The 72,089-nt window shown below is 46.2% G+C and overlaps 3 protein-coding genes and 1 pseudogene across 28 annotated transcripts in view; 3 read left to right on the forward strand and 1 right to left on the reverse strand.

The window, feature by feature from the left end:
• The first annotated feature begins 3,224 nt into the window (after window positions 1–3,224).
• Window positions 3,225–13,794, forward strand: LOC123083818 (uncharacterized; annotated as a pseudogene).
• Window positions 13,795–32,086: 18,292 nt separating this feature from the next.
• On the forward strand, window positions 32,087–35,672 carry LOC123086133 (uncharacterized). 15 transcript variants are annotated; one of them, XR_006440544.1, is made up of 6 exons: window positions 32,087–32,826; window positions 32,915–33,108; window positions 33,316–33,456; window positions 33,779–33,892; window positions 34,727–34,870; window positions 35,171–35,672. XR_006440544.1 is itself a non-coding variant. In XM_044507841.1 (5 exons), the coding sequence occupies exons 2-5, from the start codon at window positions 33,071–33,073 to the stop codon at window positions 35,259–35,261; spliced, it is 387 nt and encodes a 128-aa protein (XP_044363776.1). In that variant the 5' UTR covers window positions 32,087–32,826; window positions 32,915–33,070; the 3' UTR covers window positions 35,262–35,670. The 15 variants fall into 15 exon arrangements, 1 of the variants encoding a protein (XP_044363776.1); XR_006440539.1 differs by having other exon boundaries at window positions 32,087–32,836; window positions 33,316–33,892; XR_006440538.1 differs by having other exon boundaries at window positions 32,915–33,456.
• A 1,307-nt stretch (window positions 35,673–36,979) lies between these two features.
• On the reverse strand, window positions 36,980–38,170 carry LOC123083819 (uncharacterized). The gene is made up of 4 exons (XM_044505723.1): window positions 38,087–38,170; window positions 37,874–38,020; window positions 37,615–37,672; window positions 36,980–37,541 (listed from the first exon to the last, which is right to left on the reverse strand). Exons 1-4 carry the CDS (start codon window positions 38,168–38,170, stop codon window positions 37,354–37,356), a joined length of 477 nt encoding a protein of 158 aa, XP_044361658.1. The 3' UTR covers window positions 36,980–37,353.
• Window positions 38,171–72,059: 33,889 nt separating this feature from the next.
• LOC123086134 (uncharacterized) overlaps window positions 72,060–72,089 on the forward strand; it is a 17,550-nt gene continuing 17,520 nt past the window's right edge. For 2 of the 12 annotated variants that reach the window (XR_006440545.1, XR_006440548.1), the window contains exon 1: window positions 72,063–72,089. This exon is cut by the window's right edge and continues 488 nt beyond it. The gene's annotated coding sequence lies outside the window, so the exon portion shown is untranslated. The other 10 variants (XR_006440550.1, XR_006440556.1, XR_006440553.1 and 7 more) reach the window with 9 other exon arrangements.

A 72,089-nucleotide genomic window follows, 5' to 3' on the forward strand; every position in this document is an offset into this window, starting at 1 on the left:
CATGGCGCATGGCCCACAAGTCCAACAACGCATATGTTAAGACTTTTTTTTTAAATCACCCATACGTTAAGAATTTTTACAAAGAATTTCAAAGAAAATTCTTCTTCATGTTACAGATATTTCACGTGGGTCATAAATCAAATCATCATTATGTTTTAGGTCACACTTATTGTTTTTTGTGAATTCACATTGACTGGATTATGTGTGGCCGATGCGATTTTCACCCGTTGCAACGCACGGGGCCTTTTACTAGTCTCTCCCTAATAATAAAGCACGGATTGACTCCGTGGTTTCACCGTCACAATACGTTTTCTTCTCATGTCATAATACGCTTTCATGATTTGTATTGGTAAAATCATAATATAAACGAGGTGGTACCAATCTCCAAGCACGCAATTAGTCTAGATTTTAGTCCGTCGTCCGAGACGGGCCGTCCAACTTTTTAGTGGCTAAAATCTGAGAAAAGGCTTTGATCACGGGCTCCTTCGCTGCCTTCTCCCCACGATCCGTACTAATTCGCTGATCATCAATCAATAGATTTTAAAGCCTCGACAGCCCACGAAAGACTCCCGACCCAAACCGTGTCCCTCTCCCAAGTGCCAACATGCCGCCGAATCGTCCTCCCATCGCCCCCTCGTGTGCGCTCCAGGGGCTGCAGGACGAGGCAGCCGTCGTCGCCTCCTTCATGCTCGCCTCGGGCTCAGGGCGGATCTCCGCCAAGTTTCCGTCCACCGCGCAGCCCCGCTCCTCACTCCGGCGAGTACTCCCCAACCCCCCTCCCGCTCCCCTCGCCAGGTTCCCCCCTTGCCGAGCTGCCGAAAGCTTTAGCGGATGCTGCAGCTGCGGCCACTGGCTGGTCATGTCTCCAACACCGCTGTTGTCGCGTATTCTGGCGAATAGGACTTGGCAAAAGGCCTGGCCTCAGGTCGGTGGTACATGGTGCAAGGTCGAGGGCCCGTGGCCGTGGAGCAGCAAGGGGGCTTGGGGTGGACTTGGAGGTTTAGTTAGAGGGCACAGCATGCGGGCATTCGATGTCGTGGTGATGGCCGGAGCAGCAACAAGGTGCCGGGAAGCAGCAGGCAGAGCCGGCAGGAGACTCATGAGTCATGACAAAGGCTGGTCACAGTGGAGGCCTTTGGCCGGAAGACTCGAGGTGAGCTCGGGCCTGGCAGTAGAAAAAAGACCAGCGTCCATGATGGACATGGGAGAAGGGAGGAAAGAGAAGGCTCATCAGATTGGTGCGAGCCAGGGGGCTCAAGGAGGCCGGGGTCCACGGCGAGGTGCAGGCTACGGCGAGGGGCGCGACAGCTGCAGCCATGGTAGATAGCCATGGTACAGGCTTGGGAGTGAGGGCAGCGACTGCGCGTTTGGGCATGGCGCTGGCGAGGAGAAGGATGTAGAGGAGCCTTCAGTGTCCTTCTAAATCATCTCGGCAGTAAAGCTCACATGGCGACGGAGGTGCACGTGGTGTTGGCGTGTTGCTCATCCCCATGGCCTCCCTCCATGAATACGCTCTCGTGGCCACATGAGCCCTGAGCAGCGTACATACACGGTGTGCGTGCATGGGCCATGGAGTATGCACCAAGTACAAGTTTGATGGGGTAGTATCTCCTTGACTAATCATTGTCCAAAGTTTCTAAGCAATGATCGGTATGGCAGGTAAAATTTGAAGCATAATACTAAAGTTTCAATTTTTAGTGATCGGTATGGCAGGTGGACAGGCTTTATGTTCAGGAATTTGACATGCACATGCAGATTCAACGGAGAAAGTCCATGACTAATTACAGGCATATGGAAATTTAACGGAGAAAAACCATGACTAATTACGGACACTTACAGGCTGAGACTAATTACACGTATGGACATTTACAAGCTGAGACTAATTACACGCTGACATGGCATGGTTTGATTGACAAGAAGGGGAGGAAGCGGGGCCACCCCGGTGAAAATAGGGGGGCCGAAGAGAATTAGCAAAGGGCTTCCGTAACTTGCCTGGCCCGTAGGTCTAGGATTATTGTTACTAGCTACCGCAGTCTGTTGGACATTTTGATTATCAATAATATGGCCGTATGCATCGTTCTGATATAGAGGCCGGGGTAAACCTTCTTTTCGTAAAAAAACATAGAGCTCCGCTAGAAAGTTTATATTTTATGGGAAAATTATGAGTGCAAGTGGGCTGGAAAAACACAAAACAGTGTGCTAAATATAGTCCCGTGGAGCAGATGAATATTTACATCCCATGGTTTACCTCCTGGCTCCATCATGTCCGTGCTGCTTGCTATGGAGGCTCCCTGGCATCTGCCACGTCTGGTAATTTTTAAGCAGTTGATATTTTCTACTTCATTCTTTTTACACTATTTTTTTCCATATAATCCATCTATTTTTGGTCATGATATATATAGTAGCATATTGAATCTATTTCGACGTGCTCAGATTGACATCTTGCTTGGTCATCACATAGACATGCATATTTAGAATAATTTAATTTATCTAATTAAATTGATGACCCGAAATATGATTGCAATTTCACTATATATTTGGAGTGGTTTCTGATGTCAAGTGTTAATTTTTTAGTAGAATATTGCAAACAGATAATGCTTTAGTGGACATATGTTGGTATTGCTAATCAACAAAGAAAGTGCATATTGATAGTGGCATGGCTGCATAGCAATTTTGCATTAAAAATAAAGATAGGGCAAGGCAGAAGCATGCGAATTGGAAGCTACTCCCTCGCTCCCTTTCTAAATATAAGTCTTTTGTAGCGATTTTAATATGAACTACGTACGGATGTATATAAACATACTTTAGGATTTAGATTCACTCACTTTGCTTATATGTAGTTCATATTGAAATCTCTAAAAAGACTTGTATTTAGGAATGGAGGGAGTACACCTCAATAATGCATTATGGAAGGTAAACTCTCAAATACCACATAAACCCTTAAATTTATATTTTATAACCGTTGCAACGTACGGGACTTTTTGCTATATATATATATAATAATCTCTCCCTAATAATAATAAAGCATGGGTTGACTCCGTGGGTTCACCGCCACAATACGCTTTTTCTCATGGCATAATACGCTTTTACAATTTATATAGACAAAATTATAATATAAATGAGGTGGTACAAATTCCGAAAATTACCCACGGGCGAGCGTGTGGGCTTCTAGATTGAGCGCTTGGTCAACGCCGAGGTCGTCTGGCATGATGCAGGGACCGACGATGGTCGGCATCGAAGCGGACGGTGCTGGAGATGGTGCTCGAACTCTCTTGAAGCTTCCATCCCTCTTTAATTTCTTCGAGGAGTCCAGGTAAAGGTGATCATGTATGTCCTCCCCGACGTGGAATCAAACCCGGGATCAAATTCGTTTCTCAAATAGAGAGATCGGATTGAGAAAGAGGATAAAATCGAGGTCAAACCGAGAGAGGCCACGAAGGAGCGCTGGCGGAGAGCCAAGATCATCGCCTTAGGCGGGCGAGCAGTCGGGAGCCAGGGCACGGGGATCCGCATCGAAGATGCCACGACCTGACGATGCGGCGGCGCCGAGCAAGGACTCGGCGGCAAATTCCTCCTCGGCGGCTCGATCTTCTACCAGCTGCGCCCCAACTAGGCCCACGGCATCCGACACCAAGTTCAAGATTAAGATTTCATCCTTTCCTCTGCTTTCCCTGCTTCTATTCTTCTCTTTTCTCAGTGTAAGACAATAAGTTTTGGGGGAACCAGCACAACCCTCTAGGGGTGGCTTATCTCATTATATATAATGGATGTGTTACAATACGTACAATAGTACAGAAGCTATACATAGTCTAACACCCTCCCTCAATCTTAGCCACTTTCTAAAGAACTGAGAAGGGTAAGATTGCGCCTACAAGCCTCAAACTGTGGCAGAGGTAAAGGCTTAGTGAAGATGTCTGCAAATTGATCCTTAGATGAGATAAACTTGATCTGGAGTTGCTTCTGTGATACACGTTCCCGTACAAAGTGATAGTCAACTTCAATGTGTTTCGTTCGGGCATGAAATACTGGATTTGCAGAAAGGTATGTAGCACCGATGTTATCACACCAAAGAATAGGAGGTTGTGGTTGAGACAAACCCAACTCCTGAAGCAAAGACTGCACCCAAATAATCTCTGCAGTAGCATTAGCCACAGCCTTGTACTCAGCTTCAGTACTGCTACGTGACACAGTAGCCTGTTTCCGAGCACTCCAGGCGATCAAATTAGGGCCAAAGAATACTGCATAACCCCCCGTGGATCGCCTGTCATCTGGGCTACCAGCCCAATCTGCATCAGAGAAGGCCGAAAGGACCCGAGAGGAAGTCGGCCGAATATGCATACCAAATGTCAGGGTGAACTGAACATAACGAAGAATGCGTTTAACAGCAGCCCAATGAGTATCTCTGGGAGCCTGAAGATACTGACAAACCCTGTTAACAGCATAAGAGATATCTGGTCTCGTGATCGTCAAGTACTGAAGTCCACCAACAATGCTCCTGTACTCTGTGGCATCCGCAGGAGACAAAAGCTCACCATCAACAGCTGTTATCTTGTCGGTAGACGACATGGGTGTGGTGGTCGGTTTGCACTTCAGCATGCCCGCTCTTTGTAACAACTCCAAGGAGTACTTCTTCTGCGTAAGGACAAGACCAGTAGCACGAGAAGTGACCTCAACTCCAAGAAAGTAGTGAAGCTTCCCAAGATCTTTGACCGCAAAATCAGCACCAAGAGAGCAGACAAGAGCATCAGCAGCATACTGAGAAGAGCTGACAAGGATAATATCATCGACATATACCAAAAGATACATAGTGACTTCTGGCTTCTGTAGAAGAAATAATGAAGTGTCAGCAGTGGACGGCACAAACCCATGAGCACGAAGGGCAGAGGCAAGGCGGGCATGCCAGGCACGAGGAGCTTGCTTCAAACCATATAGTGCTTTGGAGAGACGACAGATATAGTCAGGACGATCAGGATCAGAGAAACCAGGCGGCTGTTTCATATAAACCTCTTCCTCCAAAAATCCATGTAGAAAAGCATTCTGCACATCAAGTTGACGAAGTGACCAACCACGAGAAACAGCAATGGAGAGAAGAAGCCGAATAGTGGTAGGCTTGACGACAGGACTGAAGGTGTCCTCATAGTCAAGACCATGGCGCTGCCGAAAACCGCGAGCAACAAGTCGCGCTTTGTAACGCTCAATAGATCCATCCGAATGCTTCTTCACTTTGAATACCCATTTTGAGTCAATAACATTTACCCGTGGTGGTGGAGGAACGAGAGTCCATGTCTTGTTACGAAGGAGAGCATGAAACTCCTGCTCCATAGCCTCTCGCCAATGTGGAATGCGCAGGGCAGCCTGATATGAGCGAGGCTCAGAAGATGGATCCGCAACAGCAGCAGCCAAACAAGCAGCCAACCAAGCAACCGTACCATCCTTACGTTCCTTAGGTTTGAAAATGCCACTGCGACTGCGTGTATGTGGTCGGGACACAGGAACCACCGAGGTCGACGGAGCAGCCTGCAATGGGTTGGAGGACGGTGATGTTGACGAGTCAGCCGGTGACGAGGAGCCAGACACAGTAGCCTCGGGCTCGGTCGGCGAAGAAGGCCGGCCCACCGGCGAAACCGGCAGAGCAGACGAAGCAACTGGCGACGCCGGCGTCACAGACCGGGCCGATGGCGAGCCCGGCATAGTGGGCCATGGCGCGGCCGGTGTCGCGGGCCGATCCGCGGATGAAGGCGACGTGAGGACGGCGTCGCGGACCCGAGCTGCAGGCGAAGACGGCGTGACGGGCCGAGCCGCGGGCGAAGACGGCGTGACAGGCCGAGCCGCTGAAGACTCGGTGGCCGCTGGCGAAGAGGGCCGAGCCGCCGGAGACTCGGCGGTCGCTGGCGTAGCGGACCGAGCAGTGGAGATGCTCGGCGCGATGGGCTCTTCGGGTGACCATGCATGGGCACGCGAATCGATGCCATGCAACATAGGGCGATCGACGTGCCCATCAGGAGGCGGCGATGATGATGGTGAATCCTCCAACAGCTCCAAACGAGCCCCACGTCCGGTTCCTGCACCATGGTTAGGTAACAGCAAAGGAGAGTATGCAACATCATCAAATTGGTCAGAAGCAACAGAGGATGAATGCAGAGATGGAGTGGATACATGAAGTTTGGCAAAGGGAAAAACATGCTCATCAAACACGACGTCCCGAGATATATAGACACGATTAGTGGGAACATGAAGACATTTGTAACCTTTATGAAGAGAGCTATAGCCAAGAAAAACACACTTCTTAGAACGAAACTCAAGCTTGCGCTTATTATATGGACGAAGATGCGGCCAGCAAGCACACCCAAATACCTTGAAAAAGGTATAATCAGGTTGTTCATTAAGGAGAACCTCAATGGGAGTCTTCATGTTTAAAACACGAGTGGGAGTACGGTTGATGAGAAAGCATGCAGTGGTGAAAGCATCACTCCAAAATCGAAACGGAACAGATGCATGGGCCAAAAGAGTAAGACCAGCTTCAACAATATGACGAAGCTTACGTTCGACTGAACCATTCTGCTGATGTGTATGTGGACATGCTAAACGATGAGCTATCCCAAGCGACTGAAAGAAGGAGTTGAGGTTGCGATACTCGCCCCCCCCCCAGTCCGACTGGACATGAACAATTTTGTGCTTGAGAAGACGTTCAACATGTTTTTGAAACTGAACAAAAATATCAAACACATCAGATTTGCGTTTAATAAGGTAAAGCCAGGTAAAGCGACTATAAGCATCAACGAAACTGATATAGTAATTATGACCACTGACAGAAGTCTGAGCAGGACCCCATACATCTGAAAACACAAGTTCTAAAGGATGTTTCACCTCACGACTGGACTCCGAAAAAGGAAGTTGATGACTCTTCCCCTGCTGACAAGCATCACACACTGCTACATCTTTATTACTAGACAAACTAGGAAGCTCATGACGACGCAAAATATGACGGACAATAGGTGTGGCCGGGTGACCAAGACGAGCATGCCACTGTGACGGAGAGACCCGAACTCCACTGAAAACACGGGCGACGCCAGGATGCTCCAGACGGTAGAGGCCCTGGCACAACCGCCCACTAAGAAGAATGTCCCTCGTGCCCCGATCCTTAATAAAAAGATCAAAAGGGTGAAATTCACAAAGCACATTATTATCACGTGTGAGTTTAGGAACTGAAAGAAGATTACGGGTCACAGATGGAACTCGAAGAACATTGCGAAGCTGAAGACTCCTATTGGCATGTCTAGTGAGAAGAGATGCTTGACCAATATGAGAGATGTGCATACCTGCTCCATTGGCGGTGTGGATCTTGTCGGAGCCATGATAGGGTTCACGAGTGTGAAGCTTCCCCATCTCGCTGGTCAGATGCTCTGTCGCCCCAGAGTCCATGTACCAGTGTGGATCGATGGAGTAGGACTGAGTGTGTCCCTGTTGCTTCTGCGGCGCGGGACGATCAGCCATGGCGACCTGACGGGCATTGTTGCGTGTATCTTTGCCGTCATTGCCAAGACCAAGGAAGCTTCGCTGGAAGCGCTTATGACACTTGGAGGCCCAGTGCCCATCGCGGCCACAAAGCTGGCACACACGTGGACCGCCAGCCCCCGGTAAGGTCGCAGTAGGTGGGGGGCCGAGGCGGGCGACGGTGGCAGCCCCAAGGGAGACCGGGGTGATGAAGAAGAGCGGCCACCCTTGGTGGCGGCGTTGGCCGAGAGGGAGCCAGTGCCCCTGGAGCGGCGTGTCTCGACCCGTTGCTCAGTGAGAAGGAGCCGAGAGAAAACCTCGTGTGCCAGCATGGGTGTCGAGTTGCCCCGCTCGTTGATGATCTCGACTAAGGCATCATACTCCTCATCAAGACCATTGACAATAAACGAGTTGAACTCGGAGTCGGTGAGGGGCTGTCCAATGGAGGCCAATGTGTCGGCGAGGCCCTTGACCTTGTTGTAGAACTCAGTGGCAGTGGAGTCAAGCTTCTGACACTCTCCAAGCTGACGACGGAGTGCAGAGACACGAGCCTGGGACTGCGCTGCAAAGGTTCGCTCAAGGATGGTCCAGGCCTCATGAGACGTCTTCGCGAAGACAACAAGTCCGGCAACTACCGGCGAGAGCGACCCCTAGATGGAGGAGAGGTTCGCCTGGTCCTGCCCCGTCCAGACGCGATGGGCCGGATTGTAGACCGGACCGTGCACGCTGTCTACCAGTGCGGGTGGGCAGGGAAGCGATCCGTCGACGTAGCCTAGCAGGTAGTGACTCCCCAAGAGCGGGAGAACCTGCGCACGCCAGAAGATGTAGTTGTCGGCGGAGAGCTTGATGGTGATGAGATGACCGAAGTGAAACGGCGGCGGCGAAGACGATCCCATCGAGGGGGCTGCCTGGGGTGCAAACACCATGGAGGCAGCCGGAGGCACCGAAGCCGATGCGGGAGGAGGCGGGACCGCAGCCAGGGCGGACGCCGCAAAGCTCGCGGCCGGGTCAGACGTCGCAAGACCCGCGGCCGGGGCGGACGCCGCCAACCCCGCCAGCGGGGCGGTGTGATCCGCTTGCGGCAGGAGCGGCGCGACGACGCCCGCGGAGTCCGCAGCGGACGGCGGCGCCGCGGTGTGGACCACGAGGTCGCGCCCAAGCAAGGGCGCCGGCGGCGTGGAGTAGACGGAGCCGATGCTCCTGGTCCCGATCGGAGCCGGAACGGCGACGGCATCGAGCGGGAGGTTGAGCAGAGCCGCAAGAGAGGCCGGGAGGAACCCCGCAGCAGTGGAACCGGTGGTGGCGGCGCTCGACATGGCGGCGGTGAAGGCGGCGGCGGCTGCGGCTACGGCGGCGGTGCGGGTATTAGGGTTTGAAAGCGGAAGCGATCGTAACCTAGCGTGATACCATGTAAGACAATAAGTTTTGGGGGAACCAGCGCAACCCTCTAGGGGTGGCTTATTTCATTATATATAATGGATGTGTTACAATACGTACAATAGTACAGAAGCTATACATAGTCTAACACTCAGCCTTTCTCTGTAATCTCCCTCCATGGATCTTCCCTCTCACCTACCAAGAGCAGCCAGCAACTCAACTCAATTTCAGATTGACAAAAACGATGAACTCAGAGCAGGTAGGGCAGCGGAGAGCCGTCGAGAGGAGACTCCATGCGCCGGCTAGGAGTGATCCCGATAGCCACCAAGTTCGCACCGCTCGCCTTACGAGTTTTTTTCCTGAGCTTCAGCGCACAGGCGCGCGAAGACGTGGCTGACGAGGCGACAAGCCTTGCGGTCAGGCTCCTGATGGAGGATGGAAGGAGAAGACGGCAAGGTAGGGGTGCTCGCCGCAAAATAATCCTGTACGATCGGATCGTACGTGCGACCCGGCCGCAAGAGGAGGCTGTCAGGTGGGCCACCCCCACGACGAGCTCTCTCACAAACGGGTCGTACAGGATTCGCCTCTGCTCGCCGGGGACTGGGAGGAGCAGTGCTGTCGGCCCAGCGGAGGTGGCATCTGGCGGGCGACAGCCAGTGCACGACGGTGGCATCAAGCAGCTGGGTGCATGCGCGATGGTGGGAGCCAGCGCTTGCGACAGCAACAACCAGGTTACGTGGCAGCATGGCAGCCAACGCGTGCGGTGGCCGTGATTTAGGCGGGCCGGCGGATTAGGTGTCGTGGTGATGTTGCCTGCGTGTTATGCATAGGCTGGAACGGCCAGCCGGCACGCTCTATGTGCGTGATACTGTCGACGGCTTCTAGCGAGCCAATCTTTCGTGTGTTTTGGTCATGAGCATGACCGTGATGATGCCAGTGCTTTTCTCCTACATTGGTTTCTGTTTCTGATGCATTTTTTTTGCAGCTTTGATGATTGGTTTTCATACACTTACATAACTTGTAGTTGGTGCCTTCATAATTCAAAGGGAAGCTAATGTAGTGTTTGGTTCATGCGCATGCCAGAAGGCTTCACTATGGCTACAGATTTTCTTTTGAAAGACTGAATTTAGTGTTCAAGGCAAACGCAATACTATATATGGCTACGATACGTATCTCTCGAAATAAGCTTTTACCCTATTTTATAAATAAAGTAACCAGCTATTATATATATACGTACGAAACATCAAGTAAACAAACTTCACTTATGCATGTCACTAATTTTTCAGATACTAATTACTGAATTTCCCCTCTGATGTTATTGCACCCAATTTTTTTGTAGTATGTAAAATTTGTCAGAGCTTGCCGCTTAAGCACTTCCACCCATGGAGAATTAAGGATAAACAACATATATGTGAACTCAAAATTATGTGTAAGCTTCAAGTCCGCGAAGACAAGGGGGCAAACATCCACACTTGAGATCTTTTATCGCTACCACATCTGCACAACCAGATTCAATCTTGTGTTCTACACATTGGGTTCATTTTGTAAAAGGGTCCGAGGATTTTCTTTCTCCCGTTGCAATGCACGGGCATTTGTGCTAGTCTATCCCTAATAATAAAGCACGGATTGACTCCGTGGGTTCACCGTCACAATACGCTTTCTTCTCATGAATTTACGCTTTCAGTTTTTTTTCTGTAACACATCTATATTTATTTACCATATCCAAAGTGGAACTAATCTATCTGTATATATCCCGGCTGCGTTGTTGTTTTCCCCCGCCGATCCGGAGCCCCTTGCTGCCCCGCCGCCTTCGTGCTCGGCCTCGCCACCGGCTGCCGCGCCGCCGGACCTCCACGCCTCGCACCTCTCTCCCTGCTCTCCCTCTTCTCCGTTTCCTTCCCCTCTGTTTCTCTCTCACACACAAGGACTGCCTCTCACTTCTTCTACAGGAGCAACCATGGCCAACGACTAACGCCGCCTCGCCCGGATCAGGCCGGAATCGACCTCCTGCAGCCGGATCCGCGCCATCCCGACCTCGCCGGCCTTCCTCCCCGTCTTCATCGCGATCCATCATCGGGCTCGAAGACAATCCCATTATGTAGCAGCAACCGCTGCCGCCGCCAGCAGCAGCAGCAGCAACAGGCGCGGCCGAGATCGGCGGAGACGGGGGAGCATGCACGCGCTCCCCGACTCACCCCATCTGCGCGCACATTCGCCATCGCAGGCGCCGGCGGCTACCGCGCCCCGAAGGTGCTGGACACATGGCAGCCCACGCTGAAGGCGGACGTCTACTCCCTGGGAGTGCTCCTACTGGAGCTCCTTACCTGCAAGTCCCCGACACACGCATCCATGCAGGACGATGTCGGCGGCGCGCTCGACCTGCCGTACGTCGTTGGTATAGTCGGTGGTGCGCGAGGAGTGGATGGCTGAGGTGTTTGACGTGGAGCTCGTGCGGCTGGGCGCCATCACCGATGAGGAGATGGCTGCGCTGCTGCAGGCACCCGTAGAGCTATGGGCATAGAGGCAGCAACTCGAAACTCCATGGTTTGCACACAGCAGCACAACGCCACGGTCTACATGCGGCATGACCAACTCCACTCAGATTAAAATTATGTAGCTGTATATGATCCTCCCTTTTGTTCAGGTTTCCATGATTTTTTCAGTTGAATTCAGTTGCAGATTCATTCAACGCATCTCCATTACCACACACAGAAAGGCTCTGATTTTTATTTTTCTTCAGTTTAGTTCAGATTTTCATTATTCCAATTTTGATTTTGGTTCAGTTTTGGTCAGGTTTTCATTGTTTTTCAGTTGAATTCAGTTGCAGATTCATCCAACTCATCTCCATTGCCATGCATAGAAAGGCTTAGATTTGATTTTGGGTCAGTTTAGTTCAGATTTTCATTATTTTTCAGCTGGGTTCAGTTTCACATTCATCCAACTCATCTGTGAACACAATGATCAAGTGTCTCTCTGGTTGGTGAGGTAACCTGGGCAGTACTGTTTGAGATCGTTGGTGAGGGACTACTACGGCGAGCTCGGCCAGAGCAAAGATGATGGCAGAGTGAGATCAAGAACAGGAATTGAATGGTAAGGCTCAGTACTATTGGGCTTGGCATTATTTTTCCAGCGAATTGTGAGTTTCTCTGAGATGAATTAAGTGCACCAAATATATGCATCTAAATTATTGTAATCTTTATTGTTATCCATTAGACTAAAAATTGATGTTCAAAACTGTCTTCCGAGAATAGTTTTAGTTGGTACAAGTTTCAGGCACCAAATACACAAGAATTATACTCCCTCTGTATCATAATAGATGTCGTTCTAGGAGCTCAACTCATTATGGTACAGAGGGAGTTTTTGCTAAATGAGAGGCATAAGCATGATCAGTTAAGCTAATTCAGTTTTATGCTTAGAAACTAAATCACCTTCCACTCATTATTAGTGGTAATGGTTGTCTCCGTGTTTTTGTGTTATCAAATATGTGCCTAGGCCTCTATGTTAACCAATTCCAAAAGCATGCGTGAAAAAAATCTTGCTTGGACTTTTGAAGTTGTTCCCAGTGGAATGCTGGTTATAGATGCGACGCGCCGAGCTCCCGCAGCTGCAGCAGAGGAGCCGGAACTTGCAGCAACATCTACGACACCCTCCCAACGACTTGCAGGTAGGCCATGTCGTACACGATGGCCCGACGACAACCACCAGGTATGCCCCTCTGCTCCTTGCCCTTCACGCTGGAATCAACAAGGCCACATAATCTTCAGTGTTTCACAATTATGGTCTGCTTCATGTTCTCTGATCAGGTTGTAATATGATAATTATTTATATGTAGAAATATTGAGTTTTTTAGGGAATGTTGATGATTTCTGCCGGAGATTATATTTCTACTTAATCATCAAACAAGGTGTTCGCTGGACGCAAGTATAACCTATCAAGTAAGGTGTTCGTGCGGTAGGTTACATCTTACACATTTTTTTTCTGGTGAACTGTTATCTACTCGAGGATAAATTATGGCTAACATGCATTTAATTATACTGTTGTCTGAAGGTGTATTCAAATGGCAATACAAGTTATGGCTACAATGCTGCCAACGGCTACTACGACGTCTTTATGGCTTCTGGAATATTGAACAACAGGTTAGTGAAACAACAGTGAAAGGTTTCCTAAGATAATCCTATATCTCTAGAACTAAAAACCAATTAATAATGTTGAATGGCATTACTAACTCTATATTTTGTTTGTCCTACACAAATTTAGTACCTTCTGAGGTGTTGCCCAGAGCATGCTGTTGAACATGGAGGGTTAGAGCTAAGAAATACTTGCAGGCTACCAATGTATTAATGGTTAGGCATTTTTGGATTTATCATGTTTACATGTTTACCAGGGTAACCATAGAGGCTTCATTGCATCATACCCGAAACTGAGATCTTTGGGACGGTGCCAGGTGCTACTAGACCAGTAGATACAATTAATGATTATCTGTCCAGGCGGCTCTCACATCATCCTGTGCTAGCTCCTCGACTTGGACAATAACAATTGTTTATCAAGTCTACTGAGCCATCGCCATGTGATTGTTAGTAAATCAAGCATTCTTTTCAAGAATATTGTTCCAAGTACATGAGAATAATGTCCCGGGTTCAAGAAAATAGTAATTATCCATGTCAATTTTTAAAATATAAGATGCGTCTTTGGATAATAATTGCTCAAGGTAGCTGAATAAAACTTGCAATCACCATAACTCAGTCTCGATGTACAACTTTTAGATGGATTTAATAGTTTGTTACTTATTGGAGTAGCCATTCTCACTTACACAGTAGAAAGTAAGTGGAATGTGAAATCAACTGTTAAATCTGCTTTGTGTGCTTCTACTAAAGATGGAAAGTGAGAGATATTGCTACCTTGGTTCCATACAAGGCTTATTAGTCGGCTTGAACCCCTTCTTTTTCTTGCTAATTTGGACAGAACTCTCCAAACTCTTCAAACGCTCATAAATCCTCCTCTCTCATCCGAGGACTGCAAGGAATCTTCGGTTATTATACCCTAACCTCCCTATGTAATTCTTGGGTTCTCTATGCTAGGTGTGCGTCCTGTTGGTGCTGCTGCATGGATCACGAGGGAGGATGATCCAGAGTTCCTGTGGTGGAGGGGTGGAATTGCTCTAGCGGGAGAAGGGCAGATGTGTCTTGCATTACTGTTGGGACGTCGCAGGCGTGTCTCACATCGTAGCCATGGTGGGGTTGTTTACACACAATTGGCGGTCCTGCCTAAGACTTGGAGGCTACATATGGGCGAGTGAGATTTTTTTTCTTCCCGTTGCAATGCACGGGCATCTGTGCTAGTCTATCCCTAATAATAAAGCACGGATTGACTCCGTGGGTTCACCGTCACAATACGCTTTCTTTCTGTAAATTTACGCTTTCAGTTTAAATTTAAGACATATACACGAGGTGGTACTAATATTGCCATCGATATAAATTCGATAAATTACGTTTTTCTACCGTCATGGGCTTTGCCCCACATGGGCCGAGATTGTGAGCAACGACAGCGCAGCGCAAAAATTAGTTGATTTTCATGGGGATCGAACTCATGACCTGTTGTTTTCATCTCAACGTACAAAACCGACGGCCTAATGCCATGCATGTGTTAGGTTATGAATTTCTTATTTGTTTTCCTATCGTTATGGGCTTTGCCCTACATGGGCCTAGATTGTGAGCAACAACTTTGCCCTTGCATATGGGCCGAGATTGTAGAGGAGCGCAGCGCAAAAATTAGTTGATTTATTTTTAAATTATTAGTTGATTTTCATGGGGAGCGAACCCATGACCTGCTGTTTCATCTCAACGTGCACAACCGACTAGGCTAAAGCCGTGAATGTGTTAGGTTATGAATTTATTGAAAAATAAGCATAGCTGCCCCGAGAATCTAAGAAATAAATGATTATCGGCAATTAGAAAGACAAGAAAGGAAGAAATAACGCCAAGAAAAAAAGGCAAATGAAGAAGTTGACTCCACGGGAAGGCAATGATTTAATTAGTGCAACTTGATTGCTTTCCTACTTAAAAGTGGAGATGCAGATCTAAAAAAAAGCAACATGCCCGCGGGGATAATTATTGTCGCTGATTGCCTTCCTACTTAAAAAGCGGGCATATATATGCATGTCATAAAATTAATTAGTAGGAAATCCAACATTAAATTATTTTATTTTATACTTGAACTTTCTGTTATTAATCTGATTTTTAGATAAAATCAAGATTTCTAATTGTACAATTTTGAACAAAAGTTTCTAAGTTCCATAGTTTTCTTCCTCGGTTCCTAATTTTAGCTAATTTTCTTTTTTTCCTTTTAGTGAAACTCTGGCAGACACGACGACAATTACATTATGTTTACACTATCACAAGAACAATCATTAGAGAGGAAAGTAACCTTTTTTGGCGGGGTGAGAAACCATATTTGTGACTTTTTAAGATATGGAGGGAACTGGATTTTTTTCAATTTTTTTTTACCTTCCTCTATCGATATAGATATATAATTTGTCACAGTTGCGCAGAAGAAGGGGGGATTTGTCAAAGTTTACTAGAAGAAGGTGCGCGTCGAGCAAGTTGGTGAAATGAACAAAATCGAACAATTCTCGCTAAATTTGAATCCACACCAAAAGTTACTCCCATTGCAGCGCACGGGCATCTGTGCTACAAAGATGACATATAAAGATGTAGGAAAATGACCGATGACCTTTTCTCTTTTTGTATGTATAGGTGATACCAAGCAATTGACTGAATTCATGTTGGAAGTCAACTTCTGTTAGGTAACTACATCTCAATCTTTTTGGAGCAATGAGTGTGCACAAATTGATGTAATACAATTTTATCTAGGTGGATATATTGCAGTTTTATCTACAGTTATAGGAATTTACTTACCTCTGTGGTTTTGATAAAAGATCAGGATGTGTATATTATAAACATGGTCAACCTAGCTGGAAATTTTTCACAAATGGGTATTATATGGTTGACTTAGTTGGAATTTTTTTAACAAAATTTCTATGAAATTCATATAGGTATTGTGATTGAGTTTGTCAGTAGAATAATGTCAATCTTTATTACCCCGTTGCAACGCACGGGTGTATGTGCTAGTCTCTCCCTAATAATAAAGCACGGATTGACTCCGTGGGTTCACCGTCACAATACGCTTTCTTCATATAAATTTACGCTTTCAGTTTAAATTTAAAACATATACGCAAGGTGGTACTAAAGCATTGATAGATTTCGCTCGCATCGTTTGGCATCAAGAAAACGAACGAAACAACCCATCCAGAAAAGGCCAAGCGAAGAAACAGCCCATATCAACCGGGGAGCCTCTCCACCGTCATGTTCCACGTGGGCACGCAGTTGAACTAGTACTTGACGCTGGTGGACGCTGAGAAGTCGAAGTAGGCCCGCTTGCCGAGGAGCACTGCCGAGAGGTCCAGTGGCGCGTCGAGCAAGGCCACGCCGTGCCTGGTCCCGTTCTTGGCGACGTACGCCCGCGCGCGCCGTGATGCACCGTCGTAGTTGACCCAGACCATGTAGAAGCCGTCGTTGACCGTGGTGTCAATGGGAGCGAGCTGGATGTCGAAGGGCGTGAGCGAGGCAGCGTGGGTGGAGCGGACGCCGTTCACGTCGAGGCTGACGTGGTTGTCATCGAGGTCGTAGGGCTGCTTCACTGTGTCCAGCTCCACAGCCGCGAACCCGTTGGCGGGGTTGCTGTCCATGGACCCGTTGGTGAGGCCCAGGTACCCGTCGTGGCTGCCGGGGGGCAGGCCGCCGCCGCCGCCGTTGCTGGACGCGACGACGAACGCGAGGCCTTCGCCCTTGCTTGTCGCGTTGGTGCGGTAGAGGTTGATCCGGAACACAGTGGAGAAGGAGGCGACGTACCTGCCGCCGGCGGGTTCAGAGGCCCACAAGACGAACAGGGAGGAGAGGAAGACGTTGCCGGTCTGGTTGACAAGGAAGTTGTCGGGCCCGCTGGCGCTGTTGCTGTCTGGGGTGAGTTGCTGGCGAAGGTCAGGTTGGCGGGAAGCAGCACCAGCACCATGACCACCAGGAGTCACCGTTGCAAACGCCGCCAGGAGCCCAGGACATCTCGCTAGACGCCGGGGAGGAGGACTCCGGAAAGGCTCCCGGTGCTTCCTCTCGCTGGAGGCAAAGCCAGGCAGCTGTCGGCCTTCTGTTTCACTCTCTGCTGCATCTTGTTCTGGCTGGCGATGGTCGTCATCGGTGTGACTGTGCTCACCGTGTACCTCATCTACCGCTCGCAGCCGCCGAAGCTCCGGTGACGGATGCGTCCCTGAACACCGGGTACGTGGACGAGCTGACCGTCCCCGGCGGCCCGGCCCACGGCCTCACGCTCAACACCGACACTCACCGCCCTGGTCGCCATCACACAGCTAGTATCGATCAACGATTCGTTGGTTATCCTGGTTGCGAAAGTTTGATCAGCCCTTCCACTATCGTGCATCCATAGAATAGTCCCACCTCGCTTCATTAGGTCGAATCAGTCCAGTTTATATACATGTTGCTTAGCAAATCAACAAGCAAGCTTGGAAATCAAACAAGTAGATGGCAAAAAGAGGGATTGGTGTGTCCAGGGGGCAAAGGTCAACGGGGGGAGGCCGGATGTGTGCCGCGGCAGCGAGCGAGCAGGGGGCAAAGGTCAACGGAGCCCTGAGGGGGGGAGACAAGTTTGATCAGCGGGGTCGGCTCGACGGACGGACGGAGCAAGATGGAGAGGGAGGCGTGCGGGGGAGAGAGAAGTTGAGCAGCAGGGACGGCTCGACGGACGGCAGTGCTAACCGGCTACATGAAGCAGAGCAAAGTGGCGTCGGATGGATTTTTGCAGCCTCTCGCTAGCTGAGCAGAGCTAACATACTGCTGCTGTGGGATTTTTGCTCCTAATTAAACCTCGACGCACGCATGGCCTATGGCCGATCCGAACATCACATACATGTATGTCATGGCTGATCTGAAACAGAAAAAACCTGGTCGTCATTCCAATAATCAATCATGGAGCACGCATCAAATTAGCCTCATTAAGTCTCACACGTTGGTAGCTCACCTGAAACGGTGTCCAGAAAAAAGGTTTACCAGAGACGAACCCTGAATTGCATTGGAATAATTTCTAAATATTGGTTTGTTCTTATCATTTTGTTCAAAACAGTGATTTCACTTTTTTGACTCATCATTTTGTGTTGTTCGACTGTCTTGGATCGGCTTGCTTCTAATCGATACCTTAATAAACACACCAGCTACAACGCTTTCAGATACAGTATGTGAGACCAACTGATTTTATTTTATTCATTTGTTGGAGACGTACTTTAAGGCTAGAGGGACATCAAGCTCGGAGACAACGACTCTGATGCTTGAAGTGTATGGAGGCTGCCTTTATAGGACCAAAACTACCGTGGATGCTTTTATTAAATTAGGCCATGTTGACATCGTAGCCCTTTTAGTTTCAATTGCATTTTAAAAGTCCTCATCTCATTTTAGTATATAATTTCAAAGTTTTATTTATCTCTACTGTGAGTCTTGAAAACGTGTTCATTTAGTAGGAGGATGAATCCATGCGGGGATAATAGTTTTTCACCAGTTTGCAACGGGCATATTTTAATTGTACAATTTTGAACAAAATATTGTAACTTCCACAATTTTCTTCTTCGGTTCCGGATTTTAGCTCATTGTTCATGTTTTTCCTTTTTAGTAGAGATCATGGAGCACGCATTCCAATAATCTGGTCGTCATTCCAATAATCAATCATGGAGCACGCATCAAATTAGCCTCATCAAGTCTCACACGTTGGTAGCTCACCTGAAGCGGTGTCCAGAAAAAAGGTTTACCAGAGACGAACCCTGAATTGCATTGGAATAATTTCTTAAATATTGGTTTGTTCTTATCATTTTGTTCAAAACAGTGATTTCACTTTTTTGACTCATCATTTTGTGTTGTTCGACCGTCTTGGATCAGCTTGCTTCTAATCGATACCTTAATAAACACACCAGCTACAACGCTTTCAGATACAGTATGTGAGACCAACTGATTTTATTTTATTCATTTGTTGGAGACGTACTTTAAGGCTAGAGGGACATCAAGCTCAGAGACAACGACTCTGATGCTTGAAGTGTATGGAGGCTGCCTTTATAGGACCAAAACTACCGTGGATGCTTTTATTAAATTAGGCCATGTTGACATCGTAGCCCTTTTAGTTTCAATTGCATTTTAAAAGTCTTCATCTTATTTTAGTATATAACTAGCAAAAAGGCCCGTGCGTTGCAACGGGAGGAAAATAGACATTTTTGGCCTTTTTGCTAGTATTTCCCTCGTAATATGGAATACTCGGCAGGGGGCTAATCATCACAGAAAAGCATAACTCGAGGCCCCTAGCAGACTTGCATGTACTACTAAATATGCAATACTCGGCAGGGGACTAACCCTCACAGTTCGCTACTAATGCTGATAATATGTATCATGTCCTACAACTTTTGAATCGCCAAGGTCCTTAAGCTAGCACAAATGCCCATCCTTGCAACGGGAGAAACAAACTCAAGCCCTTTTCTGCACCGACTTCTAACTCCTCATGCGTTGCAACAACCGTCACATTCACTTCATGTGGTTCAACATAAATCATGTCTTTACATATCATGTGGTGCATTTCCTTATTTATCGCACACAATAATAATTCTTAATGAAAATTATTTTAAGGTATGAGGCTCCTTACTGAACATAAGCTACACACACTTCATTGTCGCCAATGAGCTTGGGCATTTTTCAGGTAGTAAACTATGTCGTCATGTTCTTCGACCATGGCCATCGAATCATAGTACAAAAAATGAACCAACAAGAGTAAAATTATTGTTGTAATCATCAAGTATAAAAGAGAGCAAAAATTAATATTCATGAAGTTCAGTCCCATTGGATGGAAATCAATCAGTTGTTAACTTTACATTCACACTTCAGGCAAAAAACCTGACTTCCACACTGCACTAAATAATTCATAATTCATATAAAATTATAAACATGGAGATTGAAAACTGATTTATATATACCACGGGAAGTTGAAAACAACATTATCAAGAGGTGGAGTACAACATTAGCCTTGCCCATTTATTAATGGGCATCTCTCCCATTAGATAGAACACGAAATTTATTTCTTCTTCTAATTCCTTTCTTTCTGCCGAATTTATTTGCTCTTTTAGTTTCAAATCTGAGTTCCCAACTGTTCATAATAGCGGATTATTTCTTCTTTTAATTATTTTAAATCCGTGCCGAGTCTTCGCATGCAACGCGGAGTTCTTGTTCCAGCCTTCCCAATTTAATGACAATGAACCCACCATGTCACCAGCCCATGGGAGAAAAAAAATTAACATTCTTCGCTGCAAAGCCAAACGCTAATTATCATTAATCAAGCTGGACACGTAGAGAATAAGTTTGATGATGAAAAAATGATGGATCAATTAACAATATGATTCTTTAGGGCGCTAGTTCGAAACTTGGGACGTGAATCCTAGTCAACTAATCAGATGGACAATCTTATTCTTAAATTACCATAGTGATAAATGAAGGAAATATGCCCTAGAGGCAATAATAAAGTTATTATTTATTTCCTTATATCATGATAAAAGTTTATTATTCATGCTAGAATTGTATTAACCGGAAACATAATACATGTGTGAATACATAGACAAACAGAGTGTCACTAGTATGCCTCTACTTGACTAGCTTGTTAATCAAAGATGGTTATGTTTCCTAACCATGGACAAAGAGTTGTTATTTGATTAACGGGATCACATCATTAGTTGAATGATCTGATTGACATGACCCATTCCATTAGCTTAGCACCCGATCGTTTAGTATGTTGCTATTGCTTTCTTCATGACTTATACATGTTCCTATGACTATGAGATTATGCAACTCCCGTTTGCCAGAGGAACACTTTGTGTGTTACCAAACGTCACAATGTAACTGGGTGATTATAAAGGAGCTCTACAGGTGTCTCCAAAGGTACATGTTGGGATGGCGTATTTCGAGATTAGGATTTGTCACTCCGATTGTCGGAGAGGTATCTCTGGGCCCTCTCGGTAATGCACATCACTTAAGCCTTGCAAGCATTGCAACTAATGAGTTAGTTGCGGGATGATGTATTACAGAACGAGTAAAGAGACTTGCCGGTAACGAGATTGAACTAGGTATGGGATACCGACGATCGAATCTCGGGCAAATAACATACTGATGACAAAGGGAACAACGTATGTTGTTATGCGGTCTGACCAATAAAAGATCTTCGTAGAATATGTAGGAGCCAATATGAGCATCCAGGTTCCGCTATTGGTTATTGACCGAAGACGTGTCTCGGTCATGTCTACATTGTTCTCGAACCCGTAGGGTCCGCACGCTTAAGGTTACGATGACAGTTATATTATGAGTTTATGCATTTTGATGTACCGAATATTGTTCGGAGTCCCGGATGTGATCATGGACATGACGAGGAGTCTCGAAATGGTCGAGACATAAAGATTGATATATTGGAAGCCTATGTTTGGATATCGGAAGTGTTCTGGGTGAAATCGGGATTTTACCGGAGTACCGGGAGGTTACCGGAACCCCCCGGGAGGTATATGGGCCTTAGTGGGCCTTAGTGGAAGAGAGGAGAGGTGGCCAGAGATGGGCCGCGCACCCCTCCCCCCCTTGGTCCGAATTGGACAAGGAGAGGGGGCCGGCCCCCCTTCCTCCTCTCTCTCCTCTTCCCCCCCCCCCCCCTCCACGAATCCTATTCCAACTAGGAAAGGGGGGAGTCCCACTCCCAAAGGGAGTAGGACTCCTCCTGGCGTGCCTCTCCTGGCCGGCCGGCCCCCCTCCCTTGAACCTTTATATACGGAGGCAGGGGCACCCCCTAGAGACACAAGTTGATCCACGTGATCATATTCTTAGCCGTGTGTGGTGCCCCCTTCCACCATAGTCCTCGATAATATTGTAGCGGTGCTTAGGCGAAGCCCTGCGATAGTAGTACATCAAGATCGTCATCACGCCGTCGTGCTGACGGAACTCTTCCCCGACACTTTGCTAGATCGGAGTCCGAGGATCGTCATCGAGCTGAACGTGTGCTAGAACTCGGAGGTGCCGTAGTTTCGGTGCTTGATCGGTCGGGCCGTGAAGACGTACGACTACATCAACCAAGTTAACGCTTCCGTTGTCGATCTACAAGGGTACGTAGATCACACTCTCCCCCTCTCATTGCTATGCATCACCGTGATCTTGCGTGTGCGTAGGAAATTTTTTGACATTACTACGAAACCCTACAGTGGCATCCGAACCTAGGTTTTATTTGTTGATGTTATATGCACGAGTAGAACACAAGTGAGTTGTGGGCGATATAAGTCATATTGCTTACCAGCATGTCATACTTTGGTTCGGCGGTATTGTTGGACGAAGCGGCCCGGACCGACATTACGCGTACGCTTACGCGAGACCGGTTCTCCCGACGTGCTTTGCACATAGGTGGCTTGCGGGTGACAGTTTCTCCAACTTTAGTTGAACCAAGTGTGGCTACGCCCGTTCCTTGTGAAGGTTAAAACAACATCAACTTGACAAACTATCGTTGTGGTTTTGATGCGTAGGTAAGATTGGTTCTTGCTTAAGCCCGTAGCAGCCACGTAAAACATGCAACAACAAAGTAGAGGACGTCTAACTTGTTTTTGCAGGGCATGTTGTGATGTAATATGGTCAAGACATGATGCTAAATTTTATTGTATGAGATGATCATGTTTTGTAACCGAGTTATCGGCAACTGGCAGGAGCCATATGGTTGTCGCTTTATTGTATGCAATGCAATCGCGCTGTAATGCTTTACTTTATCACTAAGCGGCAGCGATAGTCGTGGAAGCATAAGATTGGCGAGACGACAACGATGCTACGATGGAGATCAAGGTGTCGCGCCGGTGACGATGGTGATCATGACGGTGCTTCGGAGATGGAGATCATAAGCACAAGATGATGATGGCCATATCATATCACTTATATTGATTGCATGTGATGTTTATCTTTTATGCATCTTATCTTGCTTTGATTGACGGTAGCATTATAAGATGATCTCTCACTAAATTATCAAGAAGTGTTCTCCCTGAGTATGCACCGTTGTGAAAGTTCTTCGTGCTGAGACACCACGTGATGATCGGGTATGATAGGCTCTACGTTCAAATACAACGGGTACAAAACAGTTGCACACGCGAAATACTCAGGTTATACTTGACGAGCCAAGCATATACAGATATGGCCTCGGAACATAGACTGAAAGGTCGAGCGTGAATCATATAGTAGATATGATCAACATAGTGATGTTCACCAATGAAACTACTCCATCTCACGTGATGATCGGACATGGTTTAGTTGATTTGGATCACGTAATCACTTAGAGGATTAGAGGGATGTCTATCTAAGTGGGAGTTCTTTAAGTAATATGATTAATTGAACCTAAATTTATCATGAACTTAGTACCTGATAGTATCTTGCTTGTTTATGTATGATTGTAGATAAATGGCCCGTGCTGTTGTTCCGTTGAATTTTAATGCGTTCCTTGAGAAAGCAAAGTTGAAAGATGATGGTAGCAATTACACGGACTGGGTCCGTAACTTGAGGATTATCCTCATTGCTGCACAGAAGAATTACGTCCTGGAAGCACCGCTGGGTGCCAGGCCTGCTGCTGGAGCAACACCAGATGTTGTGAACGTCTGGCAGAGCAAAGCTGATGACTACTCGATAGTTCAGTGTGCCATGCTTTACGGCTTAGAACCGGGACTTCAACGACGTTTTGAACGTCATGGAGCATATGAGATGTTCCAGGAGTTGAAGTTAATATTTCAAGCAAATGCCCGGATTGAGAGATATGAAGTCTCCAATAAGTTCTATAGCTGCAAGATGGAGGAGAACAGTTCTGTCAGTGAGCATATACTCAAAATGTCTGGGTATAATAATCACTTGATTCAAATGGGAGTTAATCTTACAGATGATTGCGTCATTGACAGAATTCTCCAATCACTGCCACCAAGTTACAAGAGCTTCGTGATGAACTATAATATGCAAGGGATGAATAAGACTATTCCCGAGCTCTTCGCAATGCTGAAAGCTGCGGAGGTAGAAATCAAAAAGGAGCATCAAGTGTTGATGGTCAACAAGACCACTAGTTTCAAGAAAAAGGGCAAAGGGAAGAAGAAAGGAAACTTCAAGAAGAACAGCAAGCAAGTTGCTACTCAAGAGAAGAAATCCAAGTCTGGACCTAAGCCTGAAACTGAGTGCTTCTACTGCAAGCAGACTGGTCACTGGAAGCGGAACTGCCCCAAGTATTTGGCGGATAAGAAGGATGGCAAGGTGAACAAAGGTATATGTGATATACATGTTATTGATGTGTACCTTACTAATGCTTGCAGTAGCACCTGGGTATTTGATACTGGTTCTATTGCTAATATTTACAACTCGAAACAGGGACTACGGATTAAGCGAAGATTGGCTAAGGATGAGGTGACGATGCGTGTGGGAAACGGTTCCAAAGTCGATGTGATCGCAGTCGGCACACTACCTCTATATCTACCTTCGGGATTAATATTAGACCTAAATAATTATTATTTGGTGCCAGCGTTAAGCATGAACATTATATCTGGATCTTGTTTGATGCGAGACGGTTATTCATTTAAATCAGAGAATAATGGTTGTTCTATTTATATGAGTAATATCTTTTATGGTCATGCACCCCTGAAGAGTGGTCTATTCTTATTGAATCTCGATAGTAGTAACACACATATTCATAATGTTGAAGCCAAAAGATGCAGAGTTGATAATGATAGTGCAACCTATTTGTGGCACTGCCGTTTAGGTCATATCGGTGTAAAGCACATGAAGAAACTCCATACTGATGGACTTTTGGAACCACTTGATTATGAATCACTTGGTACTTGCGAACCGTGCCTCATGGGCAAGATGACTAAAACGCCGTTCTCCGGTACTATGGAGAGAGCAACATATTTGTTGGAAATCATACATACAGATGTATATGGTCCGATGAATATTGAGGCTCGTGGCAGATATCGTTATTTTGTCACCTTCACAGATGACTTAAGCAGATATGGGTATATCTACTTAATGAAACATAAGTCTGAAACGTTTGAAAAGTTCAAAGAATTTCAGAGTGAAGTTGAAAATCATCGTAACAAGAAAATAAAGTTTCTACGATCTGATCGTGGAGGAGAATATTTGAGTTACGAGTTTGGTGTACATTTGAAACAATGCGGAATAGTTTCGCAAGTCACGCCACCCGGAACACCACAGCGTAATGGTGTGTCCGAACGTCGTAATCGTACTTTACTAGATATGGTGCGATCTATGATGTCTCTTACTGATTTACCGCTATCGTTTTGGGGTTATGCTTTGGAGACGGCCGCATTCACGTTAAATAGGGCACCATCAAAATCCGTTGAGACGACGCCTTATGAACTATGGTTTGGCAAGAAACCAAAGTTGTCGTTTCTGAAAGTTTGGGGCTGCGATGCTTATGTGAAAAAGCTTCAACCTGATAAGCTCGAACCCAAATTGGAGAAATGTGTCTTCATAGGATATCCAAAGGAGACTATTGGATACACCTTCTATCACAGATCCGAAGGCAAGACTTTTGTTGCTAAGTTCGGAAACTTTCTGAAGAAGGAGTTTCTCTCGAAAGAAGTGAGTGGGAGGAAAGTAGAACTTGACGAGGTAACTGTACCTGCTCCCTTATTGGAAAGTAGTGCATCACAGAAAACTGTTTCTGTGACACCTACACCAATTAGTGAGGAAGCTAATGATAATGATCATGAAACTTCAGAACAAGATACTACTGAACCTCGTAGATCAACCAGAGTGAGATCCGCACCAGAGTGGTATGGTAATCCTGTTCTAGAAGTCATGCTACTAGATCATGATGAACCTACGAACTATGAAGAAGCGATGGTGAGCCTAGATTCCGCAAAATGGCTTGAAGCCATGAAATCTGAGATGGGATCCATGTATGAGAACAAAGTATGGACTTTGGTTGACTTGCCCAATGATCGGCAAGCAATTGAGAATAAATGGATCTTCAAGAAGAAGACTGACGCCGACGGTAATATTACCGTCTACAAAGCTCGACTTGTCGCAAAAGGGTTTCGGCAAGTTCAAGGGATTGACTACGATGAGAACTTCTCACTCGTAGCGATGCTTAAGTCTGTCCGAATCATGTTAGCAATTGCCGCATTTTATGATTATGAAATTTGGCAGATGGATGTCAAAACTGCATTCCTGAATGGATTTCTGGAAGAAGAGTTGTATATGATGCAACCGGAAGGTTTTGTCGATCCAAAGGGAGCTAACAAAGTGTGCAAGCTCCAGCGATCCATTTATGGACTGGTGCAAGCCTCTCGGAGTTGGAATAAACGCTTTGATAGTGTGATCAAAGCATTTGGTTTTATACAGACTTTTGGAGAAGCCTGTATTTACAAGAAAGTGAGTGGGAGCTCTATAGCATTTCTGTTATTATATGTGGATGACATATTACTGATTGGAAATGATACAAAATTTCTGGATAGCATAAAGGGATACTTGAATAAGAGTTTTTCAATGAAAGACCTCGGTGAAGCTGCTTACATATTAGGCATAAAGATCTATAGAGATAGATCAAGACGTTTAATTGGAATTTCACAAAGCACATACCTTGACAAGATTTTAAAGAAGTTCAAAATGGATCAAGCAAAGAAAGGGTTCTTGCCTGTGTTACAAGGTGTGAAGTTGAGTCAGACTCAATACCCGACCACTGCAGAAGATAGAGAGAAAATGAAAGATGTTCCCTATGCTTCAGCCATAGGCTCTATCATGTATGCAATGCTGTGTACCAGACCTGATGTGTGCCTTGCTATAAGTCTAGCAGGGAGGTACCAAAGTAATCCAGGAGTGGATCACTGGACAGTGGTCAAGAACATCCTGAAGTACCTGAAAAGGACTAAGGATATGTTTCTCGTATATGGAGGTGACAAAGAGCTAATCGTAAACGGTTACGTTGATGCAAGCTTCGACACTGATCCGAACGATTCTAAATCGCAAACCAGATACGTGTTTACATTAAACGGTGGAGCTGTTAGTTGGTGCAGTTCTAAACAGAGCGTCGTGGCGGGATCTACGTGTGAAGCGGAATACATAGCTGCTTCAGAAGTAGCGAATGAAGGAGTCTGGATGAAGGAGTTCATATCCGATCTAGGTGTCATACCTAGTGCATCGGGTCCAATGAATTTTTTTTGTGACAATACTGGTGCAATTGCCTTGGCGAAGGAATCCAGATTTCACAAGAGAACCAAGCACATCAAGAGACGCTTCAATTCCATCCGGGATCTAGTCCAGGTGGGACACATAGAGATTTGCAAGATACATACGGATCTGAATATTGCAGACCCGTTGACTAAGCCTCTTCCACGAGCAAAACATGATCAGCACCAAGGCTCCATGGGTGTTAGAATCATTATTGTGTAATCTAGATTATTGACTCTAGTGCAAGTGGGAGACTGAAGGAAATATGCCCTAGAGGCAATAATAAAGTTATTATTTATTTCGTTATATCATGATAAAAGTTTATTATTCATGCTAGAATTGTATTAACCGGAAACATAATACATGTGTGAATACATAGACAAACAGAGTGTCACTAGTATGCCTCTACTTGACTAGCTTGTTAATCAAAGATGGTTATGTTTCCTAACCATGGACAAAGAGTTGTTATTTGATTAACGGGATCACATCATTAGTTGAATGATCTGATTGACATGACCCATTCCATTAGCTTAGCACCCGATCGTTTAGTATGTTGCTATTGCTTTCTTCATGACTTATACATGTTCCTGTGACTATGAGATTATGCAACTCCCGTTTGCCAGAAGAACACTTTGTGTGCTACCAAACGTCACAATGTAACTGGGTGATTATAAAGGAGCTCTACAGATGTCTCCAAAGGTACATGTTGGGTTGGCGTATTTCGAGATTAGGATTTGTCACTCCGATTGTCGGAGAGGTATCTCTGGACCCTTTCGGTAATGCACATCACTTAAGCCTTGCAAGCATTGCAACTAATGAGTTAGTTGCGGGATGATGTATTACAGAACGAGTAAAGAGACTTGCCGGTAACGAGATTGAACTAGGTATGGGATACCAACGATCGAATCTCGGGCAAGTAACATACCGATGACAAAGGGAACAACGTATGTTGTTATGCGGTCTGACCGATAAAAGATCTTCGTAGAATATGTAGGAGCCAATATGAGCATCCAGGTTCCGCTATTGGTTATTGACCGGAGACGTGTCTCGGTCATGTCTACATTGTTCTCGAACCCGTAGAGTCCGCATGCTTAAGGTTACGATGACAGTTATATTATGAGTTTATGCATTTTGATGTACCGAAGGTTGTTCGGAGTTCCGGATGTGATCACGGACATGACGAGGAGTCTCGAAATGGTCGAGACATAAAGATTGATATATTGGAAGCCTATGTTTGGATATCGGAAGTGTTCCGGGTGAAATCGGGATTTTAGCGGAGTACCGGGAGGTTACCGGAATCCCCCGGGAGGTATATGGGCCTTAGTGGGCCTTAGTGGAAGATAGGAGAGGTGGCCAGAGATGGGCCGCGCGCCCCTCCCCCCTTGGTCCGAATTGGACAAGGAGAGGGGGCCGGCCCCCCTTCCTCCTCTCTCTCCTCTTTCCCCCCCTCCACGAATCCTATTCCAACTAGGAAAGGGGGGAGTCCTACTCCCAGAGGGAGTAGGACTCCTCCTGGCGCGCCTCTCCTGGCCGGCCGGCCCCCCTCCCTTGAACCTTTATATACTGAGGCAGGGGCACCCCCTAGAGACACAAGTTGATCCACGTGATCATATTCTTAGCCGTGTGCGGTGCCCCCTTCCACCATAGTCCTCGATAATATTGTAGCGGTGCTTAGGCAAAGCCCTGCGACAGTAGTACATCAAGATCGTCACCACGCCGTCGTGCTGACGGAACTCTTCCCCGACACTTTGCTGGATCGGAGTCCGGGGATCGTCATCGAGCTGAACGTGTGCTAGAACTCGGAGGTGCCGTAGTTTCGGTGCTTGATCGGTCGGGCCGTGAAGACGTACGACTACATCAACCAAGTTAACGCTTCCGTTGTCGATCTACAAGGGTACGTAGATCACACTCTCCCCCTCTCGTTGCTATGCATCACCATGATCTTGCGTGTGCGTAGGAAATTTTTTAAAATTACTATGAAACCCTACAATAATAAAAATATCATACACGCAATTCTTCTTTTCAGTTACTGACATCACATAATAAAAATATGGTATACTTCATCCGTCGTTCAGGCATGCATGCTTCTCTCGTGTGTGCTAATTATGGCGCATACCACATTAAAATTATTCATAAAAATGTTTGCTGCTAGTGTCTTATTTTTCATGGATATAATTTAGGAATCAGAAAAATGTTATGGTGTTGTACATTAGATCGTCAATGCCTAGTGAAAAATATACCACATCACCCTAGCAACCAGTATGAGTTTGCGACAGGCACAAACAAAGTCAAATTCATCCCTAAAACAAAAATATATAGCATCAAATCCAACGTGTGCAAAGTTCAGAGCATTGCCGAGAATAAACATAGGTGAAACACTAAGAGCATCTACAGCCAGACATTCCATATCCTCCTCAAACATTTACAGACACGCCCGGTCAGTAATCGAAAAGGAGAGAAGGGAAAAATGACCAATCGAACCCCTCGTATCATCCCTATATGTCCGGGGATGTCCGCAAACTCTCATATTGAGGACATATGTAGAAAGGATATGAGGGCTTGTAGACGCACCCGGTCAGTCCGCCATGTAGCATGCCGCCCATTTTGGACCACCATTTCTTTTTTTATTCATTTTTTCTCTCTCTTCATCTCCACAATTCACTGATTGGGCGTGTCCGCGAACGTTTAGAGGGCTCGATTTGCTAACTCCGGCTGTAGATTTTCTAACACGTTGATGTTACAGACTGGGAGATATTTACCAGTCGGTGAAGGATCTAAACTACACCTTTAAAAACAGGAACATTCAAAAACACAGGTCGGTTTTTGTTAGTAGTCAGCCGCCCTTGAGCTATATAACATGAACATTCAACATTCGTGCACACTAGCTAGCTAACAGGTCGTTTTTGTTAGTAGTCAGCCGCCCTTGATCTATATAAAAAAGGAAATGACCGGCCTCGCTCGATCTTGTTGGTTGGTAGCGAAGTTATCCATCCCGACCTCCCCCCTCTATCCCAATCTCCACGACCTTCCCCATGAACGCGCCGCCGCCTGCCCTGCACCCACCGCCGCCGGGAGATAACTCGCTCCCCCGTGCGCTGCGCCGCCAGGATACCCGCACCCCAGCCCCACCACCGCTAGCGGCAATGGAGGGCTCCAAATCCACGCGCGCCGGGGAATCACACCGCGGCCCTGCTCATGTTCTGCTTTTTTTGATTTCATGCGCCTCTTTCGCCTCTTTCTTTTTGATTGGCCGTGACCTTCCCTCTGGGGCTATCGATTTGTGATGCATGGCATCTTTCTTCAGATCTCTATCTGAGTCTAGGCTGAGTCATATCTTATCCTCTTTTCTTGGCTTGTTGATTTTGGTAACTTCAAAAGTATATATGTTGCTAGGATCTCATGTAAAGAGGCAGTGTGGGACTAATTAGAATCTAAAATTATAACATAATAAGTCTAATCAATTTTCTCTCTCTGCCTCCGGGAGGTGAGGGAAGGTGGGGAGATTGATTTTTTTTATCGGCCCATAAAAAATCTGGCCCATTGGACTTACGAAGCTCTCAACATACAAACCAAACGAAAAACAAACCAGGTCGGATGAACCTACTATTAGTACCACCTCGGTTATATTACAATTTTGTCTATACAAATTATAAAAGCATATTACGACTGGGCGAAAGCGTATTGTGACGGTGAACCCACGGAGTCAATCCGTGCTTTATTATTAGGGAAAGATTTCAAAGTTTTCTTTATCTCTACTGTGAGTCTTGAAACCGTGTTCATTTAGTAGGAGGATGAATCCATGCGGGGATAATAGTTTTTCACCCCTTTGCAACGGGCATATTTTAATTGTACAATTTTGAACAAAATATTGTAACTTCCACAATTTTCTTCTTTGGTTCCGGATTTTAGCTCATTGTTCATGTTTTTCCTTTTTAGTGAAACTCTGGTAGACACGACGACAATTACATTATGTTTACACAATCACAAGAACAATCATTAGAGAGGAAAGTAGCCATTTTTGCGGGATGAGTAACCATATTTAGTGCACTAGATTTTTTTAATATTACCTTCCTTTATCCATATTCATATAGAATTTTTCAAAATTGGACACAAGAACGGGCCATGACCATTGATTTAACTTCAATTTTTTAGTTTCCTACTATTTTTCTAGCTAAGTGAAATATCTCTGAAGCTATGAAACTTACCTACGCCCATGACTTGACTCTTTGTTGCAAATTCTAAATGAAGTACAAGCAGCCAATCTTTTTGAATGAATTTGCTGATGGTTTGAATGGTTATTCTTCACTATGGATGCATGGCTATTCTTGGATTTGAGCCTTAGGCATGCATCAATGAGAAATAATTGCATTGTTTGTTAACTATTTAAACTGAAATCATTCATCAATTTTGATTGGAAATCTTATCCCAATACTTTTGATACTTTACTTCAATTTTGATAACAAAAATGGTTTCAAATTGCCATGTGGAAAATCAAGTAAGAGCATATCCATGTTTACTTATTAGTTTGTTTTCTGAGAATGGTACGGGATTTACAAACTGAAAAAACATTAATAGTTTGAAAATTATTTTAAACCAAAATCGTTTGAAATTTTTGTTATAATATGTTGTTTGACTGATTGCAATGTTGTTTTAGTGGTAATTTTTTTCAACTTCTAAGCATATATTTATTTTTTGTACACCCGGTGCAACGCACGAGCCCTTTTGCTAGTCTATCCCTAATTATTTTTTAATAATAAAGCATGGATTGATTCCGTGGGTTCACCGTCACAATACACTTTCTTCTCATGTCATAATACGCTTTTATAATTTGTATGGACAAAATAGTAATATAAATGAGGCGGTACTAATCTACCGTCCGACGCCCGTCTCAAAGTCCAAACATAACTCCTCCTTCCCCGCCGTCTTTTATGCCAACGCATCCTACCCTCCTCTTGAAACAGGCCCGCACGAATCCTTCCTCCCTCGCATGTCCGTCACCGCCGCCGCCAGCACCGGCCACCACGCCCCAAGCACGGGACAGATCTAGGAATCAGGAGGGGATGGACGGAGTATGGCGAACAGGCCGACGGGGATGTGCTCTCTCCTCCCGCTACCAAGGCCCGTGGGCGGGGCGCCCGACCTCTAGACGACGGTGGCGATAACCAAGGACGGATGTGCATCCTGGCATCTCAACTCAAGATGATCAAGTGAGGTCTGCATAGGGTGGTGGCTGGCGGGTTGGACGCGCTGAACTTCGGCGGCGGCCGGATCCAGGCGAGCGGCGACGAGACCTTGCAAGGCGTCGGGGTTCTCCGGGGCGGCACCATGGTTGCTCCAGCGTGCTCCTGTAAGAAAAGGAGGGAGGACGAGGGAGAGGGAGAGAGAAAACCGGGAGGAAGGAGAGAAACGAGGGGAGGCACGACAGGGAGCTGTGCTGCTAGTTTCTCCGGTGAAGAGCAGATAGGGCACGGACGTTCGCGGGAGTGGGCGGCGTTTGGCGACGGAGGCGCTGGTCGGGGAGCGCGTGGTGCGAGCTCCTAGGGGGAGATGGACGAGGACGAGGACGGTCTGGTGCGCTGCTGGTGCGGGGAGGGCATGGGAGAGGGACGATTGCTTTGTATGTTGTGCGCTGCTGGTGTGCTCCTGTTAGTTTCATATTATACTGCTGCTTTCCTGTTGTTTGTTGATTGATTGATGTTGCTGATGCTACTACTTTGATGCAGCAGCTGCTAATCTCATGTGGAGGACGCGGAGGGGCAGGCGGCGAGCGAATTGAATCTGGGAATTCACCCAGGGAAGCAACATATAATCTTCTGATCTTTGTCTTGCCTCCAGTGCAAGTTCAGTTTGTCCAGCAGTGCTCTTGACAAATTTCTAGAATGAAGAATGAAATACTTGGAGATAGGCTACCAATTCGGTAAGAATATATATGTCATGGATCTGTTTATAACTATTTTACTGTGCTTACATTTGGTCAGCAGGTTTTAGGCTGTACTGCAGCCTAAATGTGATCCTGCTTGTTGTTGCTATGCATTTTATATTTCCTGATATACTATGATTTCCCCGTTTTTAACCAGTTTGGGGCGTATAAGAAGAGAAAGTGAATAACTGAATGCAATGGCAGGTGTTGAACTGAGGTTTACACACATTGGTGCACATGATGTGTCAATCAAACATACTATAGCCCTCATATAATGGTTGTTGCTGTTTGCAAAGTAAGAATTGAATGATGCAAAGAGATTTATGCTGTAGAAGAACTTCCAAGGTAGTCTCCGAAGCCCTTTCATTGGAATTTGACAAAATTCCCAACCACATAGGTCACACACAATTTAAGCCTCCATGGTACTAAAAATGCCATGTCTGTCGGTCCTTTGTTTAGAAATGTTTTAGTCACATATTCTTATGTAATTACCGTATGACAAAAATAGCACTTCAGGCCCTTATTAACCGTGTTTCTCCTTTGTTTTGGTCTTCTCTTAATTTGTTTGTTTGCTTAAGGATGCCCCTAATTTTCTATAAGATTACAATGGCTCAAATAGCATGTAGATTTAATAAACTGAATAATTGATTGTTGGTGTTGTTTCTAGCGTATCACATATAGTAGCAGAGACTCAGCATGGGGGACTGCCGCTTGAAGAGATGCAAATGTTGCAACTTCACCAGAGGTTCTATGTTGGAGTTCTGTGTGTCAGTGGTTCAAGGTTCTTTCCCTTATTCTATTTTTCTTTCTGCAGTTTTTGTGTAATGTATGATTTATTCGTTCTAAAAGTTGTACGGTAACGAGCGAGCCTAATCTGAAAATATATTAGACTGACGATTGCTTTAGTTTGTTAGATGGGCATGATGTAGTTGTAGGAGACACATGCCTTCTATGTTCATGCCATTGTTTTTTTCAATTTTTAATTTGCAGACTTTACATTCCACAGTATCTTCGGCTGCCATTACGAAATGCCTATATATATATATATATATGGCTATAAATCCTCTATGATTACAGAGTGCAAACTACCTTTTGAGACATGTAAACTGAAGCCTGAAAAAATGCAGAATGAAAAACGCCTTGATATTCAGTAGCAGCAGTGAGAACATGTATATATTCTGTTGGTGAAAAGTTTTCAGATAAACAGTAGCAGTAGCAGTAGAAATGCGCCAGGGGATGTGAACGCCATAGAAATCGCAGAGGCCTACCTTGATATCTGAAAAACGCCTTGATATTCAGTAGCAGTAGCAGTATGAAATGCGCCAGGTTTTTTGTTATATAGTCTTTTTGCCCTGTGTTTAATTACTAGATGTGCTGCACACTGATCCATGTATATATTCTGTTAGTGAAAAGTTTTGACTATCGAGTTTCGTCAGACATGAGTTTTAGAAATTTTCAGTTACTTTTCTATGCCTACCATTGTGATGGAGATTGTAATACTGTGTTTAAAATATGTCAGTCCATGTGCAAGTCAGCTGCAAGTGCTAGGTAGCATCTTGCACTAGGTTGATTTGAATAATTACTCTTCTTTTGCACTGGTACTGAAACTTGGCAGTTCACAAGGATTGGCACCATGGACTGGAGAATCGTCGCAACCATCATGGACACACCAGGGGCAGGGGCTGCATGCAGCCAAGTCCGAGGCGACTGCCAAGAAGACTGGGCTCGATGTAGTGACCGAGGAGGCGCATGCCGCAGGGTATGCTCTTCTAATTAGTATGATGATTTGCATATGTACCAATGCTACTCTCAATGGATTCGCTAACAATCTTCATATTTTCGTATTGAATGTGGAGGTATATATATAGTATGATGATTTCCATGGTATCAGGTTCTGTAAATGCATGTTCTGGTACAATATTTGTTTTTTTAGATCCAGCCTTTTTTGCTAATAAATCTATAGTTCAATCTGGATTCAAAATCTAAGAAATTTATGGCCTTGTGTTGATAGTTGCAGTTACACACTGATGGACTGTGTTTATTTTTTTTATGGAAACAGAGAAGCCGATTATTCTGTTTGCACGACGGGTATCCAAAATTCTAATTCAGATATTAGTGATGATATAACAATGTCGTCTGCCAAATTGTGATTCGGGCGAGCCTAGCTTAGCTGGGAGCCACCGAAGATTGTGTGGTGCACGGGAGATAGAGACTCCACCGGATATTTTGTCGTGTCCACTAACAACAACGACATGGATAGTGAGCTCACTGCTGGACATGATTGCCCTATTTATAATCTGTTGGGTAGTCCTATTTGGTGGATTGTATCTATAGCATGTTGAAAGCAAATGTAACCTCATTGATTTTCACATTACTCTTCAGTATATCTGATCTTTCTCTACAAGGAGCCTACAGTTTGTAATGTTGTATTTCTTTTGTGAGACCTCCACGAGCTGTCTATGAACCATATATGCAGTAGACGTTCCCATATGTATTTATTCGATTTCGAAAGGAATGTTAAAATTCTTATGCTCAACTATAATTTAAAATTTCCAGTCCTTTCGGCACGGCCAACTTTATATTTGTTGGTGGACACCTGCATGGTTACTATCTATATCTAGGGACCTCATATATTGTGCACTATGTGCTGGGAGAAGATGCGACGTGCCCACTTGGACTGGCCCATGCGCGGGCGGCCTGTTCTTTTATTTTTATTTTCCTTATTTTTTTCTACTTTAAATAGTTTAGGACTTCAAAAAATTCAATTTTGAAATAAAAGTTTTAATAAATCATAAAACGTTTGTGGATTCAAAAAATGTTGTGCTTTTTTAAACAAATGTTTGCTTATGCAAAAAGATGTACGAAATTTTGAAAACAAATGTTTGGGAAATCAAAAAGTGTTCATAATTTCTTAAAAAGTTTGTGTATTAAAACATATCAATAAAATTGAACAAAATTTTGTCAATGCAAAAAATGTTCATAAATGGTAAATATCCTAAAAATTCAAAAATGTTCGTGACTTACAAAATAGTTTATTCATTCATAAAATGTTCTTTGATTCAAAAAATGATCATGCATTTCAAAAGATGTCGGTTAAATCAAAAAAATGTTCGTCAATTAAAAAAATTGTTCCACCAATTTCCAAAAAAATGTTTGTTAATTCTAGGAATGATCGCCTATTCAAGAAAATTGTTTATCAAAATATTCATAATTTAAAACAAAATGTTAGAAAATAATATAAAAAGTTCATAAATATAAAAAATGTTCTTGCTTTTAGAAAATATCCGTATATTTGTAAAAGTGTTCATGAATTGGAAAAATGTTTACGAGTTTTAAAAAATGTTTATGATTTCAAAAATTATTCAAGATTTCACGAAATTGCGGGTGATAGTGTATCTCGGTGATGCAGCAAAATGTGATCATGGCAATTGAAGATTATGATTATTTTTTCCCGTTGCAACGCACGGGCCCTTTTGCTAGTAATAATAAAGCACGGATTGAGTCTCCGGGTTCAACATCACGGCGTTTTTCAAAAAAGACCTTACGTTTTTTTTAAATTTACCCGCAGTCCTCCTAACAAGTCAGCACGAACCGGTACATGAGAGAAAAAAAATAGTTAAAAGCACCAGGAGTCCTAGAACTTGCTCTCAATGTGATGCTTTAGTCCTACAACTTGAAATTTGACCCTACCCAGTCCCTCAACTTGCATAAAATGTGCAAATTTGGTCCTGACGAATCAGAGAGCGCCATGTGGACGTGTGGGTGCATACCCGGTCAGCGCGTGCTCTTTTGCAAAAAGGCCCCTGGCGTTGCTGTGAATCAACCCGCACAGATGAGCACTTTGGGGTGTACAGATCAAGGCGTTACATTTGTAGAATAGCCACAGATAATTCTGTATACTCCTCTTTTTTGGATGTAGATACCCTGATTAATTTTACACTCTTTGGGGTGTTCATAATAATGCAAAAGATCTTTACATTCAGACTAGCTTGTTTGTAAACTAAAAAAAAAGCTTGTTTGTAGCTTGGATGATGCTGGTTAGCAAGAAGTCGAGATTAAGCAGGCCGTCAGTGGGGAAATAACTAAGTGGTAAAGTCACTCAAAACAGGTCATGAGGAGTACAGATCAAAATGATGATTTATAAGCTCGCACACAAGAAGGGGTAAATCCTCTGAATGTTTCAGGCACAGAAGCTAACGGGAGCAGGATTCGAGTGCTCTGACGGCGCATAGAAGGTGGGTTTCAGGGCATCTGCCCGCCGCCGACGCCCTGCTCGTCGCCGCCCCCCGGCCCTGCGGCCTCCCAGAGCTCTAGTATTTCGACGCGCCGGTTGGTCCGCTTCCTGATCTTGATGGCCACGTCCTGCGGGCTGAAGGCGCCCCAGACGCTCACCCGGCCATTCTTCCGGTCGATCAGGTGGCTCTCCAGCTCTGCCAATTTTGTTTCAGACAACGCAGAGCAAGACACAGAGCAACTTCAGAGAACGTAGGACGTACTACGTACCTTGCATCTGGAGCAGCGCCCTCCTGATCTTCTGGCAGTGGTAGCACCCGTTGCAGTTCTGTCAAGCTTCCCCCAACCCTATCAATGGCGGCCATCTTGGGAACGGCGAGAGCGAAGGCGACGGCGGCGTCGCCGGCGGGGCTGACAGCGAGGCTTGAGTACACCGGGGACGCCGCGCTCCGGCCGCCCGCCTCCCCCCGCTCGCCGTCGCCGAGGCAGCCGTACTTGAGCAAGCAGAGCACGAACGGCTGCCTCCGACCCTATCAATGGCGGCCATCTTGGGAACGGCGAGAGCGAGGGCGACGGCGGCGTCGCCGGCGGGGCTGACGGCGAGGCTTGAGTACACCGGGGACGCCGCGCTCCGGCCGCCCGCCTCCCCCGGCTCGCCGTCGCCGAGGCAGCCGTACTTGAGCAAGCAGAGCACGAACAGCTGCCTCTTCCTCGCGTGCAGGCGGGATCAGTGCAAGCTCACATGATGGCCGTCATCTCCGGCGGCGAGGCCGGCGCCGGGGCCGTGGGACGAGGCTGCCCCGAGCAGCGTGAAGGTGGTGGCCATGCTTGATTTTATTTATCTTCCTGCTCTTTCTGCTTCTGTGTTCGGGTCATACACTCTTGCCCCTTCAAGATTTCTACTGATTCTTTTGACTGGCTTTAATTGTTTTGGCCCTGATGGGCGTTATTTTCCTGCACACACGTGAGGAAAACATGATGCACAACAGATCTTTTGGGCTGGAAAAAAATCCACAATTCTTACGAATAGTATGAGTCAAAGTCAGTACTTGTAGAAAAAATTCTGATCAAATTGCAAAAGAGACTTGGTGGCTGTTTGGGAAAAAACAAGAGCTGTCTTGATCTATTATTTTGTTAGCAAACCAAGTTAGGGCCGCAGAAGTTGGCAACAGCTCACCGGGGTTACAAGGGGTTATCAGCAACGCCAGGGGCCTCTTTACAAAAGAGCACGCGCTGACCGGGTATACACCCACAGGTCCACATGGCGCTCTTTGATTCGTTAGGACCAAATTTGCACATTTTATGCAAGTTGAGGGACTGGATAGGGTCAAATTTCAAGTTGTAGGACTAAAGCATCACATTGAGAGCAAGTTCTAGGACTCCTGGTGCTTTTAACTCTTTATTTCCTACGGGTGACAATTATTAACACTAGAGTTGAATTTGTGGATAGTCGCCTCTCACAGTAATATCCTTGTATATTGGTGCTCCTGTAGTTTGCACATTCAGTATCATCGGTGTTGTTAAGCTACTTGCCTGTACAATTCCACGGAGCTCGAGTGTCATGGGAGTTGCTTCCCTGCAAGAGAGAAGAATTCAAAAAGGGAGAGAGCAGAGAAGAAGGAAAAGGATAGGGCGGCGTGGCCGTGGGTACATGCGCACATTAAAGGATGCAAGCGAACGGCTCGGGCAGGACCGCAGGAGACGTGGCGCACGGCGGCGGCTCTCCTCGGGAGGAGCTTGGGCGTTGAGAGAGGTTTGATATTTGAGATGTAGTGCTACGTGTTTGCTCTCCATTTTTGTAGGGATCGGAATTTCAGAATACACTTGTTGATTGTTTTATTGTCAATTTTCAGTATATTATTAGTGACTAATTATTTCCTAATTTTGTTTATTTTGGTTGGAGAGAATATGTAAAGCTAATGTTTGAGCAGGAGAGTGAAAAGATGCAAGAGTGATACATCCAAGCACTTGATTTGAGTCAAACTTGGTTTGCTGTACAGAATTCCACCGTATTTGTCCACACAAATAGTCCGTCATATTTAGTCAAGATTGTTTTTCTCCATAGTTCAGTGTCTACATCTTTATTCTCCTAATATAGTCATACTCTCCATTTTATAAAGTGCAGATGTACTTTGGCCAATTGATTTTAGTAGTCCTCCTGTTTGTACAGTATGGATGAAATTTGACCTACCAGTATACCTATAAAGATATTAAGATTGGATATTTAAGAATCCTATACGAACTTTTGTCTTCAACATGATTTCACAATATATAGTTTTATGACATTTCAGTAAATATATTCAAGTAAAATATTGGTGGTTAAAGCCGGATTATGGAGATCTTACCAAAACAAACAACTACTAGGAACTAGATCAATGTATGTTTGCAAGTCAAGCTCAGCTTATAGTGATTGTGAAGCGAGATTGAATGCATTTTGGCGATGAAATCACGTAGGATCAAAGCGGAGGTGCCTGCTTTCTACCAAGAAATTGCATCTTCATCAAATGTTTATGTCTTCCTTTCTTCCTTGACAATCTGAATCTGAATACTACTTTCTTTTCCTGGATGTAGCTTCCACTATAGTATATAGCTACCTTCCATGTCTTTTGTGAACCCAGTTTGTAGTGTGCCACTCTGAAGCTGAATTCTTCCTGTGTACCCAGTTTGTAGTGTGCCACTCTGAAGCTGAATTCTTCCTGGATGTATCATGCACCTGTGTCTTCTTGTTGTATATTCTCAAGTCTCAACTGCAGATTCTCAAAGGCTTTGGACACCACTTGGACCTACAACAAAGATTTGGACTATTTAATTTAGTGACATTGATCATAGCCGCTTGCTGGTTTTCTTCACTCACCAGCTCTAGCTTTTGGCGTACACGGTACACCGTGACAATTCTATCTTGGTTCTAGACAAATAGGTTGCATGTTCTTCTATTATCAGGAGTATCATGTTTTCATTTGTAGTTCGGTTATTAAGCTAAAGCTAAAGACCTAATTGTACTGTCTAGAGGTGGAATGGCTAAGCTCTCTTTATGATCCTTTCTGCCGAATATCTTGCAAATGCCACACTAAAGTGCAGGAAATTATTAGGTGTGTGGTTATCAGTCCACTATGTTCTTATGTCTATGGATTTGGAAAATGTTGACACTTTTTTGGTTTCGGTCACAAAAATGTTTGTATAGGATATCATCTTGAATATATGTAGTTCTAAAGTAATACTACTTCCCAGTTAGTTCATTGAAGTATTGATACGATCAATTGGATGTTTTTCTACGGTTATGGATCTAGCGGAAAAATTGTTGTTTTGACATCATTGTTTTTCTTCACAGTTCATTGTCAGAATATTTATTCTCCTAATACATTCATATTGTCCATATAAGTGCATTTTCCTAGATCTAGCGGTAAAAGTACTTTGTACTTTGACCAATTGATTTCCCTAGATCCCCTGTTTGTACAGTAACTGAAGTACTAAACAAAGAATACATGAAACTGTAAAATCAAGTGCTTTTTCCTTCCATTGCAAAATCATTTTGTTTTTCCCGTTATAACGCACGGGCACATTTATACTAGTCTTTCCCTAATAATAAAACACGGATTGACTCCGTGGGTTCACCGTCACAATACGCTTCTTCCCATAATTTTACGCTTTTAGTTTGATTTTAAAACATATTCGAGGTGGTACTAAATTTTTGCTCTATCTATTTCGCTGGGCCTCGGCTGGGCCAAAAAAATGGTCGGCGCCGCTGGAATTTGATCCCTGGTCTGCCATGTTGATCGCAGCGCAACAAACCACTTGGACTAGGCTCCTAAGGTTGCTATTTTGGGCGTCTGGAACCTTAAGAATAAAGGGCAGGCGTACTCGGGCCGAGATCAATGGCCACGGTCGTGATGGGCATGTACGAGTGCTGCGGCCCACTGTCATGATGGGCATGTTTTTCTTTCTTTCTCTGTGGTTTGTGTTAACGGTATAGTGTGATGTCATCTATTATATGCTGGGTGTACGAAGAAAATAAAATATTCAAAAAAATCAAGGCTTATTACGATAGTATAACTCAGCTAGCTACGGCCTCCCACAGCGTTTTGACGCCCTTAACCATCCGATCAGGCTCATGAACGCACCAGATCGTTTTAGCATGCCGCACAACGCCGTTGCCCTCGTGTGCTGCGCGATCTACATGAGCCAGCTGGGCCAACGTCAAAAGGGCCGCTGCTCCTCAGAACGATCTGGGGGCTTTCTGGTGAACCGGGCCAACGCGTTGTACACGGCCTGAACGGCCACGAGGCCCGCGTTTACCGTCACGCCTGCTGATCTTTTCTTCTGTTTTTGCTCGTTTTAATCGGTCTACTCGGCGCACCCGGCGGTGGCGACGCAATGCAATAATGGGGAGACGCTTGGCCGTCCTCCAGTAACGTCCATGGTAGTGCGGATGCGTTACTATCCGTTTGCCTTCTCTACTCCGTCACCCGTACATATATATGTTGCCTGCATCGGATCCTTTGCTGCGTACAAGGGACCAGGCTGGAAGTTGTTTTTCATATTTGTTTACTTATCAAATAGTCTCACCTTACTATTTTACATTAATTTTTACCAGTTTATATACAATTTTTAGGTTGTCAAGCATCAAGAAGCTGCTTTGGAAATTAAGCAAAGAAATAAAGAAAGGAAATAGACATTCTTTGCATGAGAAATAAAGAAGGAAGATGGTAATTATGTGGAGCCGGCAATAAAGGTAATATGTATTGAATAAGAAATAAAGAAGGAAGGAAAGAAGGAAATTGATGGTAATTATGTGGGCGCCATATTAATCCCAAGAGTAATTAGCAGGTCTAGCAAAAAAGGAAAAAAATTGCATAAGAAATAAAGAAGGAAGGAGAAAGAGAGAGGAAGGAAATGGGCGGTAATTATGTGGGCATCATGATATAAGGAAAGAAAGAGAAAGAAAAACTAATTAACAGGAGGTGCGGGAATCAATGGCAGGTTGGCATGCCATCTTATGAGTAAAAATGATGTGGCATTTTTTAATCCTCACTAAATTCATGTCATTTTTTCTTCCATTATGTTTTCCTTGCTCTTATAATCTTTACTAAATTTGCGCCAAATTTGTAGCACATTGAACATTATGTTTGCACATACAATCCTCACTAAATTTATGTCAATTGTTTCAACCATTCTAACCCACAGGCATATATAGTACTTTTAATATATAAATGGAGGTATAATATTACTGGTCCTCCCATTTCGTATGTCCATGGTGTTTCCTCATACGGAGCTAGGCTATTCTACCAATCGTTTGTCTTGGGCCACTTGGCCTCTGCCACGTTCGCCCGCGTAACGTTCCACCAGTAAAAAGAACCGGCGCCCTCCCAGTATGTCCGTGCGACCTGGCCCAACAAATCAAACCCACCACCCCTTTTAGGAGATAAGGCAAAAAATAGTTGACCGTTACTGGAATCAAACTCACAACCTCCAGTGTTTTTGGCGTTGATCGTGTTACCCTACAAAAAAGTGTTGATCATTTTAAAATAAAAATGAATTTAGTTTTTGTTTCTGTGAAGGAAATATGCCCTAGAGGCAATAATAAAGTTATTATTTATTTCCTTATATCATGATAAATGTTTATTATTCATGCTAGAATTGTATTAACCGGAAACATAATACATGTGTGAATACATAGGCAAACAGAGTGTCACTAGTATGCCTCTACTTGACTAGCTCGTTAATCAAAGATGGTTATGTTTCCTAACCATGAACAAAGTGTTGTTATTTGATTAACGAGGTCACATCATTAGTTGAATGATCTGATTGACATGACCCATTCCATTAGCTTAGCACCCGGTCGTTTAGTATGTTGCTATTGCTTTCTTCATGACTTATACATGTTCCTATGACTATGAGATTATGCAACTCCCGTTTGCCGGAGGAACACTTTGGGTACTACCAAACGTCACAACGTAACTAGGTGATTATAAAGGAGCATTACAGGTGTCTCCAAAGGTAGATGTTGGGTTGGCGTATTTCGAGATTAGGATTTGTCACTCCGATTGTCGGAGAGGTATCTCTGGGCCCTCTCGGTAATGCACATCACATAAGCCTTGCAAGCATTGCAACTAATGAGTTAGTTGTGAGATGATGTATTACGGAACGAGTAAAGAGACTTGGTTATTTATGTTGATGTTATATGCACGAGTAGAACACAAGTGAGTTGTGGGCGATATAAGTCATACTGCCTACCAGCATGTTATACTTTGGTTCGGTGGCATTGTTGGACGAGACGACCCGGACCAACATTACGCGTACGCTTACGCGAGACCGGTTCCCCCGACGTGCTTTGCACATAGGTGGCTTGCAGGCGACTGTCTCTCCAACTTTAGTTGAACCGAGTATGGCTACGCCCGGTCCTTGCGAAGGTTAAAACAGAGTCTATTTGACAAACTATCGTTGTGGTTTTGATGCGTAGGTGAGATTGGTTCTTACTTAAGCCCGTAGCAGCCACGTAAAAACTTGCAACAACAAAGTAGAGGACGTCTAACTTGTTTTTGCAGGGCATGTTGTGATGTGATATAGTCAAGGCATGATGCTGGATTTTATTGTATGAGATGATCATGTTTTGTAACCGAGTTATCGGCAACTGGTAGGAGCCATATGATTGTCATTTTATTGTATGCAATGCAATCGCGATGTAATGCTTTACTTTTATCACTATGCGGTAGCGATAGTCGTAGAAGCATAAACTTGGCGAGATGACAAACGATGCTACGATGGAGATCAAGGTGTCACACCGGTGACGATGGTGATCACGATGGTGCTTCGGAGATGGAGATCACAAGCACAAGATGATGATGGCCATATCATATCACTTATATTGATTGCATGTGATGTTTATCCTTTTATGCATCTTATCTTGCTTTGATTGACGGTAGCATTATAAGATGATCTCTCACTAAGTTATCAGGAAGTGTTCTCCCTGAGTATGCATCGTTGCGAAAGTTCTTCGTGCTGAGACACCACGTGATGATCGGGTGTGATAGGTTCTAAGTTCAAATACAACGGGTGCAAAACAGTTGCACACGCTGAATACTCAGGTTATACTTGACGAGCCAAGCATATACAGATATGGCCTCGGAACACGGAGACCGAAAGGTCGAGCGTGAATCATATAGTAGATATGATCAACATAATGATGTTCACCGATGAAACTACTCCATCTCACGTGATGATCGGACATGGTTTAGTTGATTTGGATCACGTGATCACTTAGAGGATTAGAGGGATGTCTATCTAAGTGGGAGTTCTTTAATTAATTTGATTAACTGAACTTAAATTTATCATGAACTTAGTCCTGGTAGTATTTTGGAAATTATGTTGTAGATCAATAGCTCGCGTTATTGCTTTCATATGTTTATTTTTGATATGTTCCTAGAGAAAATTGTGTTGAAAGATTTTAGTAGCAATGATGCGGATTGGATCCGTGATCTGAGGTTTATCCTCATTGCTGCACAGAAGAATTATGTCCTTGATGCACCGCTAGGTGACGGACCTATTGCAGGAGCAGATGCAGACGTTATGAACGTTTGGCTAGCTCAATATGATGACTACTTGACAGTTTAGTGCACCATGCTTAATGGCTTAGAATCGGGACTTCAAAGATGTTTTGAACGTCATGGAGCATATGAGATGTTCCAGGAGTTGAAGTTAATATTTCAAGCAAATACCCGAGTTGGGAGATATGAAGTCTCCAACAAGTTCTATAGCTAAAAGATGGAGGAGAATCGCTCAACTAGTGAGCATATGCTCAGATGTCTGAGTACTACAATCGCTTGAATCAAGTGGGAGTTAATCTTCCAGATAAGATAGTGATTGATAGAATTCTCTAGTCACCATCACCAAGTTAGTAGAACTTCGTGATGAACTATGATATGCAAGGGATAACGGAAACGATTCCCAAGCTCTTCGTAATACGGAAATTGATGAAGGTAGAAATCGAGAAAAACATCAAGTGTTGATGGTAGACAAGACCACTAGTTTCAAGAAAAAGGGCAGAGGGAAGAAGGGGAACTTCAAGAAGAATAGCAAGAAAGTTGCTGCTCAAGTGAAGAAGCCCAAGTCTGGTCCTAAAGCTTGAGACTAAGTGTTTCTACTGCAAAGGGACTGGTCACTGGAAGCGGAACTACCCCAAGTGATTGGCAGATAAGAAGGATGACAAAGTGAACATAAGTATATTTGATATACATGTTATTGATGTGTACTTTACTAGTGTTTATAGCAACCTCTCAGTATTTGATACTAGTTCAGTTGCTAAGATTAGTAACTCGAAACGGGAGTTGCAGAATAAACAGAGACTAGTTAAGGGTGAAGTGACGATGTGTGTTGGAAGTGGTTCCAAGATTGATATGATCATCATCGCACACTCCCTATACTTTCGGGATTAGTGTTGAACCTGAATAAGTGTTATTTGGTGTTTGCGTTAAGCATGAATATGATTTGATCATGTTTATTGTAATACAGTTATTCATTTAAGTAAGAGAATATTGTTGTTCTGTTTACATGAATAACACCTTATATGGTTACACACCCAATGAAAATAGTTCGTTGGATCTCGATCGTAGTGATACACATAATCATAAATTTGAAACCAAAAGATGCAAAGTTAATAATGATAGTGCAACTTATTTGTAGCACTGCCGTTTAGGTCATATTGGTGTAAAGCGCATAAAGAAACTCCATGCTGATGGGATTTTGGAATCACTTGATTATGAATCAGTTGATGCTTGCGAACCATGCCTCATGGGCAAGATGACTAAGACTCCGTTCTTCGGAACAATTGAGCGAGCAACAAATTTGTTGGAAATCATACATACTGGTGTATGTGGTCCGATGAATATTGAGGCTCGCGACAAGTATCATTATTTTCTGATCTTCACAGATGATTTGAGCAGATATGAGTATATCTACTTGATGATACATAAGTCTGAAACATTTGAAAAGTTCAAAGAATTTTAGAGTGAAGTGAAAAATCATCGTAACAAGAAAATAAAGTTTCTACGATCTGATCGTAGAGAAGAGTATTTGAGTTACGAGTTTGGCCTTCAGTTAAAAACAATGTGAAATAGTTTCACTACTCACGGCGTCTGGAACACCACAATGTAATGATGTGTCCGAATGTCATAACCGTACTTTATTAGATATGGTGCGATCTATGATGTCTCTTACCGATCTACCACTATCATTTTGGGGTTATGCATTAGAGACAACTGCATTCACGTTAAATAGGGCACCATCAAAATCCGTTGAGACGACACCTTATGAACTGTGGTTTGGCAAGAAACCAAAGTTGTCGTTTCTAAAAGTTTGGGGCTGCGATGCTTATGTGAAAAAACTTCAACCTGATAAGCTCGAACCCAAATCGGAGAAATGTGTCTTCATAGGATATCCAAAGGAAACTATTGGATACACCTTCTATCACAGATCCGAAGGCAAGACTTTTGTTGCTAAATTCGGAAACTTTCTAGAGAAGGAGTTTCTCTCGAAAGAAGTGAGTGGGAGGAAAGTAGAACTTGACGAGGTAACTGTACCTGCTCCCTTATTGGAAAGTAGTACATCACAGAAAACTGTTCCTGTGACACCTACACCAGTTAGTGAGGAAGTTAATGATAATGATCATGTAACTTCAGATCAAGTTACTACCAAATCTCGTAGGTAAACCAGAGTGAGATCCGCACCAGAGTGGTACGGTAATCCTGTTCTGGAAGTCATGTTACTAGACCATGACGAACTTGCGAACTATGAGGAAGCAATGATGAGCCCAGATTCCGCGAAATGGTTTGAGGCCATGAAGTCTGAGATATGATCCATGTATGAGAACAAAGTATGGACTTTGGTTGACTTGCCCGATGATCGGCAAGCCATAGAAAATAAATGGATCTTCAAGAGGAAGACGGACACTGATAGTAGTGTTACTATCTACAAAACTAGAATTGTCGCAAAAGGTTTTCGACAAGTTCAAGGTGTTGACTACGATGAGATTTTCTCACTCGTATCTATGCTTAAGTCTGTCCGAATCATGTTAGCAATTGCCGCATTTTATGAAATCTGGCAAATGGATAAACAAAATTGCATTCCTTAATGGATTTACTAAAGAAGAGCTGTATGTGATGCAACTAGAAGGTTTTGTCGATCCTAAAGGTGTTAACTAAATATGCAAGCTCCAGCGATCCATCTATGGACTGGTGCAAGAATCTCGGAGTTGGAATATACGCTTTGATAAGTTGATCAAAGCATATTGTTTTATACAGACTTGCGGTGAAGCCTGTATTTACAAGAAAGTGAGTGGGAGCACTACAACATTTCTGATAAGTATATGTGAATGACATATTGTTGATCGGAAATAATGTAGAATTATTCTGCAAAGCATAAAGGAGTGTTTGAAAGGAGTTTTTCAAAGAAAGACCTCGGTGAAGCTGCTTACATATTGAGTATCAAGATCTATAGAGATAGATCAAGACACTTGATAAGTTTTTTCAATGAGTACATACCTTGACAAGATTTTGAAGTAGTTCAAAATGGAACAGTCAAAGAAAAGGTTTCTTGCCTGTGTTACAAGGTGTGAAGTTGAGTAAGACTCAAAGCCCGACCACGGCAGAAGATAGAAAGAGAATGAAAGTCATTCCCTATGCCTCAACCATAGGTTCTATAAAGAATGCCATGATGTGTACCAGATCTATTGTATACCCTACACCGTGTTAAGCAAGGGAGTACAATAGTGATCTAAGAGTAGATCACTGGACATTGGTCAAAATTATCCTTAGTGGAATAAGGAAATAATTCTCGATTATGGAAGTGACAAAAGGTTCGTCGTAAAAAGTTACGTCGATGCAAGTTTTGACACAGATCTGGATAACTCTAAGTCTCGATCTAGATACATATTGAAAGTGGGAGCAATAAGCTAGATCCGTGCAGAGCATTGTTGACATAGAAATTTGCAAAATACTTACGGATCTGAATGTGACAGACCCGTTGACTAAAATTATCTCACAAGCAAAACATGATCACACCTTAGTACTCTTTGGGTGTTAATCACATAAATGATGTGAACTAGATTATTGACTCTAGTAAACCCTTTGGGTATAGGTCACATGACGATGTGAACTATGGGTGTTAATCACATGGTGATGTGAACTCTTAGTGTTGAATCACATGGCGATGTGAACTAGATTATTGACTCTAGTTCAAGTGGGAGACTGAAGGAAATATGCCCTAGAGGCAATAATAAAGTTATTATTTATTTCCTTATATCAAGATAAATGTTTATTATTCATGCTAGAATTGTATTAACCGGAAACATAATACATGTGTGAATACATAGGCAAACAGAGTGTCACTAGTATGCCTCTACTTGACTAGCTCGTTAATCAAAGATGGTTATGTTTCCTAACCATGAACAAAGTGTTGTTATTTGATTAACGAGGTCACATCATTAGTTGAATGATCTGATTGACATGACCCATTCCATTAGCTTAGCACCCGGTCGTTTAGTATGTTGCTATTGCTTTCTTCATGACTTATACATGTTCCTATGACTATGAGATTATGCAACTCCCGTTTGCCGGAGGAACACTTTGGGTGCTACCAAACGTCACAACGTAACTAGGTGATTATAAAGGAGCATTACAGGTGTCTCCAAAGGTAGATGTTGGGTTGGCGTATTTCGAGATTAGGATTTGTCACTCCGATTTTCGGAGAGGTATCTCTGGGCCCTCTCGGTAATGCACATCACATAAGCCTTGCAAGCATTGCAACTAATGAGTTAGTTGTGAGATGATGTATTACGGAACGAGTAAAGAGACTTACCAGTAACGAGATTGAACTAGGTATTGGAATACCGACGATCGAATCTCGGGCAAGTAACATACCGGTGACAAAGGGAACAACGTATGTTGTTATGCGGTCTGACCGAGAAAGATCTTTGTAGAATATGTAGGAGCCAATATGGGCATCCAGGTCCCGCTATTGGTTATTGACCGGAGACGTGTCTCAGTCATGTCTACATTGTTCTCGAACCCGTAGGGTCCGCACGCTTAAGGTTACGATGACAGTTATATTATGAGTTTATGCATTTTGATGTACCGAAGGTTGTTCGGAGTCCCGGATGTGATCACGGACATGACGAGGAGTCTCGAAATGGTCGATACATAAAGATTGATATATTGGAAGCCTATGTTTGGATATCGGAAGTGTTCCGGGTGAAATCGGGATTTTACCGGAGTACCGGGAAGGTTACCGGAACCCCCCGGGAGTTAAATGGGCCATGATGGGCCTTAGTGGAAAAGAGAAGAGGCAGCCCTACATGGGTTGCGCGCCTACCCCTTCCCCTAGTCCTATTAGGACTAGGAGAGGTGGCCGGCCCCCTCCCTCTCTTTTCCCCCTCCACGAATCATATTCCAACTAGGATTGGGGGGGGGGGAATCCTACTCCCTGAGGGAGTAGGACTCTCCTGGCGCGCCACACCTTGGCCGGCCAGCCTCCCCCCTCTAGTCCTTTATATACTGAGGTAGAGGCACCCTAGAACACACAAGTTGATCCACGTGATCTATTCCTTAGCCGTGTGCGGTGCCCCCAGCCACCATATTCCTCGATAATATTGTAGTGGAGTTTAGGCGAAGCCCTGCTGCTGTAGTGCATCAAGATCGTCACCACGCCGTCGTGCTGACGGAACTCTTCCCTGACACTTTGCTGGATCGGAGTTCGGGGATCGTCATCGAGCTAAACGTGTTCTCGAACTCGGAGGTGCCGTAGTTTCGGTGCTTGATCGGTCGGATCGGGAAGACGTACGACTAATTCCTCTATGTTGCGTCAACGCTTCTGCAGTCGGTCTGCGTGGGTACGTAGACAGCACTCTCCCCTCTCGTTGCTATGCATCACATGATCTTGCGTGTGCGTAGGAATTTTTTTGAAATTACTACGAAACCCAACATTGTGTCCTACACGGATTGGTACTAAACTATTATGATGTAAAATCCAGATAACATAAACACAAGGCACAAGTATTTTATTGCGCATATGTGGGTCATGTGGCCGGGATCTCAAACGCGACCGTTCGCTGGTCTGTCCATGCAGGTGATGCAATTCCTTATTGGTTCCAAGCTTAGGTGGAATGTTCGCCGTGTAGTGGACATCGTTACCGACAATGATGACAAAAAAAGAAGTGGTAACAGGGATGGGGCGCTAGGGGTGATAATTTATTTCTCCCGTTGCAACACACGGGCACTTTTGCTAGTCTCTTCTCTCCCTAATAATAAAGCACGGATTGACTACGTGGGTTCACCGTCACAATATGCTTCTTCCCATGATTTTACGCTTTCAGTTTGGATTTAACACATATCCGAGGTGGTACTAAAACCTTCATCCGTCCGCCAGAAAATATGCTGCCTCCCTATGCTTGTACGTTCGGCTGGGCCTTGTGCTTCTGGCTGGGCCTTGGCCGAAAGAAGCACACGCAATATTTCGTACATCCTGATCCCTGCTAAAATACCTGCCTATACATGAGTCGCATCAATGGCTTCACATATTTAAAAGTACCACATTGGTCTTTCACATCCACCTAGACCAGTTAATATACCTCTAGAAAACTAGCAATCACGTGGCACCTGAGACGTGGAAAAACAGCAAGAGAAAAAGCAGGCATTCATGAGGCGACGTGGGAAAACGACGGGAACATCAGCCACCCGGCCGGCACCACCACGAGCATGAGCCACGCCCGGCCGGTGCCGCCTCACGTGGAGAGGCAGGGGATGCTCTCGATGGCCGGGAGCACGCCACTCGCTGGTTGCCGAGTAGGACGAGGCATGGCGCCTCCGGCCTTAAACGTCGCACAAGGTGCGGAAGGCCAGACAGTGCTCAGGCGGCCGTGGACGGGCTAGCAATATCCACGGGGAGGCTAGCTAATAATTGCTTTAATTAAGCCGATGAAAAGGGACGCGGCTAGAGAGAGAATCGATCAAGTGGCTAGCTAATAATTAAATAAAAGAGGAGCACACCATATACTTTGAGACATGTACGTGCATGATGATGCCATTCTGAAAGAACATGCGGTGCCCTCATGTTTGGTTTTGGAAATTGATGACAATCTCTATGGACTAATTGTTGGGGAACGTTGCAGAAAATTAAAATTTTTCCTACGGTTTCACCAAGATCCATCTATGAGTTCATCTAAGCAACGAGTCTAGGGAGAGAGTTTGCATCTACATACCACTTGTAGATCGCGTGCGGAAGCTTGCAAGGTGATGATGTAGTCGTACTCGACGTGATCCAAATCACCGATGACCAGCGCCGAACGGACGGCACCTCCACGTTCAACACACGTACGGGACGGGAGACGTCTCCTCCTTCTTGATCCAGAAAGGGGGAAGGAGAGGTTGATGAAGATCCAGCAGCACGACGGCGTGGTGGTGGATGCAGGGCGTCACAGCAGCAGGGCTTCGCCGAGACTACGAGGGAGAGACGTAACGGGGGGAGGTGGAGGCGCCAGGGGCTGGTGTCTGAAGTCCCTCCTCTCCCCCACTATATATAGGGGTGCCAGGGGGGCGCCGGCCCTAGTAGATGAGATCTACTAGGGGGGCGGCGGCCTAGGGGAGGTTTCCCTCCCCCCCAAGGCACCTAGGGGTGCCTTCCACCACTAGGACTCCTCCTAGGGGGAAACCCTAGGCGCATGGGCCTATAGGGGCTGGTGCCCTTGGCCCATGATGGCCAAGGCGCACCCCCTACAGCCCATGTGGCCCCCCGGGACAGGTGGCCCCACCCGGTGGACCCCCGGGACCCTTCCGGTGGTCCCGGTACAATACCGATAACCCCGAAACTTGTCCCGATGCCCGAAATAGCACTTCCTATATATAATTCTTTACCTCCGGACCATTCCGGAACTCCTCGTGACGTCCGGGATCTCATCCGGGACTCCGAACAACATTCGGGTTTCTGCATATCCATATCTTCATAACCCTAGCGTCACCGAACCTTAAGTGTGTAGACCCTACGGGTTCGGGAGACATGCAGACATGACCGAGACGCTCTCAGTCAATAACCATCAGCGGGATCTGGATACCCATGATGGCTCCCACATGCTCCTCGATGTTGTCATCGGATGAACCACTATGTCGAGGATTCGATCAAACCCTGTATGCAATTCCCTTTGTCAATCGGTACGTTACTTGCCCGAGACTCGATCGTCGGTATCCCAATACCTTGTTCAGTCTCGTTACCGGCAAGTCACTTTACTCGTACCGTAATGCATGATCCCGTGTCCAACACCTTGGTCACATTGAGCTCATTATGATGATGCATTACCGAGTGGGCCCAGAGATACCTCTCCGTCATACGGAGTGACAAATCCCAGTCTCGATCCGTGTCAACCCAACAGCTACTTTCGGAGATACCTGTAATGCACCTTATAGTCACCCAGTTACGTTGTGACGTTTGATACACCCAAGGCACTCTTACGGTATCCGGGAGTTACACGATCTCATGGTCGAAGGAAGAGATACTTGACACTTGCAAAGCTCTAGCAAAACGAACTACACGATCTTTTATGCTATGCTTAGGATTGGGTCTTGTCCATCACATCATTCTCCTAATGATGTGATCCCGTTATCAACGACATCCAATGTCCATAGTCAGGAAACCATGACTATCTGTTGATCACAACGAGCTGGTCAACTAGAGGCTTACCAGGGACATAGTGTGGTCTAAGTATTCACACGTGTATTACGATTTCCGGATAATACAGTTATAGCATGAATAAAAGACAATTATCATGAACAATGAAATATAATAATACTTTTATTATTGCCTCTAGGGCATATTTCCAACAGTCTCCCACTTGCACTAGAGTCACCAATCTAGTTACATTGTGATGAATCGAACACCCATAGAGTTCTGGTGTTGATCATGTTTTGCACGCGAGAGAGGTTTAGTCAGCGGATCTGCGACATTCAGATCCGTGTGCACTTTGCAAATCTCTATGTCTCCATCTTGAACATTTTCACGGATGGAGTTGAAACGACGCTTGATGTGCCTGGTCTTCTTGTGAAACCTGGGCTCCTTTGCGAGGGCAATAGCTCCAGTGTTGTCACAGAAGAGTTTGATCGGCCCCGACGCATTGGGTATGACTCCTAGGTCGGTGATGAACTCCTTCACCCAAATCGCTTCATGTGCTGCCTCCGAGGCTGCCATGTACTCCGCTTCACATGTAGATCCCGCCACGACGCTCTGCTTGCAGCTGCACCAGCTTACTGCTCCACCATTCAACATATACACGTATCCGGTTTGTGACTTAGAGTCATCCAGATCTGAGTCGAAGCTAGCGTCGACGTAACCCTTTACGACGAGCTCTTCGTCTCCTCCATAAACGAGAAACATGTCCTTTGTCCTTTTCAGGTACTTCAGGATATTCTTGACCGCTGTCCAGTGTTCCTTGCCGGGATTACTTTGGTATCTTGCTACCAAACTTACGGCAAGGTTTACATCGGGTCTGGTACACAGCATGGCATACATAATAGATCCTATGGCTGAAGCATAGGGGATGACACTCATCTCTTCTTTATCTTTTGCCGTGGTCGGTGACTGAGCTGAGCTCAGTCTCATACCTTGTAACATAGGCAAGAACCCCTTCTTGGACTGATCCATTCTGAATCTCTTCAAAATCTTATCAAGGTATGTGCTTTGTGAAAGACCTATGAGGCGTCTCGATCTATCTCTATAGATCTTGATGCCTAATATATAAGCAGCTTCTCCAAGGTCCTTCATTGAAAAACACTTATTCAAGTAGGCCTTAATGCTGTCCAGAAATTCTATATTATTTCCCATCAGGAGTATGTCATCTACATATAATATGAGAAATGCTACAGAGCTCCCACTCACTTTCTTGTAAACGCAGGCTTCTCCATAAGTCTGCATAAACCCAAACGCTTTGATCATCTCATCAAAGCGAATGTTCCAACTCCGAGATGCTTGCACCAGTCCATAAATGGATCGCTGGAGCTTGCATACTTTGTTAGCGTTCCGAGGATCGACAAAACCTTCCGGCTGCATCATATACAGTTCTTCCTTAAGATGCCCGTTAAGGAATGCTGTTTTGACGTCCATCTGCCATATCTCATAATCATAGTATGCGGCAATTGCTAACATGATTCGGACGGACTTTAGCTTCGCTACGGGAGAGAATGTCTCGTCGTAGTCAATCCCTTGAACCTGTCGATAACCCTTAGCGACAAGTCGAGCTTTATAGATGGTAACATTACCATCCGCGTCCGTCTTCTTCTTAAAGATCCATTTGTTTTCTATCGCTCGCCGATCATCGGGCAAGTCTGTCAAAGTCCATACTTTGTTTTCATACATGGATTCTATCTCGGATTTCATGGCTTCAAGCCATTTGTTGGAATCCGGGCCCGCCATTGCTTCTTCATAGTTCGAAGGTTCATTGTTGTCTAACAACATGATTTCCAGGACAGGGTTGCCGTACCACTCTGGTGCGGAACGTGTCCTTGTGGACCTACGAAGTTCAGCAGTAACTTGATCCGAAGTACCTTGATCATTATCATGGTTTTCCTCTTCAGTTGGTGTGGGCATCACAGGAACGGTTTCCTGTGCTGCGTCACTATCCCGCTCAAGAGGTAGTACTTCATCGAGTTCTACTTTCCTCCCACTTACTTCTTTCGAGAGAAACTCTTTTTCCAGAAAGCATCCGTTCTTGGCAACAAAGATCTTGCCTTCGGATCTTAAGTAGAAGGTATACCCTACAGTTTCCTTAGGGTATCCTATGAATACGCATTTTTCCGACTTGGGTTCGAGCTTTTCAGGTTGAAGTTTCTTGACATAAGCTTCGCATCCCCAAACTTTTAGAAACGACAGCTTAGGTTTCTTTCCAAACCATAATTCATACGGTGTCGTCTCAACGGATTTAGACGGTGCCCTATTTAAAGTGAATGTAGCTGTCTCTAGAGCGTATCCCCAAAATGATAGCGGTAAATCGGTAAGAGACATCATAGACCGCACCATATCCAATAGAGTGCGATTACGACGTTCGGACACACCGTTTCGCTGAGGTGTTCCAGGCGGCGTGAGCTGTGAAACGATTCCACATTTCTTTAAGTGTGTACCAAATTCGTGACTTAAGTATTCTCCTCCACGATCTGATCGTAAGAATTTTATCTTTCGGTCACGTTGATTCTCCACCTCATTCTGAAATTCCTTGAACTTTTCAAAGGTCTCAGACTTGTGTTTCATTAAGTAGACATACCCATATCTACTCAAGTCATCTGTGAGAGTGAGAACATAACGATATCCTCCGCGAGCCTCAACGCTCATTGGACCGCACACATCGGTATGTATGATTTCCAACAAGTTGGTTGCTCGCTCCATTGTTCCGGAGAACGGAGTCTTGGTCATTTTGCCCAAGAGGCATGGTTCGCACGTGTCAAACGATTCATAATCAAGAGACTCTAAAAGTCCATCGGCATGGAGCTTCTTCATGCGCTTGACACCAATGTGACCAAGGCGGCAGTGCCACAAGTATGTGGGACTATCGTTATCAACTTTAAATCTTTTGGCATCTACACTATGAACATGTGTAATATTACGCTCGAGATTCATTAAGAATAAACCATTGACCATCGGAGCATGACCATAAAACATATCTCTCATATAAATCGAACAACCATTATTCTCAGACTTAAATGAGTAGCCATCTCGTATTAAACGAGATCCTGATACAATGTTCATGCTCAAACTTGGCACTAAATAACAATTATTAAGGTTCAAAACTAATCCCGTAGGTAAATGTAGAGGCAGCGTGCCGACGGCGATCACATCGACTCTGGAACCATTCCCGACGCGCATCGTCACCTCGTCCTTCGCCAGTCTCCGTTTATTCCGCAGCTCCTGCTGTGAGTTACAAATATGAGCAACGGCACCGGTATCAAATACCCAGGAGTTACTACGAGTACTGGTAAGGTACACATCAATCACATGTATATCAAATATACCTTTGGTGTTGCCGGCCTTCTTATCCGCTAAGTATTTGGGGCAGTTCCGCTTCCAGTGACCCTTCCCCTTGCAATAAAAGCACTCAGTCTCAGGCTTGGGTCCATTCTTTGACTTCTTCCCGGTAACTGGCTTACCAGGCGCGGCAACATCTTTGCCGTCCTTCTTGAAGTTCTTCTTACCCTTGCCCTTCTTGAACTTAGTGGTCTTATTGACCATCAACACTTGATGTTCTTTCTTGATTTCAGCCTCTGCTGACTTCAGCATCGAGAACACTTCAGGAATGGTCTTTTCCATTCCCTGCATGTTGTAGTTCATCACAAAGCTCTTGTAGCTTGGTGGGAGCGACTGGAGGATTCTGTCAATGACCGCCTCATCTGGGAGGTTAATGTTCAGCTGGGTCATACGGTTGTGCAACCCAGACATCTTCAGGATGTGCTCACTGACAGAACTGTTTTCCTCCATCTTACAACTGTAGAACTTGTCGGAGACATCATATCTCTCGACCCGGGCATGAGCTTGGAAAACTAGTTTCAGCTCTTCGAACATCTCATATGCTCCGTGATGCTCAAAACGCTTTTGGAGCCCCGGTTCTAAGCTGTAAAGCATGCCGCACTGAACGAGGGAGTAATCATCAGCGCGAGACTGCCAAGCATTCATAATGTCTTGGTTCTCTGGGACGGGAGCGTCACCTAGCGGTCCTTCTAGGACATATTGTTTCCTGGCAGCTATGAGGATGATCCTCAGGTTCCGGACCCAGTCCGTATAGTTGCTGCCATCATCTTTCAGCTTGGTTTTCTCTAGGAACGCGTTGAAGTTCATGTTGACATTAGCGTTGGCCATTGATCTACAAGACATATTTGCAAAGGTTTTAGACTAAGTTCATGATAATAAAGTTCTAATCAAATTATGAACTCCCACTTAGATTAGACATCCCTTTAGTCATCTAAGTGTTACACGATCCGAGTCGACTAGCCCGTGTCCGATCATCACGTGAGACGGACTAGTCATCGTCGGTGAACATTTTCATGTTGATCGTATCTTCCATACGACTCGTGTTCGACCTTTCGGTCTCCGTGTTCCGAGGCCATGTCTGCACATGCTAGGCTCGTCAAGTTAACCCTAAGTGTTTTCGCTGTGTAAAACTGTCTTACACCCGTTGTATGTGAACGTAAGAATCCATCACACCCGATCATCACGTGGTGCTTAGAAACGACGAACTGTAGCAACGGTGCACAGTTAGGGGAGAACACTTCTTGAAATTTTATAAGGGATCATCTTATTTACTACCGTCGTCCTAAGTAAACAAGATGCATAATACATAATAAACATCACATGCAATTATATAGTTGTGACATGATATGGCCAATATCATATAGCTCCATTGATCTTCATCTTCGGGGCTCCATGATCATCTTGTCACCGGCTTGACACCATGATCTCCATCATCATGATCTCCATCATCGTGTCTTCATGAAGTTGTCACGCCAACGACTACTTCTACTTCTATGACTAACGTTTAGCAATAAAGTAAAGTAGTTTACATGACGTTATTCAATGACACGCAGGTCATACAAAAAATAATGACAACTCCTATGGCTCCTGCCGGTTGTCATACTCATCGACATGCAAGTCGTGAATCCTATTACAAAGAACATGATCTCATACATCACAATTCATCATTCATCACAACTTCTGGCCATATCACATCACATGATCAATCGCTGCAAAAACAAGTTAGACGTCCTCTAATTGTTGTTGCATCTTTTACGTGGCTGCAATTGGGTTCTAGCAAGAACGTTTTCTTACCTACGAATCACCACAACGTGATTTTGTCAACTTCTATTTACCCTTCATAAGGGCCCTGTTCATCGATTCCGCTCCAACTAAGGTGGGAGAGACAGACACCCGCCAGCCACCTTATGCAACTTGTGCATGTCAGTCGGTGGAACCGGTCTCACGTAAGTGTACGTGTAAGGTTGGTCCGGGCCGCTTCATCCCACAATACCGTTGAGCAAGAAAAGACTAGTAGAGGCAAGTAAGATGACAAAATCCACGCCCACAACAAAGTTGTGTTCTACTCGTGCAAAGAGAACTACGCATAGACCTAGCTCATGATGCCACTGTTGGGGAACGTTGCAGAAAATTAAAATTTTTCCTACGGTTTCACCAAGATCCATCTATGAGTTCATCTAAGCAACGAGTCTAGGGAGAGAGTTTGCATCTACATACCACTTGTAGATCGCGTGCGGAAGCTTGCAAGGTGATGATGTAGTCGTACTCGACGTGATCCAAATCACCGATGACCAGCGCCGAACGGACGGCACCTCCGCGTTCAACACACGTACGGGACGGGAGACGTCTCCTCCTTCTTGATCCAGCAAGGGGGAAGGAGAGGTTGATGAAGATCCAGCAGCACGACGGCGTGGTGGTGGATGCAGGGCGTCACAGCAGCAGGGCTTCGCCGAGACTACGAGGGAGAGACGTAACGGGGGGAGGTGGAGGCGCCAGGGGCTGGTGTCTGAAGTCCCTCCTCTCCCCCACTATATATAGGGGTGCCAGGGGGGCGCCGGCCCTAGTAGATGAGATCTACTAGGGGGGGCGGCGGCCTAGGGGAGGTTTCCCTCCCCCCCAAGGCACCTAGGGGTGCCTTCCACCACTAGGACTCCTCCTAGGGGGAAACCCTAGGCGCATGGGCCTATAGGGGCTGGTGCCCTTGGCCCATGATGGCCAAGGCGCACCCCCTACAGCCCATGTGGCCCCCCGGGACAGGTGGCCCCACCCGGTGGACCCCCGGGACCCTTCCGGTGGTCCCGGTACAATACCGATAACCCCGAAACTTGTCCCGATGCCCGAAATAGCACTTCCTATATATAATTCTTTACCTCCGGACCATTCCGGAACTCCTCGTGACGTCCGGGATCTCATCCGGGACTCCGAACAACATTCGGGTTTCTGCATATCCATATCTTCATAACCCTAGCGTCACCGAACCTTAAGTGTGTAGACCCTACGGGTTCGGGAGACATGCAGACATGACCGAGACGCTCTCAGTCAATAACCATCAGCGGGATCTGGATACCCATGATGGCTCCCACATGCTCCTCGATGTTGTCATCGGATGAACCACTATGTCGAGGATTCGATCAAACCCTGTATGCAATTCCCTTTGTCAATCGGTACGTTACTTGCCCGAGACTCGATCGTCGGTATCCCAATACCTTGTTCAGTCTCGTTACCGGCAAGTCACTTTACTCGTACCGTAATGCATGATCCCGTGTCCAACACCTTGGTCACATTGAGCTCATTATGATGATGCATTACCGAGTGGGCCCAGAGATACCTCTCCGTCATACGGAGTGACAAATCCCAGTCTCGATCCGTGTCAACCCAACAGCTACTTTCGGAGATACCTGTAATGCACCTTTATAGTCACCCAGTTACGTTGTGACGTTTGATACACCCAAGGCACTCTTACGGTATCCGGGAGTTACACGATCTCATGGTCGAAGGAAGAGATACTTGACACTTGCAAAGCTCTAGCAAAACGAACTACACGATCTTTTATGCTATGCTTAGGATTGGGTCTTGTCCATCACATCATTCTCCTAATGATGTGATCCCGTTATCAACGACATCCAATGTCCATAGTCAGGAAACCATGACTATCTGTTGATCACAACGAGCTGGTCAACTAGAGGCTTTACCAGGGACATAGTGTGGTCTAAGTATTCACACGTGTATTACGATTTCCGGATAATACAGTTATAGCATGAATAAAAGACAATTATCATGAACAATGAAATATAATAATACCTTTATTATTGCCTCTAGGGCATATTTCCAACACTAATGGTTGCCTTGAGTTATATTTGAAGGTTTTGTCCATAGGCTTTTCTTGGAGTACATGTGTTGGTTTCAAGAAAAGTTTGTGTCGACCAAGGTGCTATTCAAGGAATTATCCAAAGATTGGTCATTTGAGAGTTGAGCTTATTGCAAGCATGTCTTAAAGAAGAAGATTGTGTGATCATTCATGTTTACCTTCAAGACATCATCCAAACGAAGAGAGTTGGAAAGATTCAAGGTTGATCAAGACTAAGTCAAGAGTGAATCAAGTTGATCAACTCACAAAGCATAGAAGATGTACCGAGAGGGATCAAGTGATCCCATGGTTTGGTAAGCATTGTCCATTGTGCTTTGTGTACTAACCCATGGTCTATGTGAGAGTTCTACGTGGGGTTAGGTACATGTTCATGGGCTTGTGTCAAGAGGAAGATATCTCTCAACCCATGGAGAGGATGACATCAAGTGGTGATCGTCATCAAGATTTCCGTGTGCAAGTTCAAGTGGATCATCGCGAAGAGATCAAGTGCTTGAAGCTTGCCGGCCATTGTCGTGACAATGGACTTGTGAAGATGTGCCGAAGAGTGGCTCACCCATAGTGGTCTATGGGGGAGCAATCATCTAGTCTTCATCGTGCCAACACAATCAAGAAAGGTGGTCCAACTTGAGGAAGTCAAGATCGTCATCATCTAGCTCAAGTGGACCATGTGCAAGGCAAAGGTTTGCCCTTGATAGGTTTTCTATTTTACCGGTCTCATGATGGTAGTTGGGAGACCGGGTTATAGGATCGATTGCCGTACTATCAAGGGGGGCTCTCGATGAGTAGCTTAATCGTATCGTTCGTAGAGAGCTCAAACCATTGCATCCTTGCATCATCTTTCTTAGTTCTTGTTTGGTTCTCTTTGTGAGTCTTAGAGCTTATGGTCATCTTGATGACAAGCTTGAGTTCATCGAAAACAGAGTTCGCATGCATCTTCTATGATGTTGGAGGTTTTGCCGGTTCTTCTCGGTTGGAGGTTTCATCCTCTATTTGTTGGCATTCCTCCCCTGCCTCTTCTTACTATAACCAGTCGCTGTTTTGATGCTACTCGTCATCTTGTTTTCAACAAGCTTGAGTTTGCTCAATTCGGAGCTCATATGCAGAAGTTATGGCAGTTCTGATTTTCTTGAGTGTGGTTTTTGTCAGGGTCCCGGCGGTAGTACCGTGGTACCCAGCGGTAGTACCGCTGAGGAGTCACAAGCGGCAGTACCGCTCCGCAGCGGTAGTACCGCGGGCCACAGCGGTAGTACCGCTTAAGCTCACTAAGCGGTAGTACCGCTCCTCGGAGCGGTAGTACCGCTTGATGGTCTTAGCAGTAGTACCGTTGCGTCTCCGTGCTCCTACCGCCTCGACTCGAGTGCGCTTTTTCTCGTGTCGGGTTTTGCGGCACTTGCTGCGGTAGTAGTGGCGGTAGTACCGCTTATTAGCGGTAGTACCGCCCTGCCTCCACGGTAGTATCGCTCTGGGTCCCAGCCCCAGCCCCTTTTCTTCTGGCGCGGCAGTACCGCTGAAGGGGAGAGGTAGTACCGCTTATGGGCGGTAGTACCGCCCTGCCTCCGCGGTAGTACCGCTCTCTGCGGGGCTGAGTGGGGGATAACGGTTGGATTTTCCCCCTCCTATAAAAGGGGGTCTTCTTCCCCTTTGAACCTTATCTTTTTAGCTCGTGTTCTTCCCCCATTGTTGACCTTCTTCGAGCTTGCTAACTCTCAATACCTCCATGGATTCTTGCTAGTTTTTGAGGGAAAAGAGAGAGGAGATCTAGATCCACATTTCCACCAATCACTTTCTCCTCTATGTGAGGGGAACCCCTTGGATCTAGATCTTGGAGTTCTTGGTGTTCTCTTTCTTGTTCTTCCTCTTATTTTCCTCCCTAGCATTAGTTGCTTCGGTGGGATTTGAGAGAGAAGGACTTGGGCACTCCGTGTGCCCTTGCCATTGCATTTGGTGCATCGGTTTGAGTTCTCCACGTGATATGTGGAAGTTACAAGTTGAGAAGCTTATTACTCTTGGGTGCTTGGTACCCTTGAGCTTGTTCCTCTTAGGTGCTTGGGCGCCCTAGACGGTTGTTGGTGTCCAGAGCTCAATCATTGTGGTGCAAAGCTCCGGGTAAGCATCGGGGTCTCCAATTAGGTTGTGGAGATCGCCCCGAGCAATTTGACGGGTACCGGTGACCGCCCCCAAGGGTTGCCAAAGTGTACGGGTTCGGTGACCGCCCCCAAGGGTTGCCATTTGTACGGGTTCGGTGACCGCCCTCAAGGGTCCCTTAGTGGAATCACGACATCTTGCATTGTGCGAGAGCGTGAGGAGATTACGGTGGCCCTAGTGGCTTCTTGGGAAGCATTGTGCCTCCACACCGCTCCAAACGGAGATTAGCATCCGCAAGGGTGTGAACTTCGGGATACATCATCGTCTCCGCGTGCCTCGGTTATCTCTTATCCGAGCCCCTTTACTTATGCACTTTACTTTGTGATAGCCAAATTGTTTCTTGTCATATATCTTGCTATCACATAGTTGCTTATCTTACTTAGCATAAGTTGTTGGTGCACATAGGTGAGCCTAGTTGTTTTAGGTTTTGTGCTTGACAAATTAACCGCTAGGTTTATTCCGCATTTGTTCAAGCCTAAACCGTAATTATTTTAAAATGCCTATTCACCCCCCTCTAGGTGACATCCACGATCTTTCACATCCATACTTAAAAAGCCAAATCAGAACTACGCCGCCACTTGCGCCGGTTTGTTGAACGATGATGATGAAGCGCCGCCACCCACGAGAACCTGTAAATCCGGAGTCACCACGCTCCCACCACGCTCCTACTAGAGCTCCATGCCCCCATGTTGAGGCCGGAGCACGTGTCACCATGACGGCGGGCCCAAAGCAAAAAAGAAAAAGTTCCACCTTGAGATCGGCACAGCCGCCGCACCAACCTCGATTGGTTAGCTTACTACCAAATTCGCCGCCGACCGCCTCATAGCAACCCACTGGAATCGAATCCGAAGCAGATTTACCACGCCGCCACCACCATAACCGTCAATACAGAAACTGGTGAAAGAAGAAAACCTCCGGAGTCACCACGCTCCTACTAGAGCTCCATGCCCCCATGTTGAGGCTGAAGCACGCGTCACCATGACGGCGAACCCAAAGCAAAAAAGAAAAAGTTCCACCTCGAGATCGGCACCGCCGCCGCACCAGCCTCAATTGGTTAGCTTACTACCAAATTCGTCGTCGACTGCCTCACAACAACCCAGTGGAATTGAATCCGAAGCAGATTTACCACGCCGCCACCACCATAACCGTCAATACAGAAATTGGTGAAAGAAGAAAACCTAGCCCTAACCTAACTACACGCCATCGACGAGACGGTGAGGTTCCCCCTTCTCCCGCCGTCGTCGGAGCGGCTGCCAGAGAGAGGAGGAACCCCTCGAGTCACTGGCGGAGGACGGTGGTAGCCGGGTCGCCTTCGGTTCCGCCTCTCTCGCAGGGAAGGGGAAACAAAACGAAAGAATATGAGTTTTATTATTATTTCTAATTCAACACTTCCCTTAGGGTGATTGTTTTCTCAGCTTGACTATGTTTTTAAGTTTAAAACATTTTCTTCCTCTGGCATGGTTCATCCAACTCGACGACATTATTTTAAATTTTAAACATTCTCTTGCGCTAGCGCGGTTAAGCGACACATGTGCCGTGTGTTGGACGTGCTCACCGCCTTGAGATGATTGACCATGTTCGGTGACCACTACAACCACCATTAACAAGGACGGACAGGAGGATAAACAACAACACGAATAAGATGAGTCTTATAGGATAACATGTTAAAATATAAGACATGGATCCGGGAGAGAGAGACTTGATCTATACATGTTTATTGGTTATGGGTATATGATGTTTTATTCTCCCGTTGCATCGCACGGACATTTTTCCTAGTCTTTCCCTAATAATAAAGTACGGATTGATTCCATGAGTTCATTGTTACAATACGCTTCTTTCCGTGACTTTATGTTTTCAGTTTGTTTCATATGGTTTGCCCGAGGTGGTGCTATTTTTCCGTATAGGCTCACGATGGTGTATGTTCGCCCAGGCTAGGCTGTAGCGAACGCACGAACCAGCCCATCCCACCAATTAAAAAAACTATTGATGGGCGCTGAACTCGAACCTTGGCCTCCCAGATGTTACTGGGTTGCGCTGGCCATGCAAACTATTGACTGGCTTCGATAAAAACAAAGGTTTAACTTTAAATGAACCATATCTTATTCAGGGACGAGGGCGAGGTGCGCGGAGCCGCGGACCGAGTTGGGCTAGGATGGTTTTTTCATTGAATTGATTCGGGAGCCTATAAAATACTCCCTCCGTTCTATATTAGTTGTCTCTGAAATGGATGTATCTAGATGTATTTCAGTACTAGATACATCCGTTTAAGCGACAACTAATATGGAACGGAGGGAGTAGCTGACAATGGTTAGGGAGTTCAAACCCATGATTTTCCTTTTATCCCACATCGCCTTTTTTCATCAAAGACCATCAATTTATATACGCCCAACTTGAATGAGAAAACAAGCAGCCTCAAGAATAAACAAACGAGGGTAAGATGTGGGTCTTGGTGGTATAAGGCTGCACCATAAAAAAGGAGAACTCAAGAAAGAAAGGGAGGGAGGTGAAGAGGAGGAGCAGGAACATGCTTGTGGCTCCGGGGAAGAGAAGAGTGGGAAGTGAAGAGGAGGAGATCCCTCGACCAAGGGCTCGCCGGATGTGCTTGAATCGGCGCTAGGGAAGTGAGGAGGAGGAACAGGCGAGCAACAAACAATGTGGCTCGACCAAGGGCGTACGACACATGAGGGCACCTCCCGCATACTTCCTCCATCCATGTGATTTTTTTATCTGCCATTTGAATTTTTTTAGCTGGTCAGCTATCGTGTACATCCAAGTGAAGACATAAGGTTGGATACTTGGAAGAGATAAGTCAAGATGGGTCTACGTGCTTGAGCTAAAAACATGATAGATCACTCATGGAATTCATATATGTGTACTTTATTATTTTATAATTTAATAAAAATTACTTCTAGGAACATGGATGAGATGAATAAAATGCATACTAAGAGGATGAACTAATTGCCAACTCATGCCCCATATATTGCATGTGTATTAAAATATAAGGCGTTTTAAATCTAAATCTAGACCAAAAAAACAATTTATTTTTTATTCGAAGGCTTATATTTATAGTAAGGTCTAAAATGCAAATGCAATGTCTGTATAAGTGTATCTGCCACTCATCCTAATATATTCGCACATTTATAATAAGTGCATATATGATCTACCATCTACCATTTGCTTACGAATTATGACACTTATTTTTTTTTCTTTATCGGCTTATATTTATATGGGTTCGTGAAAGGAGAATAAATACCCCCATGAAGCTACTTTAAATTTTTGCTGCATTTGTACAAGATCGGTGGTCCATTGAGATGACAATATTTTTTTCCCACGTCTACCTTGTGCTCGATGTTCGTTCTAGCAGGAGGAAGATGTGTGGGTTGGCTGCGGCGGTAGCAGCAGATGGGCGGGCATTATGCCATCGTCCTGTGGAGGACATGTACAAGATGTGTGCAGTGCGTGACATATGCCGCTACATCTTCATTGGTCATCCATTTGTCGCTTGTCACCGATGTACTCCTCTTCAGAGATACGCCAAATAAAAGCTTGCGTCACTAAGGAGGGAAAGTCTCGATGCTATTATCAGGGCTAGAGTGTGTGATCTTCTCTCATTTCAACGCACAAGCCTTTTTCCAACCTAATAATGTAAGGTGCATTTCTCCAATTTTTGATCCATTGATCCATATTATTATTATTATTTTAAGATTTTTTTACTATTTGAGATGGCACTGTTTTTTTGTGCACGCTCCTCTTCAGTATATCTATACAAAAATAATTATCCTTGGTAACACACAAATTCCTTTTGCTATGTCTCGTCATCTTGGAATTGATTCATGAGTGGATGGCAAAGAGGAAGGCGAAGAGGAAACACAGACGAGTAGCTAAGACCGTGCGTGAATTTGTTTCCCGTTGCAACGCACGGGCATGTTTACTAGTAATAATAAAGCACGGGTTGGGTTTGTTGGGTTCACCGTTGCCTCAATTTTATAGAAACGTCCTTGCCTTTTTCTGTATTCAACTTGCAGTCCTTTCTGTAGAGGATATGTAGAAAATGTTTCCTTTATTCAAAAGAGACCCTGTGTTTTGGTATATTCAACCCACAGTCCTTTTTAATTGAGAAAACGCCGGAGCTCCTTTGATCAGAGGAGGGGTGAGGCGGAGGGTAGCCAGGCGCGGGGGAGAGTGGAGAGGGTGGCAGCAGCTGTCGGGAGGCTCGCCAGGACGGTAGCAAGGTGGCCACCACGGTGTATGAAGCGGCATGCAGCGCGCACACGAGGTTGGCCGGGAGGAGGCGTTGTGCAGAGAGCTAAAAGGAGAGCGAGCGGTGTCGTGGTGATCTCGCCGGCGAGCGACGGGAGGATGACGGCGAGCTGAACTGAAGGAGGGCGAGGTCTCCACGTTACTTTAAGTGCAAAACAGAGAAACACACACACCCAGGCAGGAGCACGGGCTCTCCTCCTCGCGTATGGGTACAGTGCCGCCACCGCCGCCATGCGCGGCCGTGCGGAGCGGATGCCGTGATGGCGAGGCGGCCTATGTCACCGCGGCAGTGCAAGGCACCACCGCGTGACTGCCAGTTGGCTGTGCCAAGCGTGAGTGCGTGCATGTGACAGCTGTAAGTGTGTGTGGCCGGAGTGAGCCAGAGGGGACGTGGGGTACTTAACCCCGCGAGAGCATTGTAGCAAACGAGCTGTCATTTCAGTAAACTGATATTCTCTCCCACCTTTCTCTCTCTCTCTCTCTCTCTCTCTCTCTCACCCCTTTCTCAAGCCAACCTCATCCCCCTTTCCCTCACCTACCGTCGCTGGTCCTCCCTGATCTAGATCGGGGCGTGACATTTGGTTATCAGAGCCACCGAATCCTGCTAAATTTTTTCTCCGCTGCTTCCACAATCTCTTGGCCTTGATCCGTAACACCCACCGCCGCGGGTGCGAGTTGCTCCGGCAAATCGCCCAAAATCCCCGGCGGGGTTGGATCGGCTCAGAGCGGAACAATGGCGCCGTCCAAACCCTCGGTTCAGACGAGACAGCTGCTGTCCGCCATGGACGACAACACCAACATGCTCAAGGCGCTCATGGAGACCGTCCTCTCGCGTCTCGATGAGCAGAAGGCCGACAGCGAGAAGCGACTCGAGGTTCAGGCCACCTTCAACGCGCAGGTCGCACAAGATCTGCGGGCGCTGTCCAAGCAAGTGGATCTCACCCAGGCCGACGTTGATGAGACGCGCAAGGCGCTCGAGAGATCGCCGTCGCCGCGTGGATCGGGACGGGGCGACGTCCTCAACCCGTCCCCACCTCCATCCCCCCCCCGCCGCCTCTACGCCCTCCACCGGTCCACCAGCAACAGCAGGGACCGCCACCGTCCCCACGCCTCTCCGATCAGCGCCCGCCTCTGCTTCAGGCGCCGCACCAACAGCAGAGCGAGCCGCATCTCTACCAACACCACGACACCTACATCAAGCCGCCCAAGCATGATTTTCCGCGCTTCGACGGCACGGCGCCGTACCTCTTGCTGGATCGCTGTCGCGCCTATTTCGACCTTTACCGCGTACCGCCGTCGAGCTGGGTGACCACAACGACGCTGTACATCAAGGGCCAGGCGGCTCACTGGCTGCAGCCATTTCGGCAAACACACAGTGGCCTGGGCTGGGAGGCGTTCCGCGCAGCGATCATCAAGGAATTCGGCATTGACGAGTTCGAGCTGGAGATGCACAAGCTTCTCCAACTCCGGCAGAGCGGCACCGCCAGCGAGTACCGCCAGGTGTTCGGCAGCCACATGTACCACCTCCTGGCGCTCGACCCGTCGCTGTCCCCAAAGTTCTTCATCACACAGTTCTTGTTGGGCCTCAAGGACGAACTGCGCGCCGCGGTGTGTCTTCAAGCCCCCACCTGCATCACGCGCGCGTCCATCCTTGCTCGCATCCAAGAAGAGGAGTTGATCACGCCACGAGCGCGGCCGCGACCACAACCCCAAGGCCGCCCACCTCCAGCGCCACCAGCACGCCCGGGCGCCGCGCCGCGCCAACAGCCCGACGACTACGCGCGCGAGCGCCAACTCAAAGAATTTTGTCGCGCCAATGGTCTCTGCTTCAAGTGCGGCGACCGGTACAGCCACGAGCACCGCTGCAATCCGCAAGCGCAGCTGCTTACGATCCAGGTCGGCGCGTTTGGCGAGGTGCTCACTGATGACGCCGTGCACGCTCTCGAGGTGCTCCGGAGCATGCCGTTCCCCCTCCAGAGTGCTGCACCATCTCTGCGCACGCGCTGGACGGCTCGGAAGCGCCCAACACCATTCGTCTCTGCGCCCTGGTGGGCAACCAGGTGATGCTGTTGCTGCTGGACTCTGGAAGCACGCACAGCTTCGTCAACAAATCCTTCATCGAACGTGTCGATGCCGAGACCCAGGAGATCGCTATCCTGGACGTGCGTGTGGCGAACGACGATCGCCTCACCTGCTCGCGCCAAGTCCCAGAGCTCAAGTGGTGGATGCAGGGCCATACATTTTCAACGCCGATGTACGAGCTCAACACCGGCGCCTACAACGGCATTCTAGGCATGGATTGGCTGGAGAAAATAGCCCAATGACATGTCATTGGCAAGAGAAGTTCATCTCCTTCCTCCACGATGGCGAGTTGGTCACCCTGCAAGGTGTTCGACCCAAGACAACACCAACGCTCACGGCCATTCAGCCGGCCGAGCTCTGCAAGCTGATCGCAGGCAATGACATCTGGGCTATGGCCATGGTGGAAATGCAACCCCCAGACCCAAGTCGCGCATTCCTTCGCAGACGCCGATCAACGACTTATTTGAGGAGTTTGCTGATGTCTTCACCACGCCTACTGATCTGCCCCCTCATAGGCAGTACGATCATGCAATCACACTGGAAGAAGGAGCTCAGCCTACAAACACTCGACCCTACGGTTACTCGCCACTGCAGAAAGACGAAATAGAGCGCCAAGTGAAGGAAATGCTCGATGCCGGCGTGATCACACACTCTGTCAGTCCGTACGCTGCTCCGGTGCTGTTAGTGAAGAAAAAGGATGGGACATGGCGGTTCTGTGTCGACTACCGGCGCCTGAACGACATCACAGTGAAGAACAAGTTTCCGTTGCCGATCGTGGATGAGCTCCTCGACGAGCTAGCCGGTGCTGCCTTCTTCTCCAAGCTCGATCTGCGGGCAGGGTATCACCAAATCCGAATGCGGGAAGAGGACGAACACAAGACTGCATTCAAAACCCACCACGGGCATTTTCAGTTTCGCGTGATGCCGTTCGGCCTGACAAATGCGCCTGAAACATTTCAATGCCTGATGAACGCGATCTTCGCCAAGTATACCCGTAAGTTTGTCATAATTTTTCTTGACGACATTCTGTTTTTCAGTGAGACGTGGGAAGAGCACCTGGAGCATCTCCGGCTCGTCCTGAGCCTGCTCTACGAGCACCAGCTCTATGCCAAGATGTCGAAGTGTTCCTTCGCCCAAGACCACATCGATTACCTCGGCCACGTCATCTCCAAGGAAGGTGTCGCAACAGATGTAGAGAAGACAGAAGCCATGGCTCAGTGGCCTACACCAACAAATGCAACAGAGTTGCGCACATTCTTGGGGCTCACTGGCTACTATCGCAAGTTTGTGCCCCACTACGGGATCATTGCAAAGCCCCTCACACTGTAGCTCACCAAGAAGGGTTTCGAGTGGCCAGAGACTGCGCAACACGCCTTCGACACACTCAAGCAGGCGATGGTGACCACGGCAGTGCTCGCCCTCCCAGACTTCGACAAGCCCTTCGTGATTGAGACAGACGCTTGCGACACGGGGATTGGAGCAGTCCTGGTACAAGAAGGCCACCCCATCGCTTACTACAGCAAAGCGTTGGGAGTGAAGAACCAGAAATTGTCAACATATGAGAAGGAGTTCCTGGCAGTTATGATGGCGGTGGACAAGTGGCGTGCTTATCTTCAACGCGGGCCGTTCACAATCCTCACAGATCACAAAAGTTTGTGCTCTCTCGGCGATCAGCAGCTGGTGACTGACGTCCAGCGCCGCGCCATGTCAAAGCTGGTTGGACCGCAGTTCAAGTTTCAGTATAAGCGCGACATCGACAATGGAGCTACAGACGCGCTCTCCCGCGTGGGCAGCCACTTCAGCGCCAACGCCCTGTCTCTGTGTCAGCCCGCGTGGATCCAGGAAGTGGCCAATTCCTACGCCACTGATCCAGACACGCAAGAACGACTGCAACAGCTTGCGCTGCACAGCCCAGATGATGACGAGTACGAGCTGTACCGGGGCCTCATTCGGCGTCAGGGCCGACTGTGGATCGGCGCAAACACCGCTCTGCGCACAAAGCTCATCAGCGCGATGCATGATAGCGCAGTAGGAGGCCACTCTGGAGCAACGGCCACCTACCACCGAGTCAAGAAGGTGTTTGAGTGGAAAGGACTGAAACAAGATGCCGACGAGTTCGTGCGCCAGTGCCAGGTTTGTCAGCAAGCCAAGCATGAACTTCGCAAGCCTGCGGGCAAACTGGCACCTCTGCCGATCCCCTCCGCACCCTGGCAGGAGCTGACCATGGATTTTGTCGAGGGACTGCAAACGTCAGAAGGCTACGATACAATCATGGTGGTGGTTGACTATTTCACCAAGTTCGCTCACTTCGTGCCCTTGCGGCACCCGCTCACGGCAACACAGGTGTCACGCGTGTTCTGGGACAACGTTGTCAAGCTCCACGGCATTACCAAGTCCATCGTCAGCGACCGCGACAAGATCTTCACCAGTGCGCTGTGCCGCGAACTACTTGCCGGCGCGGGCACCAAGCTCCTCTACTCCACAGCATACCACCCCCAGACGGATGGCCAGAGCGAGCGTGTCAATCAGTGCATGGAGATGTACTTTGCGCTGTGCCGTGCACGACACTCCCAAGCAATGGCGCCGTTGGCTTCCCGCTGCTGAATTCTGGTACAATTCCTCCTTTCATTCCTCACTGGGTTGCTCTCCCTTCAAAGCGCTGTACGGAGTCGAAGCCAACGAAGGGAGCATGGCCACCTGGCCGGCATCCCAACCAGCCTTGCCGGACGGGGAGCAGTGGGACTGGTCTTTGCCTCAGGAAAACTTGCATGCACATCTGGCACGCGCGCAAGTCAAGCACAAGAAGTTCACGGATCTGAATCGAACAGAGCGGGCGTTTCAAGTCGGGGAGCGGGTTCTTCTGAAACTGCAACCATATGTTCAGAAGTCCGTGGCGAGCCGCCCCTGCCCAAAGCTGGCGTTCAAGTTCTTTGGCCCTTTCCCTGTCATCGCCAGAATTGGACCTGCAGCATACAAACTGGACCTCCCTACCGACAGTAAAATCCATCCTGTGTTTCACGTCTCGCAGTTGAAGCCTTTCACCCCCAACTACAGTCTGGTGTTCTCTGAACTTCCGGTCACTACGGATCTGTCCACTCAGGAGACAGTACCAGTGAAGATACTTGATTGCAGAATGATGAAGAAAGGCAGCACACCCGTGATTCAACTACAAATAGCCTGGGACACATTTCCTCCGACGATCATCTGGAAAGATTACGACGTGCTCCGCCGGCGATACCCGCATGCAAGCATCTGGGAAGACGACGCAACAGTAGAAGAAGGGCGTTCTCAAGGAGGGGAGAATGTCACCGCGGCAGTGCAAGGCACCACCGCGTGACTGCCAGTT

This window comes from Triticum aestivum, chromosome 4A, assembly GCF_018294505.1.
Source record: "Triticum aestivum cultivar Chinese Spring chromosome 4A, IWGSC CS RefSeq v2.1, whole genome shotgun sequence".
Classification (NCBI taxonomy): domain Eukaryota; kingdom Viridiplantae; phylum Streptophyta; class Magnoliopsida; order Poales; family Poaceae; genus Triticum; species Triticum aestivum.

Excerpts from the sequence above, each read along its gene's own strand:
- LOC123086133 (XM_044507841.1), top strand. The coding sequence starts at position 33,071 with ATGAAGAATGAAATACTTGGAGATAGGCTACCAATTCG. Across the intron at positions 33,109-33,778 it reads GGAGATAGGCTACCAATTCG|CGTATCACATATAGTAGCAG; the intron begins GTAAGAATATAT and ends TGTTGTTTCTAG. Across the intron at positions 34,871-35,170 it reads GAGGAGGCGCATGCCGCAGG|AGAAGCCGATTATTCTGTTT; the intron begins GTATGCTCTTCT and ends TTATGGAAACAG.
- LOC123083819 (XM_044505723.1), bottom strand. The coding sequence starts at position 38,170 with ATGGCCACCACCTTCACGCTGCTCGGGGCAGCCTCGTCCCACGGCCCC. Across the intron at positions 38,021-38,086 it reads CCGGAGATGACGGCCATCAT|TACGGCTGCCTCGGCGACGG; the intron begins GTGAGCTTGCAC and ends TGCTTGCTCAAG. Across the intron at positions 37,673-37,873 it reads AGATGGCCGCCATTGATAGG|AACTGCAACGGGTGCTACCA; the intron begins GTCGGAGGCAGC and ends GAAGCTTGACAG.